Source organism: Sphaerodactylus townsendi, linkage group LG03 (assembly GCF_021028975.2).
Source record: "Sphaerodactylus townsendi isolate TG3544 linkage group LG03, MPM_Stown_v2.3, whole genome shotgun sequence".
In the NCBI taxonomy this organism is placed as follows: domain Eukaryota; kingdom Metazoa; phylum Chordata; class Lepidosauria; order Squamata; family Sphaerodactylidae; genus Sphaerodactylus; species Sphaerodactylus townsendi.
Genome location: NC_059427.1, coordinates 16,778,502 through 16,850,015, shown reverse-complemented (window position 1 = coordinate 16,850,015; position 71,514 = coordinate 16,778,502). Strand labels below are relative to the sequence as shown.

At 44.7% G+C, this 71,514-nt stretch overlaps 3 protein-coding genes and 1 pseudogene across 3 annotated transcripts in view; 2 read left to right on the top strand and 2 right to left on the bottom strand.

The window, feature by feature from the left end:
* The window catches only part of LOC125430192 (ohanin-like), a 14,963-nt gene extending 3,202 nt beyond the window's left edge, over positions 1-11,761 (bottom strand). The window contains exons 1-3 of the mRNA XM_048492020.1: positions 11,727-11,761; positions 4,868-4,960; positions 1,863-1,967 (exon numbers count right to left, since the gene is read on the bottom strand). Of these exons, the coding sequence (XP_048347977.1) occupies positions 1,863-1,967; positions 4,868-4,943 (181 nt within the window). The 5' untranslated portion in view covers positions 4,944-4,960; positions 11,727-11,761. The remainder of the gene's footprint in view (positions 1-1,862; positions 1,968-4,867; positions 4,961-11,726) is intronic.
* Positions 11,762-21,702: 9,941 nt separating this feature from the next.
* Positions 21,703-34,104, top strand: LOC125430170 (annotated as a pseudogene).
* Positions 34,105-36,709: 2,605 nt separating this feature from the next.
* LOC125430172 (zinc finger protein RFP-like) lies at positions 36,710-60,123 on the top strand. Its single transcript, XM_048491972.1, has 8 exons — positions 36,710-36,840; positions 37,710-38,145; positions 40,414-40,509; positions 41,540-41,770; positions 47,854-47,876; positions 49,167-49,285; positions 50,953-50,982; positions 58,608-60,123. Exons 2-8 carry the CDS (start codon positions 37,723-37,725, stop codon positions 59,120-59,122), a joined length of 1,437 nt encoding a protein of 478 aa, XP_048347929.1. The 5' UTR covers positions 36,710-36,840; positions 37,710-37,722; the 3' UTR covers positions 59,123-60,123.
* Positions 60,124-69,196: 9,073 nt separating this feature from the next.
* LOC125430171 (zinc finger protein RFP-like) overlaps positions 69,197-71,514 on the bottom strand; it is a 14,787-nt gene continuing 12,469 nt past the window's right edge. Inside the window, exon 7 of the mRNA XM_048491971.1 lies at positions 69,197-71,514. This exon is cut by the window's right edge and continues 535 nt beyond it. The gene's annotated coding sequence lies outside the window, so the exon portion shown is untranslated.

The following is a 71,514-nucleotide window of genomic DNA, read 5'->3' as shown; positions in this document are numbered from 1 at the left end:
GAAAGTATATTTACTCTATCTATCCAGAAATGTTCCTATCATGAATCAAGTATATCAGTTTGAACAGATAAAAGACTCTGAATAACTTTGTTCCTAGTGCACATGTAACCCCCATGCTCAGAATGGGTTGACCCAGAAAGGGGTGGAGACTCAAAGCAGCAGAAGGCTGCAGAGCTCATGTAGTTTGGAGGAGACAAGGCTACCAGACTTCGGACCTTGATTTGTATAAGCCCATAACACCTTAACACCTTGTTAAGGGTTTTGTGTTTGTAATGGGTGAGAGTTCTCCTGGAAACCTTCATCATGTTGAATCCCGTTCATCCAGCCCTTGGAGTCTTCAGGAGCCAACCCACTGGCAAAGAAGAATTGGACTTGGCAGTATCAGTAGACTGTAAATATAAGGACTTGAATGAAACCTGAACAGGACCTTGAAGTGCGATGTTAAATGTTGATGTTTGATGTTATATGTTAAGAAAGTAAACCATTTTGTTTTTAAAATTTGTTGTTGCAAACTCATTCCAAGTTCTGCCCCACAGAACCCACAGATAGAGGTTACACACAGAGAGACTAGATGGGCTTTGCTGTGCACAACAGCCTTTGAACGTTCTGCTAAATTTACCAGATTTCATATGAATGAAAATCTAACCATTTTAACCCACTTCATTTCAGAGGTACGCCGCTGAATGCATGAAGCTGCATTATATGGAGCACATCAAGGCGAGCGCTGCCTCCTCTGGCTGAAGGGGGGCTCTCCAGAAACCTCATTCTTTTGACTGGAAATGCCGGGGGTCGAACCTGAGACCCCGTACTTGTCAAGCAGATGCTCTGCGCCAAGCATATCACGGCAAGACCTCTTCTGCTGCAGTCCATTTCCCACTTTCCTTCATAATTAATCTATCCTTACCAGGGGCGAATCTAGGCAAGCTGGAGCCCGGGGACAAAATCTGAGTTTGGTGCCCCCCCCCACCCCCACCCCAGGTATGGACGACCACCCTCCCCCACAACGACCAAACAATGATTTTTTGCACCAGCTCACAAAACACCTCCCACCACCAGCAAAACATACATGGCTTTCTCCCCACCAACTCTCTTTCCTAATTGTGTCCTCACACCAACCCTATGAGGTAGGTTGTTAGCCTCAGAAAGAGCTCCAAGCCAGTGCAAGTGGGAATTAACTTTTAAGCATGTAAATCTCTCACAAGTCACCCCCCCATCTGAAGGTTTACCAAGCAAACATCAGCATCATCTCTCACAAATCACCTCCTACCCCCAGCAAAACAGGCATGGCTCTCTCCCCACCACTTTCCTAATTGTGTCCTCACACCAACCCTGTGAGGTAGGCTGCTAGCCTGAGAAACAGCTCCAAGCCAGTGCAAGGGGAATTAACTTTTAAGCATGTAAATCTCTCACAAGTCACCCCCCATCTGAAGGTTTACCAAGCAAACGTCAGCATCATCTTCAGTTCTGCTGCTGCTGCTGGGCTCCCTGCTCAGCTTGCCTTTTCCTGTGCCTGCCGGCGCCCGGCTGCCGGGGAGAAGGCTTCTGAGTAATGCCACACTTAATTTAAGGCGAATAAGGCATGCTGGGTTAGAGGGAGGGGAGGCGGAGCTCCCCAGTCCTGCTCCTGGGAGCCCAGTGGGACTTCTCCCCCGCCCCCTGGACACTCCAGGCCACCGTACAGAGTGGGCGGGGCTACGACAGGCACTGGGAGCAGTCGGCTGCTTCAGTGCCTGCTTTCTAGGGCTTGCTCAATCCCTCGCTGTGTAGGAGGATGTTTTGGTGCCCCCCACGTGACCTCAATCGATGCGCCCGGGGACAAGGGGTACCCCATGTCCCTAGGCAGGAACGCCAGTGATCCTTACTTCTGTACTTTTCATTCGGCGAAATAGCCTGGCACTCTGGATACTTTTTGGTGCCTTCACATTCAGCAAGAAAACATAGTGACAGCCACAGGATGAAGAAGAGTCCTGGCGAGAGACAGAGGAAAAGTCAGCGATGAAAAACCTCACCCGTCAGCTTGTCCCAGTTCTGTTTCTTTAATTCAGGGGTCTTCAAACTATGGCCTTCCAGATGTTTCATAGACTACAATTCCCATGAGCCCTACCACTTGGCCATGCTGGCAGGGCTGATGGGAATTGTAGTCCATGAACATCTGGAGGGCCATAGTTTGAAGACCCCTGCTTTAATTTACCTGCCTCCTCTCCAGTGAACTGCCTGAGGCAGTTTACAAAGTAAGCAAAGCTGCTCTTAAAACAACAAAATAAGAACAAAATATTATAAATAGTAAAAAAAAAGGGGCATAAATACAGCATAAAAATTCATTTACCTAATCAGTGGTGTAAAATGATACCCATAATGTACTCCCCAGGCTTGAAACTGACTGTACTAACCTCTGAAAAAAGATTTTAAAAACCCTCTGAGGTAAAAGTCTGAGGGAAAAAAGGCTTTGGCCTGGTGTCTAAAGGGCAATGAAGTGTGTGCCAGGAGAGCCTCAAGGGGAAAGGCCTTTCAAAGGCAAGGTGCCACCACTGAAAGAGCCCTGTCTTTGTGTCTGCAGGCAGCGGGATAGAGAGCAAAGCTTGGGGAAAGGATTTTTTTAAAACCAGCTGGCTGAATCCCTCGATTGGGAAACAAGGTGAGGAGAGACTGCAGCCCCTTTTACAAATTATGATGTTGCCACTGCTCCTCAAGGTGGCATACTATTAGGATTACCAACAACCTGTGGGGGGGGGAGGGAGACATTCTGTCCCACTACTAGTGGCTTAATGTGGGAATGGGGAGCTGCAGTTTTTCTTATTCACGCTCTTGTTCTTTCCCTTGCTTCTGATGTTGCATCCAGTTGCAGACCCAGCAGTGACATAGTGGTCTTGTGAGATCCTCTAGGAACACATTGCTGCTGCTAAGATGTCACTCCTGGGTACACAATTGTAAGTGACATCATGACACTGTGGGACACCAATTCCTGAACTGCAGATCTTTTGCTCAACATCCCTCAAAATCTGATACTATCTTAGAATATATTGGGTTTATGGACCTGACTGGTTGGTCATCTGAAATATGTCAGAGGGGAGTTTTTACGGACAATTGTGGACTGCCAAAAAGACAGATCAGCGTCTTCTAAATAAAATCTAGCCTGAATTATCTGTAGACGCTAAAATAACTAAAGTTGAGGGTATCATTCTTTGGTCACATTATGAGAAGAGTCACTAAGGAAGGTAATAACGCTAGGAAAGTGAAGGGGGACATAAGCTTAGCTTCATGAGTTCATTAAGGCTCTGGCTAAGTGGCTGAAGCCAATCTTCAGGGCAGACCGATTAATATGGTTACAGTAGCAGGCCAGCTGCAGATAGCCGCCTCCTGGCCGTACATATACATTTTGCTTTTAAGGTTGACAGACCTAAACAAAGGGGAATCTGATCTGAAAACCCTAAAAGCAGGAAGGGGCAGTGACCATAAATTTCCTAACTTTACTTGTCATCTTTTGTACTTGTAATTCACTAAAGGAGCAGCTTTAGCTCGCTGGAAGTACCTAACTAGTCTGTAGTAGTGGTGAACTTTCAACCTTGTTAGTGGTAAATTCTGTACTTTGTTAATTCTGTTAATGGGCTTGCGAAGTGATGTAATGTTGACACATCATAATAAAAGGGGCACAGCTCAACAGAGATTTAGCTGAAATACGCTCCAACACAACTGCTTGTGTATTGTTCGCTGCTGTTTTGCTTTCCACCGCAACAGGAAAGGTTGAAAGCAGCAGGGAAGGAGATGAATTGACAATCAGGGAAGCCATGGCCCTCAGTCTGCAAGACCTGAGCAAGGCTTTTAACAATAGGGTGTTTTGGAGAACATTAGTTCATGGGGTTGCCATATGTCGGAGGCGGCTTGATAGCACTTAAAACAATTCACACAACTGGGTTGGATTGTGGGCAGTGTCTCTCAAACACAGATCCAACTTATTAGCTAATGAACCGTACCAATTCCGCCTTGTAAAATGCAGACCTTGTAACATTTCCCTGGTGAAAACTGGGTAAGATTTGTGATGCCTCTGTTCTCCCAAGATATTGGTCGATTATGCACTGTGAATGGCTGTGCAATGCTTTGCTGTCTTTGTTGACTCCTCATTGGCAGAGCCCACACGGTTTTGGCAGCCAAGAGGGTTTTGTTCTTCAGAGCAGAACAAAGCTAGGAAACAAAGTCTCCGCACAGACAGTCTGCTTTGAAATGAGCGTCATCGGTATGTGAAAATGGCACATTGTGCACCACATGGTATCTGTTACTTTTGCAAGTGCATTGACAAGAATGAGTCCTAGAGACAAGATATATCCACTCCCTGTGAAGAAAATGAGTTTTCAGATGTCCTGGGGAAGGAGTTGAACTATTAAGAATGTCAACTCTATTTATTGTCGAAGGCTTTCATGGCCGGATTCAACTTGTTGTGGTGGGTTTTCCAGGCTGTGTGTGGCTGTGGTCTGGTGGATCTTGTTCCTAACGTTTCGCCTGCATCTGTGGCTGGCATCTTCAGAGGTGTATCACAGAGGGAAGTCTGTTACACACTAACAGACTTCCCTCTGTGATACACCTCTGAAGATGATACCCTCTGTGATACACCTCTGAAAATGCCAGCCACAGATGCAGGCGAAACGTTAGGAACAAGATCCACCAGACACAGCCACACAGCCCGGAAAACCCACCACAACCAATGTCAGCTCTGTTTCACAAAGGTGTCAGAAAGGACAAAACAGAAAAATGATTTATCAGATGCAAAGACCAGAAAATAGGGAGTATCCCTGGTATGTGAAAACATCCTAGAATGTACAGTACGCACATTTGGGAAGAAAGTCAAAATCAGCTGTGTCTTATTATTTATTACCTTTGAATGTCCGAAGACCACAGTTTTTAAGTGGAAAGTTCCAGAAGCTAAGATGTGAGTCCATAAAACAAGGCATGATGACCCTAGGAAATTCTTCCGGGGTGACAGAGAAGCAAAAATACGCAATTAATATCTTTTGTTATGTTGCTGATCCTTCCCCAACACCATATTAAATCATTATGGGCCAAATACAATTGTTGGCGGTTAGAACAATACAAATGGATGGAGATTAAAAGCAGAGTTGAAAAGTTTGATGAAAGATAATAATAAATAGAATTATGCTTATTTGGATGTGCTTTCAACGTTTAGCAGGCTGAATAGCCCAGACTAGCCTGAGATCATCAGAGATTGTCTGCTAAGTAGAGTTGGCTGTACACCGCCCTGAGTCCTTCAAGGGTAAGGCGTAAATATTTGGATGGGAGACCACCCAGGAAGACCAAAGGAAACCAGAACCACCTCTGCTCATCTCTTGCCTTGAAAACCCCAAGAACGTTAGCACTAAGTCAGTTGTGACTTGATGGCATAGTATTCTCAACATTTAAAATGATATTCCCTCCATGCAAACTAAACTTGCTAACAGCCTGGAAGGAAGGGGAAAACCTTGCTCCTGTTAATTACAGAATAAATCGGATGTTGTTTACTTACAACAGTGATGGTGAACCTTTTCGAGACTGAGTGCCCAAATTGCAACTCAAAACCCACTTATTTATCGCAAAGTGCCAACATGGCAATTTAATCTGAATACTGAGGTTTTAGTTTAGAAAAAACGGTTGGCTCCAAGGCATGCATTACTCGGGAGTAAGCTTGGTGGTAGTTGGTGGCTTTGCTTTGAAGCAACCGTGCAACTCTTCCAACGGATTAATCATGACTCTAGGAGGTTTTACTCAGAAGCAAGCCCCATTGCCAGCAGCCGAGCTTACTCCCAGGTAAAGGATCGTGTTTTAGTTCTTCGCATGAAAATCAGTGGGGCTTAACAGCGCTTAACTGGGTTACCTACACTGCTTCCCCAAAACTAGGTCTTAGGTTTAATACTAATAATCGACCCCAGTGGCCCAGGCCAGCCTAGATGTGTAGGGGGGGCACTCTGTTTGCGCGTGCCCACAGAGAGGGCTCTGAGTGCCACCTCTGGCACCCGTGCCGTAGGTTTGCCACCACTGATTTACAACCTATGAATAAAACTTCCAATTGCCCATTTCTCCACAATGAACATTTACTAAAGGGACAGCACAGGGTGTTGGTAACCATAATGCAAACTCTTCCCTCTGCTACTGCCTCCCTAAACTCCCATTCATGGACATGGTTTGATCTTTGTCATTAAATGTGTGTGTGTGTGTGGGGGGGGGGGGGCTGATCCAGATTGGAACTGTGATGCTGGAAAATGCTGTCTCTGCCATTTCACCAGTTAGAAAATCTACTTAGCACGCCATGCCCAGCTGCAGTGAAGAAAAAAGAAGTCACGACATTAAAGCAGTGTGTGGGTGGGGAATTTTGACTGAGGGAAGTTGGGTGGGGCACTGTAAGAAGAAGAAGAGTTGGATTTATATCCCCCCTTTCTCTCCTGTAAGGAGACTCAAAGGAGCTTACAAACTCTTTCCTTTCCCCCCTCACAACAAACAGCCTGTGAGGTAGGTGGGGCTGAGAGAGCTCAGAAGAACTGTGACTAGCCCAAGGTCACCCAACCGGCATGTGTTGGAGTGCACAGGCTAATCTAGTTCCCCAGATAAGCTTCCACAGCTCAGGTAGGCTAATCTAGTTCCTCAGATAAGCTTCCACAGCTCAGGTGGCAGAGCAGGGAATCAAACCCAGTTCTTCCAGATCAGAGTACACCTGCTCTTAACCACTATGCCACTGCTGCTCCTTACCCCCCCCCCCCGCACCATTGCTCTGATCTGCATCAGGATTCCTCATGATGCTTGTAAGGATCTGAACACCTAAATTGGATGTGAGGGCTGTGACATCTGTCACCCCATTGATCGCCATGGTTGATTTGGATGATTTGGTTGACTTGACAGGTGTCCCCTACTGCCCCCACAGCTCCATATACATCCCTTCCGAGGCTGTATGCTCAGTGGAAGAGGACAACCATCAAGTGGTGGGATCCAAAAATTTTAGTAACAGGTTCCCATAGTGGTGGGATTCAAACACTGGCGTAGTGCCAATGGGGCTGGGCGGGGCACAATGGGGGCATGGCCAGGCATTCCGGGGGCGGGGCATTAATAATTTCTCTATACTGTAAAAAACTCTTACTGTAAAAAAAAGTTCCTAATTTCCAGCTGGTATCTTTCTGTCCATAATTTAAATTCATTATAGCAAGTCATATCGTCTACTGCCAACAGAAACAACTACTTCTCCTCTAATTGACTGCCTGTAAAATACTTAATACTTTCAAATACTTAATTTTGCTTCTAGAAATCAAAAGAAGGATACCTTCCTTGAACAAGGAACTTTATTATATGTCTAAAACCTGTTTTTAAAACAGCCCAACAGGGAGAATTATCCCGTTTTCTACCTTCGCTAACCAGCCACATAGTGGAATTTCTAACAGAAAAGCAGACCCAATTAGTAACCCCCTCTTGGCACACACAAATAATTAGTAACCCACTCTCGGGAACTGGTGAGAACCTGCTGGATCCCACCTCTGTAACCATCCCAGGTAGGAGGAGTCTACCATTTTTTGGTCAAGGGCACATAAACATCTGAATTCCCAGTAGAAGATCTTTAGAGCCCTTTGTAGTTTGATCCTTTGCTTTTGCAAGCAATCCTAACCATGATTGTCTTACCTTATGTTCCTGTACGAGCACCACCTTAAGAGTTCTGGGATGCTGGCACTTCTCTAAAGGAAATGATGCCAAATCCACATCACCAAAAGCTCTTAAATACTCCTTGTGGCCAGGAAGTTAACCTACATTCTCCTTTTCCCCAGATTGCAAACTGAAATGGCACAGCCTGTTCTGCAGCATTCTCCCAGGGCTATTTTTTCCCTCTATCCTTTGTCTGGAGATTTCCCATTTGCTCGTTGACATTTTGAAGCCCTGGATGATGCTGTTTCCAAGAAGCAACATTAGAAGTGCCAGCTCCCGGTTGGGAAATACCTGGAAATATTGGGGGCGGTGCCTGTAGAGGGCAGAATTTGGAGTCTGGGGAGGGCAGAGACCTCTGCAGGGCATAATGCCACAGAGTTCACACTCCAAAGCAGCCATTTTTTCTAGAGACGATCTCTTTGGTCTCAAAATCCCTAAACACACACAGGTCCAGTGTCAAGGGGGACAGGTTTTTTTAAAAAAAATCTTTTATGGGAGGTTAGGAACACTCTGAAGCACAGGTGTACAACTCACGGCCCTCCAGATGTTATGGACTACAGTTCCCATCATCTGGCAGGGGATGATGGGAACTGCAGTCCATAACATCTGGAGGGCTCCTGAAGCCACCTGGCCAAACCCCCATGAAGGTGCTTATGAGATCAGTGCCTGGCTAGGAACCTCAGGCGTGCTCCTTGGAGCTCATACAGGAGAGATGGAGCATGGTTGAAATTAAAAGTAATAAAATGCATTAACATGCAGGAGAATATTTGAGCGGTTTCGGTGGCCTCCATTGAATTGATTAGGAACCATTCAGGGAAAGGGGCTGGAAGTAAAGCAGCCAGTACGGCCATGTCTGGGGAGAGGAGAAAGCAGAACAGGCATGAGAGGCCAGCGAGCCGAGCCCACCCTTTGAAGCAGACATTTTCTGCAGGATAACAGACCTATGTGGGCTAGAAAGGAACTTAATTTCTGGAGAGGTCCACCTGGAAACCCTACCAGGAAATCGTCATAGGTGGGGTCTGAGTGAAGGAAACTGTGGGGGGAAACTGTGCAGAGGCCCTGTTGCTGCCCACATGAGCACATCTGTGGTTGCAGGGGCAGTAAAACCTACATGGAGATGCTGCCTTGTGAAAGCAGCTCTAGATAACCCACCAAAGCGGCTCTATGTATTTATTTTCTAGGCCTTTGTGTCTGGAGGACGTGCTGGCCCTGCTCATGGAGGGACTATTGTTATATAAACAATTGTACAGATCTTCACACAAATAGCCACATTTAATTGTGTATTCATGCTAAGGGCAGACCTTTTAGTGTTTGCGTGCGAGACCACCTCCCAAATGACACGGCTGCAGAGCCAGCGACGTGTAAAAAGCCTCACAACAAGGCACCCTTAAAATACATGATATGCAACGTCCTCCTCACACTCAGTTTAACAATAAATAGGCCTTTAGGGCTTGCCATGTATCCCACCCCCCCTCTTCTGTACTTCTTTTACCTTGCAATGTGGGCTCCCTGCCCTCAAAATGTTTCTTAGCTTTTGGGGAAAGCAGGGAGGTGGATGTACTCTTCTTCTCTGTGTGTGTGTGATTGATTTTGTTACAGTTAACAGCTACCCACCCCAAAATCGAATACAAGTCATTACCACTCAATCACAACAGGCAGGCCAACCTTGGGATGAGGGGCAGATTTGTTAGGGACAGGGCAGGGCCCTGTTTCTCAGAGCTAAGGCTCTGTCCGGTTACTCACAAATAACCATCCATAAGCTTCTTCAGTGTTCAGAGTTTATTGTTTCAATTCTGCGCAGAAGAGGAAACTCTCCTCTGTTAGCAACAGGGAGGAGGTTCAAAGGGGCTGTTGCTTGTGTAACATAATTTATACCTTTTTACAAACATCCCTCCTTGTCTTTTGACTATTGGTTTGAGTCAAGAAGACGTACAGACCTGGTCATTTCATCCCACCTTTTACCACACCTTTCCATCCCATATTTGGTGCAACTTAAGTTAAAAACATCTTACGCAAAGGTTTCCATAACAACTAAGTTTCTATTTTACTGTTATCTGTATTTGTGAGCTTCTGCTAATTCCTATCTCCTTGGTGGGGCCCTGTTTCTTTCAACTCAAGGCCAGTGTCAGGCTGCTCTAAGTTTCGTTTCTCTCAACAAAAATAAGTTTCTGAAGTGCTTAGTGCCCAGTGAATTACACTTATATAACTTATATGATTAAATACAATGGCTTAAAACATTACAAACTATTTGTTCATATCAGATTCACCACAGGTGTTTGCAGAACCCTGCACCGATGCAGGGGTCCACCACCCTGCTGGCGCAAGGGGCAAATGCACTGGCAGGGGGGCAGATACACAAACAAGTGAGTGCTCTGCAGTGCCCAACCCTAGAAGCTGCTGCCATTTTCAGCCCCACTGGTGCAGAAAGATGCTCTAGCAGGGCTTGGGGTAATCCAAGTGCATTCTGGGAGTGAAACTGACTTCAGTCAGCTTCCACTGCCTTCCCAACCCCTGCACACTGACAGAGCCAGCCTCTGGTGTATGTCCATTATCCCCTAGGTGCAGAGGTGGGATCCAGCAGGTTCTCACTGGTTCCCGAGAGTAGGTTACTAATTATTTGTGTGTGCCGAGAGGGGGGTACTAATTGGTGATTTTGCTATGTGATTTTTGCCTTAGTTACGCCCCTCCTCTCAGCAGTAGAGGGCAGAACTTGAAGCAGTCTAGCAGGAGGTGCACCAGCGTGCGTGGCAGCCTGCGCCTGCGTGCATTCGTTTCCCACCCAAGGACCGACGCAGCAGCTGCATCCTTGCCACAGCCCCACCCAGGAATGCCCCGCCCCTGGAACGCCCAGCCACGCCCCCATCGTGCCCCGCCCAGCCCCATTGGAGCTACGCCACAGTTTGAATCCCACCACCATGGGAACCTGTTACTAAAATTTTTGGATCCCACCACTGCCTAGGTGTCATTTTTGGGCTTCCCGTGTGGCAGATAAGCTCTTCGGAGGTGGTGGGTTGGCATCCCTGCCCACTCGAGAGATCTGGGTTGGGCTGTTAGAGTGGACATATGCAAGCGAATGGGTAAATCATTTGGGGTTTACTGAATACGCTAACCTAAAAGCAAATTTACCATAACAATTTGGTCAAAAAGAACACTAGCAATGTTTAATTCTTTTTTTTCTATTCTTGGTATTAAAGAGCCTTACACAATTTTTCTGAGTTTACAAACCTGGGTACAAAATATGGCAACTAAACATGTCGTCTGATGGTTCCTATCAGAAAGTAGATATTTGAATCTGATTTCATTCGCCCTTCCAGGAAACCTTTCCAATAATGGTCCAGCTGTTTCTTTGTTCTCTGAGTGGAAGGGTCACTCAAAACTCATAACCAATAAATGGCTTGGAAGGAAGGAGAGCAAACGCAGCTCCGATTTAGTGTGCCACTGAAAATGCTGTCAATATTACTTTAGCCTTGCTAACTCTTCAGTCTGTTTTAGCCAGCTGCATAGGGAATTCACACTTGGAAAGATTTATGACAGGATTCACACCTTTTTGCCTCAACTCCTTCCATTTCCCTTAACATAGAGAATTTCCACTTGAAAGACTTGTGACAGATTTCACACCAACCACTAGTGCTGATTAGAGGGGCGTGACAAATGATTAAGGGGCACTGCTCTCTTTTACCCCACTGTGGCTACGGGCCTGGATGGGTGTGTGTGTGTGTTTTCTCCTCTCATGCTCCTTCACAACTGAAAATGGTATCCCAGGGCTACTTTTAGCTGCAGCAGGAAAGAGGACTTCTGAGAACCGCTGCAAACTCCCAAGCAATGACTCTCTCTGAGTCCCCCTCATGCTACTGCACAACTTAAGCCTCACAGAAAAACAAATCATTTGTGGTGGTTGCCTCTATGTGTCCATGACGGCTTTGAGAAGTTTTTGAGGATTCTAGGACAATCAAGAGCAACCACACACACAACTGGTTAGATTGACAAAATCAACCCAATGCACTCTAGTAACAGCAGATATTCCATGACACATGGAAAGCACATTAATGCTATCTCACCCACAGAGGTCTCAAATGAAAGGTCCAAGGCAGCCATCTATTCACTTTAGCAGTAGTTGGGTTGGGTCTTCTCAAGAAGCAGCAGACACTCACAGGGGTGCCTCGATTTGCTCCTGGTATGTTGGAGAGAGTGGATGCAAGCATCCACGGAGGACAACTGATTCTTCAGGAAGGTGTCCCTCCCACCTTACTTAGCTTTCATCAGTCAGAGGATCCAAGTCAATGAGCAGGTCAAAAGGTTGGTTGCACCATCTTCCTGCTACCGACTTCTACATGCGCTTCAACCTCTTTTGTTTAAGACTAACTTTCACAGGTGCATGTGAAGAAAGGGCTTAAGCAAGTTTTAGCAATTCCTATTGACTCCTGTTCCACATTTTTGCCTGGTGCTTTATTTTATGCAGTGGATGCTGTTTATTACTACTGCAGTGGATGCTGTTCCCCAAATATTCATGTAGCAAGAAAACGTTATTAGTGGTTTGCTAGTTTGGCCAGTTTCTTAACTTCTCTTGCTTTCAGGTACTTACAAAAGGGGATTGCAGCATCTGGCTGTGCTTCGTTAAATGACATGTTGGCAAATCTTAAACAGTTGCAATTTGCAAAGAGCTCACATTACTTGGCTGAGCACATGGCCTAGAAAATGGCCGCTGCCTTCCCAGTTCAGGCAAGTGCCTTGCTCTCCTGCAGAAAGACCAGAGCAAAAGAGCCCTCTGCCCCTTCGCTCCCAGCAATTTATCAGATCCCAGACCCCACCCTCCTTTTACCAGGTCAGCCTGGGTCAAGATATCGTTTCCCCCTAGGTCAGGTAGTATTTCCTGGTGTTGATCTGGGATTTCCAAGTCCCCCAAGTCTATGATACCTGTTGGGGAGGAGGGGAGGAAAGAAAAAGAAAAGGGAGGGTGGAGCTATTTCTCCACAAAAAGGGTTAAAGGTTTTAGCAGACTAATATTTGTTCATAGTTTATGGGTTAGGAGTGGATAGTTCCAACTGCAAGATGAAAACATGATAAAAAGGAAGCGAATAGACCGAAACAAGTGTCTGTGAGTTAAAACAAAAGTCACATGGTTGAATAGACATAAACCACAAACAGTAGAAATAAACCGCAAGCAAAGGGCAGAGGGGGGTCACGTAAAAGAGGCATGCGTAATTAGCTGATGCATATTAACTTTTACGCCCCAGAATGAATAAGGGACATTGCTAATGTTCATGGGAATGTATGTAAATGGGGAAGGGGGCTTGCTACATGTGGGGTAGGAGTCTTGATATGTAATAGACATTCTGGAAAGTTGTACCTGCTGATTTCATCGACAAATGGAAAGAAGAAGAGGGACCATTGTGTCACGGGAGATAAGGTAAATATAAACGGCTGAAATCTCTGTAGAACAACCACCAGTTCTGCTCCCTTTATTAATAAAGCTGCTTTGAATTCTGACCACTGGGTTCAATGATTTGTTTCTCCTGAACCTGACAGGGCAGATTACAGATAGTCTTTTGAGAGCCTGATAGAGCAGGTGACTGAGAGTATTTATAACAATGGGGAGGAAGTTATTTCCAATCAGGGGAAAGGTATAAAGTAAAAACGAATCCACATGGCCTGGATCCCTATCAAGCCACCCCAAGACTGCTTTTTAGAGCCAGAAGATACCCCTTCTATTCTAACTGTAACTCCTGTGTCCTGAGAAGTTTGGCTCCAATGACCCATTTGGGCTGTGCTGTGTGACATGGATAAAAAATGACGGCATTCTCCGCTTATAACAATGAGCAGAGCTTTGCTTCAGCTAAGATGGACTGGGGAAATAGGAGCTCACATTCCCATTCATCCATGGTGTGCACTAAGTGACCTAGAACTAGTCAGTCTTAATCTACCTATGTGATTATTGTGAGTAAATTGCGCGTGAACGGCCTCACAGTAAACTCTTTCACACTAAAGAGGAACTACGTCCTTCCGTCAATATTCCTAGAAAAGCTCCTTGTAAACTTATGAAGCAATTGCTTGGCTGAGCAATACGCAATTCATTTAGCACCACATTCTCCCACACCCTTCCTGTAGGGAGCTCAGGGTGGTATACATAGTTTTTGCCTCTTCAGTTTTGAACTCACAACAACCTGATCAAGTTGGTTATGCTAGAAAGAATGTTACCCACTGAGCTTCACGGCAGACTGGAGACTGGACCCCGGGGTCTTTCAGATCCTAGTCTGACATTGTAAACCTCTTTCAGTGTTGCTTACTAAATAGAGAGCCCTTGGTTCGATCCCTGATATCTCCAGACATCAAGATCAAGCAGGAGGTGATGTGAAAGATCTCAGCCAGAGATTCTAGAGAGAAATGCCAATGAGTGGACAATAGTGATCTGGATTAATTAGCGGTGTGACTCACTATGAGGCAGCATTCTGTATGTTTTTCACATGTATTCAACAGTTTATGCTGTCATTTCTGGGCATGTTTGAGGAAGAGGCTGGCTGCTGTTGATTAGACTGAATGATGTCAGCTTGACACTTGGTCTGTCTTCAATTTGGCGAGCCCGTCTGTTGGCCATGGATGATGGCGAAAATAGCGTAACACCAGACAGCAGTATGGGGGCTGCTAAAACAAGTTTTTTCTTCTTACTGTTCTTCCCTATGCGTACTTGGCTTAATGAATGATTTACAGACTCTTGCTGGGTAACAACTATCTGACCTTTCCTTGATGGTTCAGATATGGCATGGGGACGAGGGCTTTGCAACCACAAGGTGAGAATGAAAAGGAGGAGAAAACGTAAGAATAATCTTCAGTTCAAAAGAACAGAAAACAAAGATACTCAGGATGACACTGATTCTATTCTTCTTCACTCATAAAGGAACATATTATAACAGTTTATATAACTGTAGAAAAATATAAAGAGGTGACTATGTAGCATAACTAAACAGCATTACTTACAACATTTTATCCTTCCTTCCTTCCTTCCTTCCTTCCTTCCTTCCTTCCTTCCTTCCTTCCTTCCTTCCTTCCTTCCTTCCTTCCTTCCTTCCTTTTACAATGTATGTTTTATCTTTTGGTGACCAAAATAAGAAAACAAGGAATGGGAAACCTTCTGCCTTCTCTTATGATCCAGAAATGGGACTGCTTATCTTCGTTCTAGTTGGTTTCTTCATGCTCTCTGTATGTGAACTTAATGGTAGATAAAATGCAAGAACCCTAGCAGAACTTTGACAAAAATAAAGCTGTTTCCAGTGAAAATAATTTATTTTCCTTTCTCTATTAATACACTTAGATAAAAATGTCTCCTAATTTTTTTTTAAAAAATGAATTAAAATGTAAGAATGACTTTACTGGGTCAAACCAGAGAGTCTTCTAGGATCTCTGTCTCTAACAGCCTGATGCCTTTCAGATCTCAGACTGTGGTCCGAAGATATGAGAAGCGGCAAACATGCAATGCTAAATAGGTGTGTTTCTGACCTGTCTGGGAGACTTACATGTATTGTATCAACTTCTGTTGGGAAATGGCCTAGACGAGGGAAGTTATAAGAGATTGTTTGTGGTGGGTTTTCCAGGCTGTGTGGCCTGATCTAGTGGGATCTTTGTTCCCTGAAAATGTTTATACTGCATCTGTGGCTGTATGCTTCAGAATTTGTATCATAGACAGAAGTCTATTTACACTGTGTCCAGTGAGAAGAAAAAGTTTAGTGGGATGTATTGTCCATGTATCCCTGGGGTAGGAACCAATCAATGCAAGTGTTTAGGTGGAACTTGCTATACAAAGGTGTGGTTGAGTGCATTGTATGTGTGGAATTTGGGGTTATCAGTCCATTTTTTAAGTACTGGTAGCCAAGCTTTGTTAATTCTCAGAGTCTCTTCTTTCTTGTTCAAGTTGTTTTGATGTTTGTGAATTTCAATGGCCTCACTGTGCAGTCTGACATAGTAACCTTCCGAATTGTCCAGTATTTCAGTGTTGCAACTGCAGATTATAAGAGATAGGTCTCCTTCCCCTGGTGATTGGAGGGTGATTTGTCTTGGAATTGGCTGTAGTATGTTACATTAGCAGAGTGCTCAAGGCACATAATGCAGCAGAGTCTTTCTGGTTTTCTGTGTGCTGCTAACAAACAAGAAGAGGAGTTTGGATTTACACCCCGTTTTTCTTTCCTGCAAGGAGTTTCAAAACAGCTTACAAACTCCTTTACCTTCCTCTCCTTTTACCTTCCTCTCCTTGTGAGATAGGTGGGGGTGGGAGAGTTCTGAAGAACTGTGAGTAGCCCAAGGTCACCCAGCAGGCTTCATGTGGAGGAGTAGGGTCACAAATCCAATTCATCAGATAATAGTCCGCTGCTCCCGTGTAGAAGTGAGGAATCAAACCTGGTTCTCCAGATTAGAGTCTACCACTCTCAACCACTAAACTCTTTTATCTTTGCAAAACTAATCTTTTATTATAAGGCACTCCATTCTAGACAGATAGAGACACAATTCTAATCTAGTCTATAGGATTGATAGAGATGCAATACCACTGTTCTGTGAACAATGGGAGTTTCTATGAGGAAACGTCATGGGATGGGAAAGTAACTGGTGAGGAAGTGCAACTCCAGTGCCTGTGCTGCCACATTTCCTCTATGAGGATGGTGAAGAGTTCTAAAAGGGTATCTTTCAACTGTGTAAACAGTTTGAATGATGAAATTGTTTGGGGTTATTAACCTCAAGGTGGGACCTGGAGATCTCCTGGGATAACAACAGATCTCCAAAGACTTCGGAACCTGTTCTCCTGGAAGTAGTGGTGAGGCTTAGCAAGAGGACGGGGGTGTATATCGTGCACCGGGTGCATGCCACAGAGTGCGGAAAATTGCCCCTAGCCCCTCACCCTTTTGCATGCGCCCCCTCGCTGATTACCCCCCGAGGAACTACAGTTCCCAGGAGACCTTGGGGCTCACAAGGTCTCCTGGGAAGTATAGTACCTCAGGCAGTTTCGGAGCATAACTGTAAATAGGCCGCTTTTTCTGGCCTGAAAAAGTACTAGAAAAAGAAAAGGAACTAAGGTAAGTGTGGGAAGGGGGGCGGTGTAGGTGTGGGTGTGTGTCGGGGGGTGCAGAGGGTGGCCCATAGAGGGCGGAAAAAACATACTGCTTTTGAGGCATGCAAGTTGGCCCAGCTACGCCTCTGCCTGGAAGAAAAAACAGTGTTGAATGCAGGTTCTATAAGGCATCATACATCCTTACTAAGGCCCCTTCCGCACATGCAGAATAATGCACTTTCAATCCACTTTCACAATTGTTTGCAAGTGGATTTTGTTATTCCGCAAAAGCTGCCAAGTGAATTGAAAGAGGATGGGTAGCACCAGGCATTGCGGTAATGGGGGAGAAGCAATAGATGCATCTGAGAGGCCAGGAGACCTTCATTGGGCTGCAAGTTGTTCAACAAGGAAAACTATCATCTGTCCCTGTATTTTTTTTTTTTTGCAGTGCGGGGGTGGTGAGTAGTTGTATTTTTCCATTACTGTTCTGCCATTGGGCACAGACCCTTCAGTGGCAAAAGGGAGAACATATAGCCTAAGAACCTTGGCACAACAAGTTGGAACCTAGTTCAGAATTGCAGCAATAAATTCTTCAGTTGGGTGAGAACTTGGCCAGTTGGGTCCTTCCCTTTGAGAAGTTGATTCTGCCTATAACACCACAATATTTTCTTTCTCCCCTACAGCCAAAGTGACTTTTGATTCCAAAACAGCTTATCCGTGGCTCATTGTATCCGCAGACAGGACCTATGTGGAATTAGGAGATAGACCCAGAGGTGGGATCCAGCAGGTTCTCACACGTTCCCGAGAGTAGGTTACTAATTATTTGTGTGTGCCGAGAGGGGGTTACTAATTGGTGATTTTGCCACATGATTTTTGCGAGATTCATATCTCCTGTGGCAGTAGTGCACAGAACTTGGAAACTGATCTAGCAGGAGGTGCACCGGCCGTCGCGTGGCGGCTTGCGCCTAGTGCATTCGTTTCCCTTCAAGGACCGGTACTTTGGCAGCGTAGATGCTGCAGCCCCGCCAAGGGATGATACCCCAGGAATGCCAGCCCATGCCCCCATTGTGCCCAGCGCTTGGCCCCATTGAGTGCTACACCACGAAGTTTTGGAGATCCACCGCAGCGCAGGAACCTGTTACTAAAATTTTTGGATCCCACCACTGGATAGACGCCAAATTGTGCCAGACAACCCTGAACAGTTCAGTAGCATTTCTGCTTTGTTAGGCCTTCCAGGGTTTACTCTGGGAAGCACTACTGGGAGGTGGAATATGGAAACCATAGGAACTGGGCAGTAGGGGTGGCCCTTGTGAGTGTGAAGAGGAAGGTATATCCAGTGGTAGGATTCAAATAATTTAACAACTGGTTCCAAAAGGACTCAGTGGTGGGATTACAACCATTCTCTGAACGAGACAAAAAATTAGCTACCGGTTCTACCGAATAGGTGCGAATAGGCTGAATCCCACCACTGGGTATATCACATATTTATTGAGGGTGAGGGGATTTGGCATGAGAACCTCTGGTGGCTTCAGACATTGGCGAATCATTCCCATACACTTCTCCCACATGCCCTGGGATCATTGGGGTATTTCTGGATTACACAGCAGGTACAGTGACCTTTTACATAGAGGGTGTTCTGTTCCCCAAGCAAACTAAATTCAGGTGCCTTGCACTTGGCCAGAACCCACACACAAATAAGTAACAGTTCAAAAATGGTTTAATAATATTGAAAGCTTAGGACTCTGACTCCTCCCATGAAGACTATCTAATAAAAGAATACTTGCGATGCCGGTTTCAAGAATTTGCAGACATCAACTCTTTCCTTAACTGCTTCTAAGGAAGTCTGTGCTGCTTGCTTCTTCTTCTGAGTGTCCTCTAATTAGACTCTGTTTCCTTGCAATTCTGTTGGAACTGGATTGCTCAAAATATCATGGATCTTTTACACCCTAAACGTCTGAGATATTGCTGTCTCCAGCCTTCCCCAGACACCCAAATTAAAAACAAATTGTAAAAACAGGAACTGCTAACCAATAAGAATGCTGTAGTGCTTTGCCTCTAGAGGGCTTTTTAAAGGGACAAAGTCTAAGGTTCCCTCCCACGGAAAACTATACAAAAGGCAACTAAACCCATTCTGGCTAAGGGTACAACTGAGGCTTAAATAATGAGAATAGTGAGGGTGTCTCTGGGGGCATGACAGGGAAAAGTGATTCAGAACAGAGCCTCTTTCAAGAGGGAGAAAATGTTTCCTTTCTTCTATGTAGGAGGAGGTGTTAATCTCAAATTAAAGTCTTACAGTAAAATCTAAAAACCATTGCAGTTAAAAACTCCTAAAACTACCATTCATAGCAATACCATGAATCTTTAAACAGTCAAGAGATTACAAAAACAGAAGAGTTTCTTTTAAAAAATTATAAAGCAGTAATAAATGAAAGCTAGAGCAGTGTACACAAAATTCAGATCCTGCAACGAAGTCTGCTTTGAGACGTCCTATCAAGGTGGATTGTTTCGAACATGGCTTGAGCAATGAACAATTATCAGTCTGCCCTCTGACTTACGAATCCTGGCGACATGCTGATTTCCTTTCTCCCACCTCCCTGCGTCTTCTATATACTGATTATCTCCTTGACCAGCCAACCACGGGAGCCTAGACACAACAGCAATTAACAGACCAGAAACCAACCCTATATTGAAACCCCAGTTGGAGCAAAAGTTTGTACTTTATCTCTCTGTAAAAACATAGCTTTAAAACATGTTATTACTGTTGGGGTTCTTTATTCCCCACCCCCATCAGTTACTTGGAATGGATGCCCTTTGTAAATATGTTTGTGTGCTTATGTTTCCAGCTGTCACTTTGTGTCAGTGAGATGAGGGAAACTGCCATTCTTGATAAGGAACAGCTAAAGATATTCTTCCTGAAAACCAATTTGTCTCTATTTTACCTTTGAAAGATTGTTTTTATATCCCCTTTACAAATGAGGCTATTCCAGAGGGTGTGTATACAAACTCACATTGGCCCGAAAGAACAAAAAAAGCTGCAGCGCAGGATCAGCCTAAACTTTAAGCATCCCTGAGAAGTGTTCGCGCAGCCTCATCTCAAGTTGGGAGGTACAGGTTAAGAGTAGTGGACTCTAATCTGGAGAACTAGGTTTGATTCCCCATTCCTCCACATGAGCTTCACACTTTTATCTGGTGAACTGAATTTGTTTCCCCACTCCTCTACATGAAGCCTGCCGGGTGACCTTGGGCCAGTCCCAGTTCTCTCAGAAGTCTCTCAGCCCCACTGATCTCACAAGGTGCCTATTGGGGGGGAGAGGAAGGGAAGGAGTTTGTAAGCTGCTTTGAAACACCTCATGGTTGAGAAAAGTGGGATATAAATCCAAACTCCTCTTTTGCAATTAACCAAATCTTTAAAAAAAAGGTTTGGGGGAAAAAGATGCCGCAAGACTCGATGATGAGTTCTGGTCATGCCTGCATTGTGTGTCCCACGCAGCCCTGCTTCAGCTGGTGCTGGCTTCAGTTTACACCCAGATCTTTTGAGCAAGATTAAACTCCATAGGCATAACCAACATTCCAGCAAAAGACCCCGTAAACCGGGCAGTCTCAAAGAGAGCGAAAGGAAAAAGTATAGTCCGTGTATTAATTTAGGAGGCACGACCCTACAAATGAAAACAGCTGTTTATCTGTTTATAGGAGCAGCAGTGGTGTAGGAGGTTAAGAGCTCTTGCATCTAATCTGGAGGAACCGGGTTTAATTCCCCGCTCTGCCGCCTGAGCTGTGGAGGCTTATCTGGGGAATTCAGATTAGCCTGTACACTCCCACACACGCCAGCTGGGTGACCTTGGGTTAGTCACAGTTCTTCTGAGCTCTCTCAGCCCCACCTACCTCACAGGGTGTTTGTTATGAGGGGGGAAGGGCAAGGAGATTGTAAGCCCCTTTGAGTCTCCTACAGGAGAGAAAGGGGGGTAGAAATCCAAACTCTTCTTCTCTTCTTCATCTGAAATTATCATCCCAAAATGATCTGCGCCACCTCTATTGGATGCAAGGATGAGGTTTGTATCTGAGTGCCCACTTGGAGGATTGCTGCCGATTGGGAGTTTCCGTTCAGGAAAGCAGCCAATGAGGTGGTTGAGCGGCTGGAGGGGCGGAGCCAACTCTGCCCTCTGATCGCACAAGCTGTTTGGGAGTGTGCCGGGTTGCTCCGCATGATCAGCAAAGCAGGAGTAGATCCGCGTGGAGTGGAAGGAGGAACCCTAAGGTAAGATGCCAGGAAAGTTTTGCAATGTGGTGGAGGCTTGGAGTTGGTTACAAAGGGACGGCCAGAGGGAAGAAGAAAGCAATTTTAAAATGGGGGGCGGGGGAGAGCTTGGGAAAAAGCAGAGAATATATGGTGGTGCGTGAATTAGGAATTATTTTAGGAAGGGGGAGGGTAGTGAGAGATTTCCTCCCTTACCCAAAAAGTCTGGTGAAAAAAATAACTAAGGAAATTATTATTAGTTGACATGATCGTGAAAGAAGATTGTTGGCTTGTAAAGAAGGGGGGGGGGTTGCCCTCACTGTATGACAAACGAGGCAACAGATGTCATCCATCAGCCTGTCAAGTTACTAATAAAAGGCCAGTAAGAGAGGGTTAAACAAAGGAAGGTGAGAATAGGGCCGCTTCCTACTCTACTTTGTGGCCTTCAGCTGAATGAAGTTGTATCATGCAACCCTTCCCTCATATTCACTGAGAAGTCAGAAATGGGGGAGAGGCCAAGCATGACATGTTTCAATGTTTGGGCTAACTGTTGAACACAGAGAGGTTCTCTTGCTCCCATAAAAGTTACAATGAAATCATTCCCGCGTTTTGTACCTCCAACAGTGAAAACCTACTTCCTGGTTTTTCCCCCCTCGAGCCTTTTTATCTGGCCTTTGTGCTGCTGGGTGCTGTTTACAGAAGGGAAATGCTTGCTATTGTCAGCCTGAAAAGCGAAACTAACACTTTGTGTCTCTGCTTTGCCAGAAGACTCCGTTAAATGGCGGCTCCAAATCCAGAAAAAACTCTTCAAGATGAAGCCACGTGCTCCATCTGCCTGGATTATTTTCAGGATCCGGTGATGATCATCGATTGTGGGCACAACTTCTGCCGAAACTGCATCGCACAGTGCTGTGCAGAGTCCTCTTCTGCAGCACTTCCCTGCCCGCAATGCCGAAAACTCTTTCTCTGGAAAAATCTTCCTGTCCCAACAGGCATCTATGGAGCATCATGAAACTCATGGCTTAATAGTTCAGCAGGAGGCCGGGCAAATGAAAGATGTCGAGCAGAGATTTTGTGAGAAACACCTGGAGGCCCACCAGGCTCTTCTGCGAATATGACCAGACTCCCATGTGTGTGGTGTGTGACAAGTCCAGGGCACATAAGGCACATAGTGTGGTTCCTATAGAGGAGGCTGCTCAGGTTTACAAGGTAATGAAGTGGTTTATGAGAAGATGCCTCAGGCCGCCATTCGCACGGGGGGGGGGGGCGCAGCTGCAACGTAGCCGCGCCGCCCTCGCGCCGCCCGCCCGGCCTGAAGCCGGCGTTTCCCAGCGCTCTTTTTGGGGAACGCCGCCGTCCGTGTGGACGGTCCCAGCATCGTCAGGTCGGCGTCGGAAACGCCGACCCGGCCGTTTCCGCCTTCATGCGGAAACAGCCTCAGTTTCTGGATTCCAGAAGGAGGATCAATCAAAAGGGAAACATGATATATTTGGGGAAGAGGTGTTACATCTTTGAATCTTGTTCCAATAATCAGACTCTGGTATATTACTCAGCAGTCTTCATTATGGATACACAGATCCTGTGGAAATTCACTTGCGACAGGGGCATCTTGGAAGAACTGGAAGCCTGTCAGAATTCACTGGTTCCTGCTAATTCTAAACCAAAGGGTGGGAGTAGGACAAGACTTACCTGTCCCATACTCTTTTCTTATGTTATATTTTCATATAGTTTCTCAAACTTGTCAACTTTTAGGTAGGTTCAGAGAATACAAAATATTGGAATTCTTGGAATTCCTGAGGTATAATCTAGTCTGTAAAAAGTAGCCTGTTGCCTCATGCGCATGCACAATGATGGGATGGTGGTGGAATTAAAGCCTTCCCATATGACAGGAGTAGAACCTATAGCTTTAAGAAACAAATTCCCTTTGTAGCCATTGCTAGGCAATTGCAGCAGTATTGTCACCCACCCACCCACCCACCCAGTTTCTTAGAGCAGCCAGAAATCTGAGGGCAATTGGGAAAATAATGTTGTGAGGAGGAGGTGTTCACCCCCAGCTGTAACCCTGATCTATATTGGTTGCTCCAGGAGCCTCTTAGGGGACAACATTCTTCCCTTGCTATGCCATTGCCACAACGTCTCAAACTGTTTCAGGAGAATCCTGGAGTAACTCTTCTTCCATCCCCCTTCCAAATTCATACACCTTCCCTATTCTATTGTGCTATGCTATGGGATCAGATGCACAGGTGTTTCTTCTCCATTTCATGCTATGGTAGATGGGGCTGTAAATATGAATTCTTTGTTTACAGTAGCTGGCCAAATAGGTGAGAAAGAAAATTGTTGATTTCATTTCTTTAAGTGCATTTATATATATTTTAGGATAAACTGCATCAGTGTCTGCAGAGGCTGAAAGAAGAGAAAGAAAATATTTTGTCACTTAAATTGCAGATAAAGAAACCAATACAGGATCTGCTGGTAAGTGGAACAATAAAGTGTAAAGAGCACAGTAGGGAGTTAACAAGCCATAAGTATTTGTGGCGGATGTTTCATTTTTCTCCTAACACACTATTTCTCCTTTCCCTTATTCAGTTCCCTTCTTTCTTTCCTGCTGACTAACCAACCCCCCTTGATCTGCCCCCTGATTTAATCTCTCCTTCCTTCCCTCCCCCAAGTAGCCTCTATCTATGAAACTCTATACAAGTTGCATGGTGCCAGGCAAGCTGGGCTCTGTAGCATGGCGGGACACCTGAAAAGACTTGTAGTCAGCCTCTGATTTCCTCCTGAATCCCTCTCCCTATATTATTTCTTCTTTCCCTCCTCTTGACAGCTCCATATCATCAACTTTCCTTTGCTCCTTCCCACCTACTAACTGATCTACCTTTTACTTGTACCCTTCTCTTCAGCCTCCCTGTGAGGTAGGTTAGAATGCTGGTGTATGAGGTAGGTTAGGATGAGGTTTGAATGATGCAACCCATTGCAAGGCCAACACCCTATTTGGATATATAAACAAGATGATCCTCTGTCTTATGAATTTAGGCTCCGAATAGAGGCTTTCCATGGTAGTAACGCTGCAACTCTGAGCTATTACTGGTAACTGATTGTTAGATGCTTCTGCCTGTGACATGGAAGGAGACAGAACTGGTCCTGATATCTGGGAGTAGCTGGATTCTCCCCACCCCTGGAAATGTCACGTATGTTTCCATAATGCTGGAGCAGATCAACAAGGGTGGGGGCGGGGATTAATAAAATTAGAACAAAGAAAACTTAACCTCTCCCCCACCCTCCATTCCACTTCCCTGTGGCTTTTTGGAATGACTTTTGGTAATATGCCTGGCAGCAGTATCATAGGCACTGGCCAGTAGGTGCCCGTTTTGCTAGAGCAGTGGTCATCTGCATGGTTTCAGTTCAGAGGAAACAGTTACTCACAATATGTTTGATGAGAGATCAGCAGAATTTCTGCAAGTCCCCTGAGAACGCCACCTGAGTCTCCGTGTTTTCACCGTGTTCTTTATTCTGTCCTCATCTGTCCATAACAGAAGGACACAGCAGCTGAGAGGCAGAAACTCCTTTCAGTGTTTCAAGAGCTGCAAGAGTTTCTTGAGACACACAAGCATCATTTGTTGTCCCAGCTGGACGAAGTGGAGGGAAAAGTGGAGGCCAAAGAGGAGAGAAATGTGATGAAGCTTTCTGAGGAGATATCCCGTCTGGAGGCCCTAATCCAGGAGCTTGAGCAGAAGTGCCAGGAGCTACCAAGTGGGCTCCTCCAGGTAAGATGATGATGATGTAGTTTTTGCATGCATTCTGTTATGGTGTAATAAACATATGCTGGTTTCCCCCTTGTTCTATCTTTGCTCTGTACAACTTCTCTCAAAGTAGTGCATTGTTGTGGGAAATAATGCTTGTAGAAACAGCAGTTTATTATAGGAAAAAGATAATAATTTTCCAACTATTCTGTTTACTTAGTGCATTTTAATCCTGTCCTTCCTCCAGGAGGCTCTGGGCAGTTCTCCCTATTATGGTTCTCCCTTCCTCTATTTTATCCTGACAACAGCGAAGTAGCTGAGAGAGAATGACTGGCCCAGGGTTGCCCCGTAAGTTTCCTAGCAAGCAAGTATTTCAAACCAGGCTTCTCCAGCCCTAGTTCAACACTAATCACTGTACCACACTGACTGTCTGTTGTGGTTGCACCAGATGCATGAAATCTGAACTGCATCTACACATCACTGAAGAGCAGCAGTGGCGTAGGAGGTTAAGAGCTCGTGTATCTAATCTGGAGGAACCGGGTTTGATTCCCCGCTCTGCTGCCTGAGCTGTGGAGGCTTATCTGGGGAATTCAGATTAGCCTGTACACTCCCACACACGCCAGCTGGGTGACCTTGGGCTAGTCACAGCTTCTCGGAGCTCTCTCAGCCCCAGCCACCTCACAGGGTGTTTGTTGTGAGGGGGGAAGGGCAAGGAGATTGTAAGCCCCTTTGAGTCTCCTGCAGGAGAGAAGGGGGGATATAAATCCAAACTCCTCCTCCTCCTTCTCCTCCTTCTTCTTCTATTATTGCATTGAAGTAATCATTTGCAATATATAAGGCCTTTGACAAGGTGCCCCATGATATTCTTGTGAGTAAGCTGGAAAGATGTGGACTAGACAATGCAACTGTCAGATGGATTTGTAATTTTTTTGACTGGCCGAACACAAAGAGTGCTCATCAATGGCTCATCTTCATCCTGGAGAGAAATGAGTAGTGGAGTGCCACAGGGTTCTGTCCTGGGCCCAGTGCTGTTCAATATTTTCCTGAATGACTTGGATAATGAAATAAAGGACACGTTAATCAAATTTGCAGATGATACCAAATTAGGAGGGGTCGCTAATATCCTGGAGGACAGGGGCAGGATTCAAAATGATCTGGACACATTAGAAAGCTGGGCCAGTTGGGAAATAGTTGGGAAATTACTAAAAAATGAATTTCAACAGGGATAAATGTAAGATTCTACATGCGTGTGTAGAAATGCACAGATATAGGATGGGTGACACCTGGCTTGACAGCACTACATGAGAAAGGGAGCTGGGAGTCTTAGTAGACCACAAATTGAACATGAGTCAGCAGTGCGATGTGGCAGCGAAGAAAGCCAATGCAATTCTGGGATTCATCAATGAGAGTATGGTTTCTAGATTGAGGGAAGTAATTGTATTACTCTACTCTGCATTGGTCAGCTCACCAATTACTCTACTCTGCATTGGTCAGCTCACCTAGAGTACTATGTTTAGTTCGGGCACCACAGTTTAGGAAGGATATTGACAAGCTGGAATGTGTCCAGAGGAGGGCAACCAAAATGGTAAAAAGGTCTGGAATCCATGCCCTATGAAGAGAGGCTTAGGGAGCTGGGGATGTTTAGTCTGGAGAAGCGAAGGTTAAGGGGGGGGGCATGATAACTATGTAGGACATGGAGTAATGGATTCAAGGTGCAGGAAAAGAGATTCTACCTAAACATTAGGAAGAACTTTGTGTGTTCTGCATGGCCCTTGGACTTGATGGCCCTTGTGGTCTCTTATGATTCTATGCTGCTATGGTGGCATGGACACCAGCACAACCTTCTGCTGCTTCCAAATAACTTAAGCCCTTCCAGCCCCTTTTGGATTGCACAGTTGAAGTATTTTGGAGTCCTGTTTGCGGGGGGAGTGGGTTATATGGGAAAACAAAAATACGGGAGGATGAGCTTTTATGGGAGGGGGCAATCCCAGTTCCATATATAATGGGGGAGTGCCATAGCATAATGTCTGAGGAGCTGTGACTCAATGGTGAAGCATTTGCTTTGCATTCAGGAGGTCCCAGATTCAATCCTGACATCTGCAGTTAAAAGACTCAGGCCCCTTCCGCACATGCAAAATAATGCGTTTTCAAACCACTTTCACAACTGTTTGCAAGTGGATTTTGCTATTCCGCACAGCTTCAAAGAGCACTGAAAGCAGTTTGAAAGTGCATTATTCTGCATGTGCGGAATGAGCCTCAGATAGTGATCAATGTGGAAGGTTTTAATCTGAAACCCTAGACAGCTACTGCCAGTCAGAGTGGATAGAACAAATGGTCTGACTCAGTATAAGGCAGCTACATGTATTAGACTGAAGCACCTACATTTACTCCTTCTTTTTTTTTCTTTTCTGCCAGGATATTAGAAGTACCATGAACAGGTATGAGGCTATTCTTCCCACCACACTGTGGTCATTTTGAGACTTGGCAGTAAATTTGCATTTGTGCTGTGACTTTTTTGAGTTGCCACAAGTTAGTGTTATTTCTTAAGGGTAAGACCTGTACAGTTGTTAGAGTGCAGTGCTTCATTATATCAAGCATAGCTTCTCAGAAACATTTTCCCATTCAACCAGTTTGTATGTTTGCATCAAAAGAGGGTGTGGGCGAAGTTTAATCAGACTGGATTAGCCCCATAACTTTCCGAGACAATCTTGTAAGCAAGATTCCATCATTATTAGTAATTTTTTTTCATGTCCGGGTCTGTGCTCTGCATTTAGGTGGATTCCACACAGCCTATTTATGAGTTTCAATTGTTATAAATGAATTGGTTTTCCATTTGGCGAGTTCATTGATAGCGATCGCAACTCGTTATAAAGGTGCTGTGTGTCTTACATGTCACCATATTACAACTTTTCAAAAAGGAGAACTACTTGGAGGGAAGGAGGGAAGTCTTCACTGATGATATGCATGCAACATTGGTATCATATGCAGACCAAGTTTTCTCCATATTTGAGTGTTTTGGCTGTGCTGCAGATACTTCCTATGTGTGTGATTGATAGTGGGTACCATCCAGTTCAATTCATCCTTCAGGGACAGCTTATGATTGATCCCCTGAAATCAGTTTTTTTATAGCTACAGGAATCTGGGCTTTCCCTACCGTGTGTCCACACCCTTTCCCGACAATGATGCATTCCTTGAAGGCCCACTTTCGCTTCTACATTTGTTCAATGAGAGTAGCTTTAAGTGTTAGTCTGTAGCAGCAGGGAAAAAAGGCCAGTAGTACAGGCTAGCCATTTTTTCCCCTAGAGTATAAGCTTTGAATCATGAAAAACAAATGTTGGCCTTTGAGGTGCTCAGTTTTTTTTAAGGGACTCAAATGTGTGAACAAAATGTTTTCAACCATTTTTAAAACTCTAGATGTATGAAGGACCAATTCCAGCCTCCTATTATGCCTGATTGCTCAAAGCTCAGGAGGATACTCCAAACATTCTCTGAGAAAAGGGCGTCATTGCAGCAGGAAGTGAAGGAATTCAAAGGTAACAAATGCATTTCTGAACTTATCTGCTCAGCTGAAAAAAGATGGCTTCTGATTTTTGTTAGGCCAGGGGAGTGACCTTATACCTTAGATAAAGACCACTCTATTAGCCTTGCCAGCATGGCCAATTGACCATGCTGGCAGGGGCTGGTGGGAATTGTAGTCCATAACATCTGGAGTGCCAAAGGTTTGCCACCACTGGGCTATACTGAGATGGCAGTGCATGCCTCAGTCATAGTTAACCTTTGTGACACAGTCTTCCACTAGTAGCATAATATCTAGTATTAGATAGTGTGGAGGAGTTCTGTTTGTCCTTTAAAAATATTTGGGAAGACGTGTGCTGCAAACCTTTTAAACTGATAAATATGCTGGCAAAAAGCATTTGGAGTGTGAGGCTAGGACAGTGATGGGCAACCTTTTGAGCTTGGTGTGTCAAAATTCTCCAAAAAACCAAGCATAACTCGGGTGGTGTGTCACTTTATGAAAAAAAACATAATTTCACGATATTTATAGTTTAAATAACAAAATGCATAATTGTAACATATAACTGCATTTAATAAACCCAAAACTAATTATTTAACTTACCTGCTTAGTGACTTCTTTGTTCATCTGTCAGTCGGTTTCTTTTGTTGGTCTTGATATTATTTAACAGTTCCAAAAGATTTCCTCTGGCTGCTGATGTGCCGGGTGAGAGATTCTCGACAAAGCCCGACACACCTTGCAGCCAAGGAGCATGATCGGTCTCCCTTCTCGCCGGAGAGCCTCTGGCCTGTTCAGCTTCTCGCACTATGTTTAGATGGTTTTTCATTAAAAACATTTTATCCAAGCATCTGATTTAAAGTAGACATTATTACATTTTTTTAAAAGCCTATCCAACGGTTACTAATCTGATAACTCTAAGATATTGTGTAAGTATGCATAACATCTACAATTATATACTATATGTATTATATGTGATCTTCTGGGTTCACGGGGACTCCCTCCGGCAGGGCGTTGGCCTGCACCGGGGCTCCCCTGTCGGGGGGAAAGCCCTGTTGCCACAGGGAACCCCTGGGGACACCAGCAGCAGTCCAAGTGCCAGCAGCAGTCCGGGCTGGGCCGAGCCCAGACAGCATGCGGCCCCATACTTCTCTGTATGCGGCCGCATGCAGCCACGTGTCAGCAAAAATGGCTACGCGTGTCAGTGCTGACACGCGTATAATAGATTCGCCATCACTGGGCTAGGACTTAGTTTCATTCTGATCTCTGTTCCATGATGAGATATCTTTGAGCTAAAATGTAGCTTACTTACAAACTATGTTTAGATGGTTTTTCATTAAAAAACATTTTATCCAAGCATCTGATTTAAATTAGACATTATTACATTTTTTAAAAAGCCTATCCACCGGTTACTAATCTGATAACTCTAAGATATTGTGTAAGTATGCATAACATCTACAGTTATATACTATATGTATTATATGTGATCTGCTTTTATTCGCCCTGAGTTTTATCTCATTTTGTTTATTTACCCTGTTTTATGACTATTACACTAATTTTAATTTTGCCTGGGTTTCTTTATTCCATCATTGCTATAATCTAATGTTTACCTGTGCTTGTTTTTGTTTGTTTTATGACTTAAAGTTGGTTGTCTACTTTATGTTGTTGCTTGATTTTTTAAAATTGCTATACATCTATTGTCAAAATAAATACAAATACACACATACAATGTATACTGTATTAACAATTAATAGATTTTTCACCCATTTCTCTCCTTTTACACCATTAGAGAAACTGTCTGAACTAAAGTGGATACAAGGTATGTTTCTGCAGTATTTGAATGTCAATATTGCACAGTTAAAGCAGCATACTGCATTTGCTCAGTGAGTTTTTATCCCCTGGGCTCTAAGATCCAAACAAAACAAAAATACTAATATGGCATGGGTTACATAAGCATGAAACAAAACAGCACCAATCGGTTAGTGGAAACATGGGAAATCTGTGGTGTGGAAGCATCCCATGTTGTAATCTGGTTCTTCCTGGATGGAAACCCCCCCCTAGCTACATAATATCCTTGAGCTAATCATATCCCTTAGCCCAGTGGTCTGCAACCTGCGGCTCTCTAGATGTTCACGGACTACAATTCCCATCAATTGGCCATGCTGGCACGGGCTGATGGGAATTGTAGTCCATGAACATCTGGAGAGCCGCAGGTTGCAGACCTCCACTTAGCCTAACCTATATAATGGATTGGTGAAGATAATCCAGGGGACATCTAATATATGTTGCTCTGAACTCCTTGAAGAAAAAGTATTATAATGATAATAATGATGATGAGTCACATGATGAGCCTGGCGCTGCAGAATGTATGGCTGTGCTCCCTTACCCTATACCAGGGGTCCCCACACTACGGCCCGGGGGCCAAATGTGGCCCCCTGAAGGCATTTATCCGGCCCGCCAGGCATGGCAGCGATGGCTCCATTCATGTGCAGTGGGGGCTCGAGGGAGAGGAGGAACTGGCCCCAACGGCCGTTGATTGCAGTTACATGATGGCACCCCCAAATCTCCATGCATTTTCTGACCCAGAGTTGGAAACCTTACATGTGGCAACGCCTGCTCCGCCCTTCCCTCTCGGCTACTCCATGTGTTGCTCTCAGGCTTTCTGTTCTGCCTCACTCCCATTGGCATCAGCCAGGCTGGCGAATCGCTCGCTGGCTGCTAGGGAGGAAAGAACCCAGGAAGATACCTGATCCTGGGTTAGATGGAATGCTTCATTGGGAAAGTTCTGCTTTTTTTTCCACAGGGGAAGGTATTCCACAGCCTCCCCAACAATATTTGGAGCCCACCCTGTACTTGACATACTTTGGTCACTGTTCTAAAAATAGACCATGACAGAAAGGCTGAAAGGTGAAATCAAACATTTTACAATCATTTGTGCATAGGAATTTGTTCATAGTTTTTTTTAGTCCGGCCCTCCAACAGTCTGAGGGACAGTGAACTGGCCCCCTGTTTAAAAAGTTTGGGGACCCCTGCCCTATACTAACAAAAAAGGGGCTACAGTAATTAATCTGAACAAATACAACAAGCTGAAAGCAGGCTACAGCATAACAAATGGGATCAATTCAAATGTGAAATCCTTCAAGAATTTTAACATCTTATAGAATATTCATGTTCCATATTAGAGCAAGGACTATAACGCAAAAGACTTTTCAGTCATCCATGTTATTGAGCAATAGGGCTTAACATCAAATATTGATGAGTTTGATGGATGTATAAAGTATGGTTTGCTCTGTATAGTGCATTAAAATTATTGGAGGATTTTACATTTAAGTTGCTCCCATTCATTACACTATAGCCTGGTTACAGCTTCAGTGTATTTGTTTGTATTCAGTTGCTTAGCAAAACCAGAGGCTGACTAATTCTGTTGTTATGCTTGATGTGTTTTTTTTAAAAGATCCCCATTATGCCTGGGGGTGGGAAGTTGGAGCCACTCGGAATGTCACATAGCCATGTGGTGTAGTACTTGGCATTTCTACACAGCAGTGTTGTGGATTCACAATGATCCAGATCAGGGGCATAGCTCCAAGGGGGCGGGGGTACGAAGCGCACTGAGCACACACCCCTGTGGGGGTGTGGCAAGGGCATTCTGGGGGCGTTCCGGGGCAGAGGATGCACCTGTGCACCGGGCGCTTTCCCCCCTTGCTACGCCTCTGATCCAGATACTCCATGCCAAAGTGGGACCTGGAACCTACACTAACAGCCTGTTCTCCAGCTTCATTTTATTATCCAAGTAATTGTGGCTCATTATGGATAGATGGACTTGAGGACAGACTGCATACAAATATCACCTAGGCAGAGAATAGGTCAAAGGTTACCCACAAAAATATTTTGTCAAAATGTTTTATGGGAAAGTCTTGCACTAACTGCTGTTCCCCTCCATTCCGTTTCGGTTTTTGTCTTAATTTCTCTTGTGTGGTCCATGCATGCACAGACATTAGACCATACTTAGATGGTATAAACTTGGTTATTTCATCAGAGTGGTGGTTGAGAGCAGCAACGGTTGTTCCCATCAAAGCTGGCCTCCTTTTCTCCCCTACCCCCCCACCCCCTGTTGGGTTTATATTGTTACTTATGGCCCCTAAGTTGTAAACTGGTTTTTAAATGTAGATGTATATCTTGTTGTATTGTGATTTTGTATTGAATCGTGTGAGCCATCCTGAGTCTGTCTTGATGGGAAAGGTTGGCCTTAAAATTTAGTAAATAATATAGCAACTCCCTAGTTTCTGGTAATCTTTTTTTGAAAACCTTGGAATTATCCCAGACTTGCACGTACATGTGCCCTGGTCCTGGGTACCAACTTTGAAGTTTTTTTCAACTATATTAAATGTGACTGTCTGGAAAAGCTCGGGTCTTAGCTGTGTACCTCATTGTTGCATTTGGTTCTTTGCAGAGTACGTGGTGCTGGACCGAGGGACCGCTCATCCTCGATTTTTTGTGTCTGATGATCGGAGAAGGGTGTCATGGGGACCATGCAGGCAGGAGGTGGCCTACAACCCCAAGAGGTTTGACCCTGCCCGCTGTGTGCTTGGTTCTCGTGGATTCTCCTCAGGAAAACATCACTGGACAGTGGATGTGGAGGATGGAATGTTCTGGGCTGTAGGTGTGGCCCGAGAGTCTGTGCAAAGAAAAGGGCAGTTCAGTTTTGTACCAGAAGAGGGGATTTGGGCTGTGGGCTTCAGCTATGGTCAGTACAAAGCTCTGACTTCACCTCCTGTCCTTCTAGATCTATGCCCCTTTAGAAAGATCCAGGTTTGTCTGGACTACGAAAGGCAGAGTATCGTTTTTTCCGATGTTGAACAGCAGTATGAGTTCTATTGCTTCCAACCAGCAGATTTTGAGGGAGAAACACTCTTTCCATTCTTTCGGGTTGGGGACATGAGAACGACCCTTTTTCTATGTTAAATGCACCCTCTCCTGCAAATGTCTTTGTTTAAAGCTAACTGCCTATCCCTCCAAAATGAATAACAACAAAATATATACCTAGTGCATTTTCCATATGAAGTTTGACTTTTGCTAATATAGTTACCATGTTTGATTTGTTTTTCCAGTTTCTTTCCTTTCCAGGTTTCTGTGCATTCCAAATAAAATTAGAGACAAAGAAATTACTTACTACAGGTAAAACGTGTGAAAAATAGGTGGGAATTTTTCTTCACTGATATATCATCTGTGGAGGCCTTAAGCTAGCTGAATCTCTACCTATTTCTCTAGACAAAAACTTAGTTTGTCTTTCAAGCCTAGCCAGTAGGCCGCTGTTTCTCAAATGTATGCATTACTTAAAACTAGGCAGTCCAGTTTTTAGCAGCTCTTGGCTTAGTTTACTCAAACCTGTATACAGGTGTCAGAATATTCAATGTACACACCTTGTGTTGGTTTTGAATAATTCCACATCTTATTAGCAAAAACATGTAATGAATTAGGGCCCTGCTTCCAGGTATTTCATTGTGCAAAACTGCAGTTACAAGGGACATACATGCACTACCCTCATCTGGTGAGAGACGGGTATTTTGCATGTGGCTATTGTATGTATAAACGCACAAAGTATTGTACGGCACAGCAAGGAGTCATGTGAAGAGCAATCACGTTATCTTACACTGGAGAGAAGAAAGACATTTGAAAGATGTATACAAGAGTGGCATCTCTCCATTTTAGAACAGCAAATGCATGAGAGATCCCCATTGCTTTTGCTTATTGGAGATCTATTTTATGTTATCTGTATTCTACAAAATATTTTTAAACTGTATTCATTTTTCTGCAAAGTGAAAATTGATGCGGATTACAATATATGTTTTTGTTTTAAAATGTTTTTTAAATGTAACTTCTGGCTGAAAAACTAACTAATGAAAAGCAAACATTGAAACCAGCTTGACTTTCTGAATGCCTCGCTATATTTGTATGTGGCTTCCAAAGTTAATAAATGCCGGGGTGCTGTGTGGTTTCCGGGCTGTATGGCTGTGTTCTAGCAGCATTCTTGCCTGACGTTTCGCCTGCATCTGTGGCTGGCATCTTCAGAGGATCCTCTGAAGATGCCAGCCACAGATGCAAGCGAAACGTCAGGAGAGAATGCTGCTAGAACACGGCCATACAGCCCGGAAACCACACAGCACCCCAGTGATTCCGGCCATGAAAGCCTTTGACAATACATTAATAAATGCCGTTTATCTTCTAATCATTTATTTATTTGTTAGTTTATTTTATGGGTTTTGTATGTTGCCCTTCCCCAAAAGGCTCAGGGCGGCTCACAACATTTCCATAGTACATGATAAAATCCATTTTTAAAAAATATGAACTACATAAACATTTAAAAACAATTTAAATACATTTTAAAACATTAAAATAAGTTAAAACGTTTCAAAATATTAAAACCCAACTTTATGTCAGTGAGAAAGGAGTATTGCAGGAGGAGGGATGAGGAAACTGATGGAAAACCATAGCCACCTCAGCCATATGCCTGGTGAAACAGCTCTGTCTTACAGGCCCGTTGGAATTGCATTAGGGCCCTCAGGGCTCACTGAACAGGGTGTTCCACCAGGTTGGGGCCAAGGCTGACAAAGCCCTGGCTCTGGTTGAGGCTAGCTGGACCTCTTTTAGGCCAGGGATCACCAGTAGACAGGGACATAATGAGGCAAACTGGAGCCCTGGGCAAAACCTGAGTTGGATGCCCCCCCATGGGCGGCCACCCCACCAGGTCATTGGTGCCTGCACCAGGTCATTGGTGCCTGCAGGTGGTGCATTTTTAGACATATCGGCACCATATTTTCAGTGTATCATCAGGAGACTGTCCTTATGCTACCCCCCAAGTTTGGTGCAGTTTGCTTTAGGGGGGACAAAGTTATGGACCCTCAAAGGGTAGCCCCCATCTCCTTAGCTCCCATTGGAAAGAATGGGGGATGGGGACACCCCCTTTGAGGGTCCATAACTTTGGCCCCCCCTGAACCAAACTGCACCAAACCTAGGAGGTATCATCAGGGCAGTCTCTTGATGAGACCCTGAAATTTTTGAGACTGTGCCTTCAGAAATGTGCCCCCCTCTCGCCTGTAAGATACTAATTGTTTCACCTGTCATATTGTTTCACCTGTCATATATGATAAAACGTCAGGTGAGTTACCTGTGCAACCTGAGTTTCCAATGTTGGGGAGGCATCAAGGAGCACCCCAAACTCCTGACTGCATTTTCTACCTGAGCCTCCCCAGCTCAACCACAGGAGCTCCATCTTTGCTGAACTTCAGCCAGCTCCCTTTTAACCATTCCACACCAGACTCTAAACAGCTGGCCGGTGAAGCGGAGGTTCTCTCACGGATTGCTAGCCCCTGTCTCTGTCCTTGGAGAAATAAGTGCGGTCACTGCAAGATTGACCCAGTGTCACCAAGGTAGTTGATTAAGATGTCATGGTCAACCAAGTCGAACGCTGCTGTCAGATCGAGGAGTAACAACAGTGCCAACCCTCTTTGGTCCAGGTGTCTACGAAGGTCATCTGTGAGGGTGGTCAGAGCTGTTTCCAGGACAGAAACCAGACTGGAATGGTTCCAAGGCTGACGTTTCCTCAGAAAAACCTGGAGCTGCTCTGCAGCTGCTCTCTCAACTACCTTACCAAGAAAGATGGGACATTGGATGGTAATTGGATGAATCTAGTGGATCCAATGATGACTTTTTAAAGCGTGGCCTTGCCAATGCCTCCTTCAGTTCCTCAGGGAAGGTTACTGTACTTGGAAACAGATTAATAATGTTTCCCAAAGGGGCTTTTCACCAACCAGGATGGCCATGGGTCTAAGGCCATGGTGGCAAACCTTTGGCACTCCAGATGTTATGGACTACAATTCCCATCAGCCCCTTCCAGTATGGCCAATTGGCCATGCTGGCAGGGGCTGATGGGAATTGTAGTCCATAACATCTGGAGTGCCAAAGGTTCGCCACCACTGGTCTAAGGCATATGGTGGACTTCACAGCCCTCAGGATTCTGTCCACTTTGTCTGGGGGGGGGGAGAGGAAGGGAAGGAGTTTGTAAGCTGCTTTGAAACACCTCATGGTTGAGAAAAGTGGGATATAAATCCAAACTCCTCTTCTGCAATTAACCAAAAAAATTTTTTTAAAGGTTTGTGGGAAAAAGATGCCGCAAGACTCGATGATGAGTTCTGGTCATGCCTGCATTGTGTGTCCCACGCAGACCTGCTTCAGCTGGTGCTGGCTTCAGTTTACACGCAGATCTTTTAAGCAAGATTAAACTCCATAGGCATAACCAACATCCCAGCAAAAGACCCCGTAAACCGGGCAGTCTCAAAGAGAGCAAGAGGAAAAAGTATAGTCCGTGTATTAATTTAGGAGGCACGACCCTAGAAATGAAAACAGCTGTTTATCTGAAATTATCATCCCCAAATGATCTGCGCCACCTCTATTGGATGCAAGGATGAGGTTTGTCTCTGAGTGGCCACTTGGAGGATTGCTGCCTATGGGAGTGTCCGTTCAGGAAAGCAGCCAATGAGGTGGTTGAGCGGCTGGAGGGGCGGAGCCAACTCTGCCCTCTGATCGCACAAGCTGTTTAGGTTGCTCCGCATGATCAGCAAAGCAGGAGTAGATCCGCGTGGGGGTGGAGGAACCTAAGGTAAGTGGGGAGAAAGTTTTGCAATGTGGTGGAGGCTTGGAGTTGGTTACAAAAGGACGGCCAGAGGGAAGAGGAAAGCAGTTTTAAAATGGGGGGGGGGAGAGCTTGGGAAAAAGCAGATAATATATGGTGGTGCGTGGGGTTAGGAATTATTTTAGGAAGGGGGAGGGTAGTGAGAGATTTCCTCCCCTATCCAAAAAGTCTGGTGAAAAAAATAACTAAGGAAATTATTATTAGTTGACATGAGCGTGATAGAAGATTGTTGGCTTGTAAAGAATTTGGGGGGTTTGCCCTCATTGTATGACCGACAAAGGTGTCGTTCATCAGCCTGTCCAGTTACTAATAAAGGCAATAAGAGGGTTAAACAAAAGGAAGGTGAGGATGGGGCCGCTCCCTACTCTGCTGTGGCCTTCAGCTGAATGAAGTTGTATATTACAGCCTTCCTATGTGCACAGAGAAGTCAGAAATGGGGGAGAGGCCAAGCATGACATGTTTCAATGTTTGGGCTAATTGCTGAACACAGAGATGTTCTTTTGCTCCCATAAAAGTTACAAAGAATCCTCTGAAGATGCCAGCCACAGATGCAGGCGAAACGTCAGGAGAGAATGCTGCTAGAACACGGCCATACAGCCCGGAAACCACACAGCACCCAAGTGATTCCGGCCGTGAAAGCCTTCGACAATACATTACAAAGAATCATTCCTGCATTTTGTACCACCAACAGTGAAAATGTACTTCCTGGTCCCCCACCCCGCCTTTTTATTTGGCCTTTTGGCCCGGAAGCTGCTTTGTGCTGTTTACAGAAGGGAAATGCCTGCTATTGTCAGCATGAAAAGCGAAACTAACACTTTGTGTCTCTGCTTTGCCAGAAGACTACGTTAAATGGCGGCTCCAAATCCAGAAAAAACTCTTCAAGATGAAGCCACTTGCTCCATCTGCCTGGATTATTTTCAGGATCCGGTGATGATCATCGATTGTGGGCACAACTTCTGCCGAAAATGCATCGTACAATGCTGTGCAGAGTCGTCTTCTGCAGCACTTCCCTGCCCGCAATGCCGAAAACATTTTCTCTGGAAAAATCTTCATCCCAACAGGCATCTGTGGAGCATCGTAGAACTCGCCAAACAGTTCAGCAGGAGGCGGGCAAATGAAGATGGGAAGCAGAAGTTGTGCGAGAAACACCTGGAGCCCCTGAAACTCTTCTGCGAATATGACCAGACTCCCATGTGTGTGGTGTGTGACAAGTCCAGGGCACACAAGGCACACAGTGTGGTTCCTATAGAGGAGGCCGCTGAGGTTTACAAGGTAATGAAGCGATGTCTCAGTTTTTGGATTCCAGAAGGAGGATCAATCAAAAGGGAAACGTGATATATTTGGGGCAGAGATGTTACATCTTTGAATCTTGTTCCAATAGTCAAACTCTGGTATATTATTCAGCAATCTTTATCATGGATACACAGATCCTATAAATGGGTCCCTGTTCTGTGGAAATTCTCTTGTGACAGGGCACCTTGGACGAACTGGAAGCCTGCCTTAATTCACTGGCTCCTGCTAATGCTAAATGAAGGGGAAGGAGTAGGACAAGACTTACCAGTCCCATACTCTTTTTTCATGTTATATTTTCATAAATATAGTTTCTCAAATTTGTCAACTTTTAGGTAGGTTCAGATAATACAAAATACTGGAGTTCTATTCTTGGCATTCCTGAGGTATAATCTAGTCTGTAAAAAGTAGCATGTTGCCTCATGTACATGCACAATGTGGTGGTAGTGGAAGTAAAGCCTTCCCAAATGACAGAGGTAAAGCCTATAGCTTTAAGAAACAAATTCCCTTTGTAGCCATTGCTAGACAATTGCAGCAGTATTGTCACCCTTCAAACTATGGTTTCTGTCAGTACCTTCCTAGGACAAAAATATTAATTCTGTCCCCCCCCCACCCTTTCTTAGAGCAGCCAGAAATCTGAGGGCACTTTGGGAAAATAATGTTGTGGGGTGGAGGTGTTCACCGCCACCTGTAACCATGGTCTATATTCAGAGGTGGGATCCAGCAGGTTCTCACAGGTTCCCGAGAGTAGGTTACTAATTATTTGTGTGTGCCGAGAGGAGGTTACTAATTGGTGATTTTGCCACGTGATTTTTGCCTTAGTTACGCCCTCCTCTCAGCAGTAGCGTGCAGAACTTGAAGCAGTCTAGCAGGAGGTGCACCGGCATGCATTCCGCTTCTGTGCTCAAGGATCGATGCAGCACTCCAGCAACCTTGCTACAGCCCCAATTCAGAAGCGCCCTTCCTCCGGAATACCCAGCTCCTCACTCATCAAGTGCCCCACCCAGCCCCATTGGCGCTACGCCACAGTTTGAATCCCACCACCATGGGAACCTGTTACTAAAATTTTTGGATCCCACCACTATCTATATTGGTTGCTCCAGAAGCCTCTTAGGGGACAACATTCTTCCTTTGCTATGCCATTGCCACAATGTCTTAAACCGGGGGTCTGCAACATGAGGCTCTGGAGCCGCATGCGGCTCTTTCGTCCTTGTACTGCGACTCCGCATGGCTTGGGTCCTCTCAGCCTCCTTCGGAGAGTCGCCTTAAGGGTTAATGGGAAAGAGCCCCCGTTCTGAGGCACAGCCCGAGACGGCTATCCTACATCACTTCCAGCTTCCCTGTCTCAGCTGCCTGGTTGGCTGATTATGGGGTGGGGGCGGAGCACTGCTGGTGGATCCTCTTGAACAGGTGAGCGGTGAAGGGTGGGAAATGGGAGGGAGTTGCAGGAGCGCAGATTTTCAATGCAATCCTAACCTCAGTCCGCCCCCCTTGAATGGGGGGTCAGGGGTCGAGTCTGCTTTGGGTGGCCTCATTTCCCCCTCCCCCGGGTCCTTGGAGGGCGGGGCCACATGGGGGACCCCAGCAGCACCACCTTGGGTTGCAGCCCCCCCAGCAGCCCCACTGAGTTCAAGGGGCTTTCCTAGTGGATGGCAGTCTAGCTGAGTTCAGGTGAGAAAGACGATGTTAGGTTTTAAAGGAGTTCTTACCTGCAGCCCTGTAAGGTTGCACTTGTTGGGGCTGTTTGATGCAGAGGTGGGTGGGAATTGTTTGCTTCTGCATTGCCAAGGAGGTCATTTGAATCATGTACAAAACAACAGGCTTTTTACTCCCCCCCCTTTTTGCTTTGATGGGTAAAAATGGGCCCCAAAGAAGGGAACTTCTCCCTGCATGAGAATATATACAGTGTTATCTTCATTTTAGGTATCAAAAAGTATTTGCGGCTCCAAGAGTTTTCTTCTCTGTGGAAAACGGGTCCAAATGGCTCTTTGGGTGTTAAAGATTGCTGACCCCTGTCTTAAACTGTTTCAGGAGAATCCTGGAGTAACTCTTCTTCCATCTCCCTTCCAAATTCATATACCTTCCCTATTCTATTGTGCTATGGGATCAGATGCACAGGTGTTTCTTCTCCATTTCATGCTGTGGTAGATGGGACTATAAATATGAATTCTTTGTTTACAGTAGCTGGCCAAATAGGTGAGAAAGAAAATTGTTGGTTTCATTTCTTTAAGTGCCTTTATGTCTTTTTAGGATAAACTGCACCAGCATCTGCAAATGCTGAAAGAAGAGAAAGAAAATATGTTGTTACTTGCATTGCAGATAGAGAAGCCAATACAGGAGCTGCTGGTAAGTGGAAAAATAAAGTGTGAAGAGCGCAGTAGGGAGTTAACAAGCCAGGGACCAATAAGTATTTGTGGTGGATGTTTCATTTTCTCCTAACACACTACTTCTCCTTTCCCTTATCCAGTTCCCTTCTTTCTTTCCTGCTGACTAACCAACCCTTTGATCTGCCCCCTGCCTTTGTCTCCTTCCTTCCCTCCCCCAAGCAGCCTCTCTCTGTGAAACTCTATACAAGTTGCATGGTGCCAGGCAAGCTGGGCTCTGTAGCACGGTGGGTTCACTTGAAAAGACTTGAAGACAGCCTGTGATTTCCTCCTGTATCTCAATCCCCATATTATTTCCTCTTTCCCTCCTCTTGACAGCCCCATATCATCAACTTTCCTTCCTTCCTTTGGTCCTTCCTACCTGCCCTGTGAGGTAGGTTAGGATGAGGGTCCGAATGACACAACCCATTTCAAGCCCAGCACCCTGTTTAGATAAATAGACAAGATGACTTTCTGTCCCATGAATTTAGGGTCTGAGTGGAGGTTTCCTATGGTAGTAACACTGCAACTCTAGGCTATTACTAATACTGATTGTTAGATTCTCCTGCCTGTGACATGAAAGGAGACAGAACTGACTCTGATACTGAGGAGTAGCTGGATTCTCTCCACCCCTGGAAGTGTCAGATATGTTTGGATAATGCTGTAGCAGATCAACACAGATGGGGCAGGGATTAATAAAATTAGAACAAAGAAAACTTAACCTCTCTTCTCCCGCACCCTCCATTCCACTTCCCTGTGGCTTTTTGGAATGGCTTTTGGTAATACACCTGGCAGCAGGGTCACAAGCACTGGCCAGTAGGTGCCTGTTTTGTTAGAGCAGTAGTCATCTGCATGGTTTCAGTTCAGAGGAAACAGTTAGTCACAATAGGTTCAGTGAGACATTGGCATAATTTTTGTAAATTCCCTGAGAATGCCACCTGTGAATGCCATTCCCAGACAATGTCTCCGTGTTTTCACTGTGTCTTTACTCTGTTCTCATCTTTCCCTAACAGAAAGACACAGCAGCTGAGAGGCAGAAACTCCTGTCAGTGTTTCAACAACTGCAAGAGTTTCTTGAGAAACACAAGCAGCATTTGTTGTCCCAGCTGGATGAAGTGGAGGAACAAGTTGAGGCCAAACAGGATAAAGATGTGATGAAGCTTTCTGAGGAGATATCCCGTCTGGAGGCCCTAATCCAGGATCTTGAGCAGAAGTTCCAGGAGCTACCAAGTGGGCTCCTCCAGGTAAGATGATAATGTAGTTTTTGCATGCATTTTGTTTTGGTGTAACAAACATGTGCTGGTTTCCCCCTTGTTCTATCCATGCTCTGTACCTCTTCTCCCAAGTAGTGCATTGTTGTGGGAAATAATGCTTGTAGATAGAGCAGTTTGTTATTCTTGGAAAAAAGTAATAATTTTCCAACTATTCTGTTTACTTAGTGCAGTTTAATCCTGTCCTTCCTCCAGGAGGCTCTGGGCAGTGTACCATGGTTCCCTGTTCCTCTGTTTTATCCTGGCAACAGTGAAGTAGCTGAGAGAGAATGACTGGCCCAGGGTCGCCCCATAAGTTTCCTAGTAAGCAGGTATTTCAAAACAGGCTTCGCCAGCCCTAGTTGAACACTAATCACTGTACCACGCTGACTGTCTCTTGAGGTTGCACCTGATGTATGGAATATGAACTGCATCCACACATCACTGAATATTATTGCACTGAAGTCATAATTTGCAATTGAATTTCCCTAGACTACTTAGCCTGTGAATGGTTTGCTACTGCAAATTAGTGCAATATCCCAAAATGATAGATGCAGCCCTGGTTGTGCTAGCTATACCAGTAGAAATTAAACAATGATTTCATAACTTAAGTGGAACCTCTCTCATCTCGCTTGAGCAAATCCTCAGCCTATACAAACTGACATACCTTTGATAATCTGCCATTGTAAATTGTAGCATAATAGCTAATTGTTGAGGGTGGTGTGCAGAAGATGCTATTTGCTTCTTTAAAAAAAATTAAGGTACAAGAATGCTAGGGTGTTCCTACATGTAAATGCCAGGCCCAGTGTGGATTATTGGTTTGTGGTGAGCTAGAACAGGGGAGGCATATATAGTTAGGAATTAAACCCCATTACACAATCAAAGCTGGTTTGTAATTGCAAGGACTTTGTAGGATGGTTGTGAGGATAACATGGTGAAGGAGAAAACAATATTTTACAGCTTCCCGTGGGATTTCCACTTGGTAGCTCCTGGCACTTCTGCTCAAGCTAAAAATTACCTCCAGTGGGATTTCAGGCAGCATGGGAAATGAGGGAAAACCAACACAACCCCCCTCCGTCTGTCTGAAAAATTCCACAGGGAAGACTAACTGATGCCACAGTTTGTGGTTGTATAACTTGGCTGCTGATATAGAGGGCATTACTGGGAGCCAACTAAGGTCAGCTCATGCCCTGGAACAACCCCACTTTGTGGTTCCTGTGCCATGGTACCCTGTAGCTGAGGTAAGTCTCTACACTGGAATCTATGCCACTCTTTGACTTTCTCAGAAGCAACAGCATAGACTGTACTCTTTGAGACCAGGGGAAAAGGTGAGCTCCATTTTTTGTGCGGGTTATCCTTAAAGCTTAATCCTTATCTGCTGTTCTCTGGGGTGGGGCAGCGCATGGCAAGGGAGCACGCAGTGGGGAGATGAACCGGTTACTGGATTTTTAGAATCCCACCACTGTTCCTAACCAACAATGATAACCTGGTTAATGGGGTGGAAGTGGTAGGGTCCTTAGGTGGGAGTAACCATGTTCTCCTGGAGTTCATTATACAATAGAAAGGGGATGCCAAGTCTAGTCAGACACATGTTCTAGACCAGGGGTAGGGAACCTGTGGCTCGAGAGCCGCATACGGCTCTTCTGCCCTTGCACTGCGGCTCCACAAGCCAGCCCCATCCTTGCCCGCCCTGCAGGTAGCAGGGTGAGCGCACCAATTGCCCGCAGCCGGCTGGGCCGCGCCGCGGGCTTTCCCTCTCGCCCGCCTCGTTCGAGCGGGGCGGGCGCTTTCCTGGCAGCCGGCAAGGCTGAGCCGCTGGCTTCATCCTTGCCCGCCCTGCAGGCAGCAGGGCGGGTGCACCAATTGCCCGACTTCCCCTCTTGCCCGTCCCGTTGGAGCGGGGCGGGCGCTTTCCCGGCGGCCGACAAGGCCAAGCCACCAGCTTCATCCTTGCCTGCCCTACAGGCAGCAGGGTGGGCGCATCAATTGCTCCGGGATTTCTCATTGCGCCTGCTGGGATGGGGCGGTAGGCCGTAGCCACTGGCCCCATCCTTGCTCCGCCTCTGCAGGCAGCAGGGCTGATCTATCCATGCCCTTCTTGCATCGAGCTGGTAAAAAACCCAATATATACAGTATTATCTTTATTTTAAATGTCAAAAATTATTTGCGGCTCCAAGTGTTTTCTTTTCCCGTAGAAAACGGGTCCAAATGGCTCTTTGAGTGTTAAAGGTTCCCTACCCCTGTTCTAGACTTTAAGAAAGCTGATTTCAGTAAACTTAAGAAACTACTGGGTGTGATCCCATGGTTAAGAATACTAAAAGAGAAGGGAGTACAAGATGGATGGGAGTTTCTTGAAAATGAGCTCTTGAAGGCACAATTCCAAACAGTTCCAATAAGGAGAAAAAATGGAAGGTGTCTAAAGAAACCAGGATGGATGTTTAAAGAACTCTCGTGAGCTAATATATAAAAGGAACATGCAAAAGAAATGGAAAAAGGGGAAATTACCAATGAGGAATTTAAACAAATAGCCAAGACATGTAGGAAGAAAGTCGAAAAGCTAAAGCTCACAATGAGCTCAGACTTGCAAGAGATGTTAAAAACAATAAAAGGGGCTTTTTTTGGTTATGTCGGTAGCAAAAGGAAGAAAAAGGATATGATAGAGTCACTGCATGGAGAAGATGGTGAAATTTGAATAGGGGACAGAGAAAAGGCTGAACTACAAATTTCTTTGCCTCATTTTTTTCCGAAAAGAAAAACAGTGTTCAACTGGGGTGGGGGTGGGGGTGGGGAATGGATCAGAAGATACAATAGGAGATATTCAGCACAGAATAAAGAGCTAGTACAGGAATACCTGAATACTCTAAATGAATTCAAATTTCCAGGGCCTGATGAACTATATCCCAGGGTATTAAAAGTGCTGGCAGAAGTAATCTCAGAACCGCTTGCTATAATCTTTGAGAACTCCTGGAGAACAGCAGAAGTTTCAGTGGACTGGAGGAGAGCTAATGTTGTCCCCATCTTCAAAAAGAGGAAAAAAGATGACTCAAACAACTACTGCCCAGTCAGTCTGACAATACCAGGAACGATTCTAGAGCAGATAAAAGAGACAGTCTGTAAGCACTTGGATGGGAATAATGTGATCACTGAAAATCAACATGAGTTTAAGTCATGCCAGACTAATCTTATCTCTTTTTTCGGTAGAGTGACAAACTTGGTAGATGAAGGGAATGCTGTGGATGTAGCATACCTTGATTTTAGTAAGGCCTTTGACAAGGTGCCCCATGATATTCTTGTGAGTAAGCTGGATAGATGTGGACTAGACTATGCAACTGTTAGATGGATTTGTAATTGGTTGACTGATTGAACTCAAAGGGTGCTCATTAATGGCTCATTTTCATCATTAATGGCTCATTTTCATTTTCATCCTGGAGAGAAGTAAGTAGTGGAGTACCACAGGGTTCTGTCCTGAGCCCAGTTCTATTCAATATTTTTATCAATGATTTGGATAATGAAATAGAGGGCATGTTAATCAAATTTGCAGATGATACCAAATTGGAGGACAGGGGCAGAATTCAAAATGACCTGGACAGATTAGAGAGCTGGCCCAAATCTAACAAAATGAATTTCAACAGAGATAAATGTAAGATTCGACACTTAGGCAGAAAAACTGAAAAGCACAGATATAGGATGAGTGACACCTGTCTTGACAACACTACATATGAAAGGGATCTGGGAGTCTTAGTAGACCACAAACTGAACATGAGTCAGCAGTGCGATATAGCAGCCAAGAAAGCCAATGCAATTCTGGAATGCATCAATAAGAGTATAGTGTCAAGTTAGAGGGAAGTAATTGTACCACTTTACTCTGCATTGCTTTGACGTCACCGAGAGTACTGTGTTTAGTTCTGGGCACCACAATTTAAAAAGGATTTAAATGGAGGACTTAAAAAGAGGCCAGAGGACATCAGGAAGAGCTACCTGACCGAGGGGGAAAAGATATTTTGACCCAGCCTGACCAGGTCAGAAGAGGGTGGGGTATGGGAACTGATAAACTCTGGGAAGGGAGGGATGAAGTATCTTCTCTTTCTGCTGGATCACTGAAGGAAACAGACCTCTTGCTGTCCAGAGAGCAGCCATTTTTGAACCATGTGCTCATCCAGGGAGCTCACTCAGCCTGCCAGGTAATGAGAACCTTGAGATGTGCAACCTTCTAAGCTTTCATGGCCTACTCTACTTTCAACAACTGCAAGAGTATGTTTAAGGGGAGGGACAGAGGATTTGTGTTTATATCTCCTTTGTTTTGGAAACCCTTGCTCAATCTGGTGCAGTGCTAAAATATACTGGTAACCATTTTAATAAATACTTTTAAACCTTAGATGTGGAGAACAGTTTTCTGTACCACGAATGCCCCACCATCTTGGATGCACTATCTAAATTGGAGGGGGGAGGGAGGCTGGCAGCTGGTGATCAACTTTTCCTCTTGGGACCTACAATCTGCCCTGTGGAACCCAGGAGAGGGAAACGAAGGGAACCCTGGCTTTACCCAGTGGGCAGTTCCTCAAATGGTCAGGTAGTGGCAGTAGTTTACCCAGAGAGAAAGCTAACTCTTCCCAGGAAAAGTTGGCAACCCTTGGGAGAGGCTTGGGAGCAGAACAGGGCTTGCCAGGCAAAGCAAGCCTGTTCTGCCACAGATGCCATGTTGAAGAGGGAGCAAGCTTGTTTTCTACTGCCTTAAGGATACAGAGCAATGGATTCAGGATGCAGGAAAAGAGATTCCACCTAAATGTTAAGAAGAACTTTTGTGTGCTCCTGCATGGCAGGGGGTTGGACTTGATGACCCTTGTGATCTCTTCCAACTCTATAATTCTGCGATGCTATGGTGGCATGGGCACCAACCAGCATGTCCTTCTGCTGCTTCCTAATGGGCTTAAGCCACTGCACCCCTTTTTTGATTGCACAATTAAAACACTTTGTGGCCCTGTGTGTGTGTGTGTGTGGGGGGGGCGGTTATACGGGAAAACAAAAATACGGAAAGATGAACTTTTATCAGAATGGGGAAGGGGCAATCCCAATACCATATATAATGGGGGAGTACAGAGGTGTACCAGGGGTAAATGGTGCCCGGAGACAAATTGTCTCCGGGTGGGCCCCCTGGGGGTGGGGCTCTGCCCCCTTGCTGCCCTTGCACCTGGGGCCGGCCCTCCATGGGCTCTGCCCCCTCGCAGCTGGCAATCCCTTATGCCCTTCCCTCCAGGGAGGCCAGAAGCGACTGCGGTCCCCAGACTCGGAGAGCTGCTTTTATAAGGACTGAGGCTGGGGGGGGGGCTCAGGGAGGGGGGCCATGCCCCACCACTGAGGCATGGCCTCCCCAAGCCCCACTCCCGGCCTCAGTGCTTATAAAAGCAGCTCTCTGAGGCTAGTGACTTCAGTCTCTTCTGGCCTGCCCAGAGGGGAGGCTAGAATGGAGTGCTGGCTGCCAACTGGGAGCCCAGGTGGCAGGAGGGGGGCGGAGCCGGCCACCCTCGACCCTACCCATGTCCATGTTGATGACGACATGGGCAGGCTCGAGGGCTCTCAGAGATGATGGCATCAGTAAGTCCTGTTGCCTCGCCACCTTTGAGCGCCCTTGACCCTGCCCATGTGTCATCGACATGGGCAGGGTCGAGAGTGCCCACCTCCGCCCCCCACTGCCGTCTTCCTGGTCACATGGGGGGGCGATTTTGTGCCCCTTATGTGACCAGAAGAGTGGCACCCAGGGACAAGGGGTACCCCTTGTTTCTAGGCAAATACGCCACTGGGGGAGTGCCATAGCATAATGTCTGAGGAGCTGTGACTCAATGGTGGAGCATTTGCTTTGCATTCAGGAGGTCCCAGATTGAATCTTGACATCTGCAGTTAAAATACTCAGATAATGAGTGACGTGAAAGATCTTAATCTGAAACCTTAAACAGCTGCTGCCAGTCAGAGTGGACAACTCTGCCCTTGCTAGAATAAATGGTCTGCCTCTGTGTAAGGCAGCTACATGTATTAGACTGAAGAGCCTACGTTTACTCCTTCTCTTCTTTCTTTTCTGCCAGGACATTGGAAGTACCATGAACAGGTATGAGGCTATTCTTCCTACCACCCTTTGACCATTTTAGGACTTGGCAATAAATTTGCATTTGTGTGTGACTTTTTTGAGTGGCCACAAGTTATTTCCTAAGGGTAAGACCTGTACAGTCGTTAGAATGCAGTGCTTCATTATATCAAGCAGAGGTTCTCAGAAATGTTTCCCATTCAACCAGTTTTTATGTTTGCATCAAAAGAGGGTGTTGGCGAAGTTTAATCAGACTGGATTAGCCCCATAACTTTTCCAGAGACAATCCTGTAAGCAAGATTCCATCATTATTAATATTTTTTCATGTCCAGGTCTGTACTCTGCATTTAGGTGGATTCCACACAGCATATTTATAATGAGTTGCAATTGTTATAAATGAATATGTTTTGCATTTAACAAGTTCATTTATATTGATTGCAACTCGTTATAAATATGCTGTGTGGAATGAGCCTTAGTCTTACATGTTGCCATATTGCAACTTTCCAAAAAGGAGAACTACGTGGAGTGAAGGAGGGAAGTCTTCACTGATGATATGGACTTAGAACAGTTCTGCAGGGCCTGCAAGACGGAGTTGTTCTGCCGGGCTTTTGGGGAGGTCAGCTGTTGAGGGTGCCATCCCCTGCATTCCATATGCTATTCTTGTAGCACACACTTACTGTGTCTGACTGCCCTGGTGAGTTTTACTGCTGATGTTGTCATCTGATTTTTAGAGTTCAGGTTGGAGGAGTTGTTACCTGATGTTTTAACTGGAATTTTATTGCAATTATGTTTTTACTGACTTGTACACCACCTAGAGTCCTTTGGGGATGGGGTGGTATATTAAATTTGAATAATAAATAAATATGCATACAACATTGGTATCATATGCAGACCAAGTTTTCTCCATATTTGAGTGTTTTGGTTGTGCTGCGGATACTTCCTATTTCTATGATTGACAGTGGGTACCATCCAATTCAATTAATCCCTCAGGGATAGCTTATGATTGATCCTCTGGAATCAGGGTTTTTTTGTATAGCTAGAGGGATCCGGGCTTTCCCTACTGTGTGTCGACACCCTTTCCCCACAGTGTTGCATTGCTTGAAGTCCTAGTTTCACTTCTACATTTGTTCAACAAAAGTAGCTTCAAGTTTTAGTCTATAGTAGCAGAACAAAAGTCCAGTAGTTCGCCATTCTTTCCTTCAGGGTATAAGCTTTGAGTCATGAAAAACAAATGTTGGCCATTGAGGTGCTCCGTTTTTTTTAAGGAATTCAAATGTGTGGACAAAATGTTTCCTACCATTTTTAAAACTCTAGATGTATGAAGGACAAATTCCAGCCTCCTATTATACCTGATTGCTCAAAACTCAGGAGGATACTCCAAATATTCTCTGAGGAAAGTGCATCATTGCAGCAGGAAGTGAATAAATTCAAAGGTAACAAATGCATTTCTGAACTTATCTGCTCAGCTTCAAAGATGGCTTCTGATTTTTTTAAGGCTATGCTGAGATGGCAACGCATGCTTCAGTCGTATATAACCTTTGTGACACAGTCTTCCACTAAAATATGGTAGCATAATATCTAGTATTAGATAGTGTGGAGATCTGTTTGTCCCTTAAAATATTTTGGGAGATGTGTGCTGCAAAGCTTTTAAACTGATAAATATGCTGGCAAACAGCATTTGGAGTGTGAGACTAGCACTTAGTATTCATTCTAATCTCTGTTCCATGATGAGATATCTTTGAGCTAAAATGTAGCTTACTTACAAACTATGTTTAGAAAATTTTTCACCAAAAAAACATTTTATCCAAGCATCGGATTTAAATTAAACATTACTGTATATACTTGTGTATAAGTCGACCCGCATATAAGTCGAGGCACCTAATTTTACCACAAAAAAAGTGAGAAAACTTATTGACTCGTGTATAAGTCGAGGGTGGGAAATGCAGCAGCTACTGGTAAATTTCAAAAATAAAAATAGATACCAATTACATTAATTGAGGCATCAGGTTAAATATTTTTGAATATTTGTTTCAAAGAAAAACAGTGAACTAGCTCTGTAAAGTGAAAAAGAGGGTCAACAGGAACAATATGGTCTCAACAATAACTGTTTATGTTAGCAGTACCAACATTTCAGAGTATCTTTAGGAGACGCTCCTGATGATACCACCCAGGTTTGGTGAAGTTTGGTTCAGGGGGTCCAAAATTATGGACCCTCAAAAGAGTAGCCCCATCTACTATTAGCTTCCATTGGAAACAATGGGGGATGGGGCACCCCCTTTGGGGGTCCATAACTTTGGACCCCCTGAACCAAACATCACCAAACCTGGCTGGTATCAGCAAGAGATTATCCTGATGATACCACCCAAGTTTAGTGAAGTTTGGTTTAAGGGGTCCAAAATTATGGACCCTCAAAATGTAGCCCCATCTACTATTAGCTCCCATTGGAAACAATGGGGGATGGGGCACCCCCTTTGGGGGTCCATAACTTTGGATCCCCTGAACCAAACTTTACCAAACTTGGCTGGTATAATCAGAAGTGTCACCTGATGATATCCTAAATTGTGGTGCTGCTAGCCTAAAAACTGCGCCTCCCGCCAGCCGACAAAGTAAAAACCCTAAAATGTTTTTTTTAATCCTCACTCGCGTATAAGTCGAGGGGAACTTTTTCAGCACCAAAAATGTGTTGAAAAAGTCGACTTATATGCTAGTATATACGGTATTTCATTTTTTAAAAAACCTATCTAACTGTTACCAATGTGATAACTCTAAGATATTGTGAAAGTATGCATAACATCTACAATTATATACTATATGAATTATATGTGACCTGCTTTTATTTGCCCTGAATTTTATCTCATTTTATTTATTTATCCTGTTTTATGGCTATTACACTAATTTTAATTTTGCCTGTTTCTTTACTCCATCATTGCTATAAGATATTGTTTACCTGTGCTTGTTTTTGTTTGTTTTTATGACTTAAGGTTTGTTTACTTTACTACTTGATTTCTTAAATTGCCATACATCTGTTGTAAAAATAAATACAAATACACATGTACAACATATAATGTACTAACAATTTTTTCTCCTTTTTCTCCATTAGAGAAACTGTCCGAATCAAAGTCGATACAAGGTATGTTTCTGCAGTATTTGAATGTTAATATCACAGTTAAAGCAGCATACTGTCCTTTAAAGTAGTGTTTGAAACGAAGAAGAGTTGGTTTTTATACTCCAATTTTCTCAGTCTTTAAGGAGTCTCAAAGCGGCTCACAACGGACTTCCCCTCCCCTCCCCACAACAGACACCTTGTGAGATAGGTGGGGCTGAGAGAGTTCTGAGAGAGCTGTAACTGGCCCAGGGTTAACCTGGGAACCAAATCTGGTTCTCCACATTAGAATCCATGACTCTTAACCACTACAACACACTGGCCATCATACAAATATGGTGTTAATTTTCTCTGTAATATTTTTTTTCTCCCCCTCTCCAGCCTTCTAACTGAAGTTTTGGTTTGTTTGCTATTTTCATGGTCTGCTGCAACCCTAGGACTACCTTATGGGTATTTGAGGCTGCTAAATGGCATTATATGTTATGCCCTAGGCTTGTTTATTATTGGCCATTGTTGTTGGGTTTTGTTATTCTATTGTATGGTTTTTTACTCCAAGCTGCTCCCAACAGTTACTGTAGCCACTGTATGTACAAGTTCTAAATAAATAAGCAGGAGTACACAGGGCACAGCAGCTACATTTGAATATGTAATATGTTTTTATTAATCACAACATCATACTTAACATTTCAATCTTTCCTGTATTCATTATGGGTACATATGAGTTCTGTGGTTCTTTTTGCTCTCCTGTACATGCGGGGAATCTGAGGAAACTGTACTGTGGAAGTCTACAACCAGTGGGGTGTGGCTGTTAGGGTGTCAGGTTAGGGCTGAGGAGAGCTGGACTGATACAGAGCCAAACATAGGGAGAAGCTAAGTAAATTATAGTTTTGGGGCTCACCATACAAGGGGTCTTTAAATAAGAAATTGTTGTGCCTTTGTTTTTGAATATATGCAAAAATAAAGATTTCATGTTTATATTATCATTGTTCTTCCCGTAAGAATTTAAATACAAGTGATATTCTTATTGTGGCAGCCTCTTAAAGTGACACGGCCAAAGGCCCCATCATGGCTTCTTACAGACCAGGGTGATTTTCCATAGTAATCTGAGTGCTGATGCACACACAGTTTTGTGTGAAATTGCCTTTATGATGCAGATTCCAGACAGTCTAGGGCAGGGGTGTCAAACTCGTGGTCCTCCAGATGTTCATGAACTACAATTCCCATCAGTCCCTCCCAACATGGGCATTGGCTATACTGGCAAGGGCTGATGGGAATTGTAGTTCATGAACATCTGGAGGACTGCGAGTTTGACACCTGTGGTCTAGGGATAATCTATTTTCTCTTAATTTGTAGCAGTGGTTTTCCTGTCATACCAGATGTTAATTGAAGCCCCCCTCACTATGTTCTCACATGATTCTCAGGATCCTCCCTGTTTTGTTTTTGATTTTTTTTCTTAAGGAACATGGATGATGCAGTACTACATAGAAGTCATGCAGTACCTTTTAAAAAAAAATTTTAATCCATGTATTTGCAAACACCTATGACAAGCCCCTTCCCTAAAGGCAGGCTAAAATGTGGGTGTTTTTCTTAAAAGGACATGAGTTAGGAATAATGCAGTACTTTCAAGAAACTTTTTTTTTAAAAAAACTCCTTGAATATTTGCACAACCTCATAGTATTCTCTTGGCTCTGTCTAAGAGGAAGGTTATTCTTTTCTTTAACACTAATTGTTGCCAGGGCTGTCCCTTGTAGTCATTGACGAATGAAAGCAATAACTAACTATACCTTTTTCCACAAAAAGAAGACAGTGTGGCCGTGCGTTTTTCTGCGGAAGCTGAATGTGCCTGCCTCCACATGTCAGAGAGGTCCGGTTTCTCTTTAAGGCCAGAGAATTGTATTTAAATGCCAGCTTTGACAAAACCATTATCATTTGGAATGTTAAACATAGCACTATGATAAAAGAGCATTTATAATGCTCCAGGTGGTTATCAGCGCCATTATTGTGTTCTTACAGTTGCGGCTTCCATTTTGTTTCCAGTTCCTGCCGTGAAAAGCAAAATGGCGGGCGCAACTGTAAGAAAATGAAAGTGGTGCTCATAGCTGTCCATATAAGGAACATATAACATAACAGAGATCTATATAGAAAAAATTCTGCAATGAGAAATTAAAAGCTAAATAAAGTGTTTCAGAGGTTACATTAAGAACGCCTTGCAATTACAATACAGAGGAGCTTGGCAGTCAACTCTAAGACTTCTCTTGGGCCAATGTCCAGAAGGAAGCGGGTTTTCTGTTGGTCTGTGAGAATGTTGCTGACAATCAGCAAAAGTACCAGGAACTTACCCCTAGCTGCATTATATAAAGGACAGTGGTGTAGGATATGAGGAGCTGACTCTTCACAATTCATGTTACAAATGCAAAACCTTTCATAGTGTTTCATATTCACCTCCCTACCAGATCTCAGGGAAGATGGCATGATGTTACATGTCACCTAGGAGATTGCATGTCAGAGTTTGGGTTCAGGAAGTAAATATAAAAAATGGCTATATTTGTTTTCCACAAAGAAATGCCAAGATACAAAGGAGAGCAGAATCTACTAGCCTGATCTATCAGACTCTGATACTCTACATCAGCGAGCACGTCCCAGGGGTACCGCAAGATAAGTACCAGTCTCCTATCCCCACCCTTCCGTCGGGGCCACAGCCGCTGGCCCTGAGGGCACCTGAATGCCGGTGGCAGTGCCACCTGTGTCGCCCGGGAGTACACGCTGCCCTGGCTGCCCCCCCCCCCCACATCCTGCCAGTCCCCCTCTGGAATGGTGAGGGTTCTGGGCTCGCCTCTGCTCCTGGACACTGGCAAGCCCCTTCCCCCACCCCCAAGGAACACCCTGGCGGGGCCAGGCCGAGGGGCACTCAGCGGGCCCATGGCAGGCTCTTGACCCTGTCAGGCTGCCTGAGACTGCTGCCACCCTCCTCTGCTGGCTGAAAAAGCAGCCAGGCCAGGAGCCTGCTGCAGGCCCACCCATCGGCCTGACCCTGCCAGGCCCGGCTCTGCCAGGCTGCCTAGGACCGCCGCTGCCCTCCTCCACCGGCTGAGATAATTAGGGGGCGGGGCGCCCTGAGCAGGTGTTGCCCTGGGCACCATTTTCTCCTGGTACACCTGTACCCCAAACTCCAGTCAGGCCATCCATAGGCAGAGCAAAGCCTCTCTGCCTCCCCATTCCACCCCAGTCATCTAAATTCTACCCTCCCCCACCCATACCCACATCTTTCAACCCTTCCCCACCCCAAAAACTCACCTTCAACCCGTTTCCCACTCCTACCCAAATCTTTCAACCCTCCCTCACCCTAATACTCGCCTGCCAACCTCCCCTCCCCTCATCTCAACCCTTACCTGTTTTTACTCCCCCACCAGAACCCTCATTTTTCTGCCCTCCCCCACCTCAAGCCTTCCTGTTCCACCGTCTCCCAATATGCTGCCCCAAGCCTTCTCTTTCAACCTTCCTGCCATCCCCAGTCACTCTTCCCCACCCTCCTCCTATCCTCACCTTCCCACAGAGGTGTAGCTAGAGAAAATGGAGCCTGGGGCAAAATCTGAGTTTTCTGCCTGCCCGCGCCCCCTCCCTCCCACAACTAAAGAATGATTTTTTTTGCACCAGGTCATCTCTAAAGTCACCATCACATTATAGGACATGCCCCAACTCACAAATCAGAACACACCCAGAGGTTCCTAGTTTAAACAACATTGAAAGTGGTGCTATTTCGGGGGGGGGGGGGATCCACCCCAAAACCTCCGTTCTTTAGTTTAAACAACATTGAAAATGATGCTGTTTCCAGGTGTGGTGGGGGATCCACCCTGAAACAGCATCACTATTAATGTTGTTTAGACTAGAGAGCCCAAATTCTACTTTTAAATCCACCTTAAAGGGAGAATCTGGGCTTCCTAGTTTAAACAACATTGAAAATGATGCTGTTACATGGTGGATTCCCCCCACTTCCCAACAGCATCACTTTCAATGTTGTTTAGACTAAGGAGCCCAGGTTCTCCTTTTAAATCCACCTTAAAGGGAGAATCTACCCCGAAACAGCATTACTTTCAATGTTGTTTAGACTAAAGAGCCCAGATTCTCCTTTTAAATCCATGTTAAAGGGAGAATCTGGGCTCCCTAGTTTAAACAACATTGAAAATGATGCTTTTTTAGGGTAGATTCACCCCCACCCCCCAAACAGCATCACTTTCAATGTTGTTTAAACTAGGGAGCCCAGATTCTCCCTTTAAATCCATACCAAAGCAGGTGGATTTAAAGAGAGAATCTGGGGGAAAATTGGGGGTGCCTGTCAGGGGAGCATTGTTTAATCTAGCAGTATCAAATTTCAGGGTATCTTCAGGATAGCCTCCTGATGATACCACCCAAGTTTAGTGAAGTTTAGTTCAGGGGGTCCAAAGGGTAGCCTCATCTACTATTAGTTCCCATTGGAAACAATGGGGGATGGGGCACCCGCTTTGGGGGTCCATAACTTTGGACCCTCTGAATGAAACTTCACCAAAACTGGATGGTATCATCAGAAGTGTCTCCTAAGGATAGCCTGAAAACATGGGAAATTCGTGATGTGGAAGCATCCTTTGTTATAATCTGGTCCTACCTGCCTAGAAACCTCCCTCAGCTACATAATATCCTTGGACTAATCACATTCAGCTTAACCTATATAATGGATTGGTTGTCCCAGAGGACAACTAATGTACGTTGCTCTGAACTCCTTGGAGAAAAATTACAATAATAATATTGAAAAGTCACATGATGAGCCTGAAGCTGCAGAATTTATGGCTGTGCTCACTTGCCCTAGGCCTATACTAACAAAAAAGGGGAAGAGGAAGGAAAAGGGGCTACAGTAATTAATCCAAAATAATACAAGAAGTTGAAACCAGGCATAATGAATGGGATCTATTTAAATGCAAAATCCTTCAAGAATTTTAACAACTTATAGAATATTCATGTTCAGTATTAGAGCAATTACTATAATGCAAAGGACTTTTCAGTTTTCAGTATTATTGTACAATAGGACTTAAGATCAAATTTTGATGAGTATTGATGTATGCATAAAGTATAGCTTGCTCTATATAGCTGTACCCGGCCACGCATTGCCGTGCAGTTTGGTGAAATGAGAAAGGAAGGGAAGAGGAACTGCATCTTTCCAATATGTTTAATTTTGCAATGCTTGCGGATACACAGTACTTTGTTTTTCCTCTCCAATGTAGGGCGCGATGTAGAGATTGTCCGCTTCTTGATGTAATTCTGGAGCAATAATAACATATAATTGTCCATGTGATAAGCGGTCTGTGTGTAGATCTATGCCACACCACTGCAAAGATTGGCCCTGAGCTTTGTTGATAGTGATGGCAAATGCCAAGCGAATTGGGAATTGTAATCTCTTAAACTGAAATGGAATATCTGTTGGAATTATAGGAATATGAGGAATGAGGACATCTTCACCTTTGAAAGGGCCTGTCAAGATAGTCGCTTCAGTGACATTGGCCATTAACTGTTTCACGGCAAGGCGCATCCCGTTACAGAATTTTGGCTGGTTGATACTTCGCAACATGATAATTGGGGCGCCGATTTTCAATTGTAGCACATGTGATTGCATCCCTGGCAGATCAAGTGAGTTCAGGAATTCAGTTGGATACTTAACTGCTTCATCTGGTTCCACAACAGTGTCGACGGACTTGTATGTGACAGCGTTGGTTTGAATGTTAGACTGAATAAGACAGTTCAGTTCGTGGATGTCTTTGTTTTTTGGCGCAAGAATGGCTCATTCTGTGGGGTGGAGTAGATTATTCATTCTGAGGTAATATTCTGAGGTAATATTTCATTCAGGGAGAGGCCAGGAGGTGAGGGCAGAGGCTTCATGTGTAAGCATGATTGTTTTCTAGATAATTTTCTAGATAATAGGTTGAGAGTGGTTTTGTATTTCATTTCTGCCTGACCATTACCTCTAGACTAGAGAAACGCTGGGCGCCTGGGGCGCCTCAGCTTCTGTCGTGCATGTTGTCGGCCATGGGTGGGGGTTGCAGTGTAGAAGTGAGCGAGTCAGTGAGAACCAGGTCCTGCCGGCAGCCCCAGCGTCCACCAGATGGCGCTGTTTTGGGAAAGGACGGTTTACCTGGCACAGGTGAGATATGTGAGGTATGTGAGAAGGAGAAAACACGCTCGGATGAGAGAGCAACATTGTCTGAAAATTTCACAGCATTTGGTCCAGTAGTTTCGGAAAGCAATGATTAGAAACTTTGCTTTTTATTTATATAGATTAAAATTATTGTAGGATTTTACATTTAAGTTGCTCCTATTCATTACATTATAGCCTGGTTACAGCTTCAATGTATTTGTATTCAGTTGCTTACCAAGACCAGAGGCTGACTGATTCTGTTGTTGTGTTTGATGTTTTTTTAATGACCCCCATTATGCCTGGGGAGAAAAGGTTAGAGCCACTATGAATGGCGCACATCCATGTGGTGAGGCACTCTGCATTTCTACACAGCAATGTTGTGGATTCACTGTGATCCAGATAACCCATGCCAAAGTGGGACCTGTAACCCACACTAACAACCTGTTCTCCAGCTTCATTTTATTATCCCAGAAATTGTGGCTCATTCAGGATAGATTGATTTGGGAACAGACTGCATACAAATATCAGCTAAGCCAAAGGTTACCTACAAATATCTTTTGTGAGAAAGTTTTGTGGGAAAGTCTTGTACTAACTGCTGCTCCCCTCCATACCATATCAGTTTTTGTCAGTGGTGTACCATCCACAGGGATTGGGGGGGGGGGTTTCTAATGACCCCAGCCCCCCCCCCCCCGCGCTGACTCAGCTCGAAAGAGCTGGGTTGGTGCAAGGGAGGCGCCTAAAGACAGAGCCAGCCTGCTGCCGTGGCACGCATCCAAGCCGCCTCCTTCCCTCCCCAGGCCGTCGGGGACAGGGGTGGCTTGGATGGCTACTGCAGCAGCAGACCGGCTCCTGGCCTGCCCGCTGCGGTGCCCTGCACTCGCATTCCTGCCCCTCTGCCTTGGGGGGGGGCAGCTTGGATGGGGGCCGCGGCAGCAGGCTGGCCCAGGAGTGGTGCCCGGAGCAGGTGTTGTCCCTGGGCGTCAATTCCCCCTATAACAGCTCTGGTTTTTGTCTTTAGTTTCTCTCCCGTTGTCTGTGCATGCACAGACATTAGAGCATACTTAGATGGTATAAACTGAGTTATTTCATCAGGATGGTGGATGAGGACAACAATAGTTGTATCCATCACAGTTGGCCTCCCTTTCTCCCCCATCCCGCGTTGGATTTATATTGTTACTTATGACCTCTAAGTTGTAAACTGGTTTTTAAACTGTAGATGTATATCTTGTTGTGATTTTGTATTGAATAGTGTGAACCATCCTGAGTCTGTCTTGATGGGAAAGGGTGGCCTTAAAATCTAATAAATAATATAGTAACTCCCTAGTTTCTGGTAACCTTTTCTGAAAACCTGGGAATTATCCCAGGGTTGCACGTACATATGCCCTAGTCCTGGGTACCAATTTTGAAGTTTTTTCAACTATATTAATTATGACTGTCTGGAAAAGCTTAAGTCTTGACTCTGTGCCTCATTGTTGCATTTGCTTCTTTGCAGAGTATGTGGTGCTGGACCGAGGGACCGCTCATCCTCGATTTCTTGTGACTGATGATCGGAGAAGTGTAACATTGGGATCTTGCCCGCAGAAGGTGATGAACTACCCCAAGAGGTTTGACCCTGCCCCCTGTGTGCTTGGTTCTCGTGGATTCTCATCAGGAAAACATCACTGGACAGTGGATGTGGGGGATGGAACTTTCTGGGCTGTGGGTGTGGCCCAAGAGTCCGTGCAAAGAAAAGGACAGTTCAGTTTTATACCAGAGGAGGGGATTTGGGCTGTGAGCTTCAGCAATGGTCAGCACAAAGCTCTGACTTCACCTCCTGATCTTATAGATCTAAACAGCCCCCTTAAAAAGATCCAGGTTTGTCTGGACTACGAAAGGCAAACTGTTGCTTTTTACAACGTTGAACTGCAACGTAAGTTCTGTTGCTTCCAATCAGCAAACTTTGAGGGAAAAACACTCTTTCCATTCTTCCAGGTTGGGGACATGAAAACAACCCTTTTTCTATGTTAAATGCAAATATCTCTTTCAAATATCTTTGTTTAAAGCTAACTGCCAATCCCTCCAAAAGTAATAACAACAAAATATATACCTAGTCGATTTTCCATATGAAGTTTGACTTTTGCTAATATAGTTACCATGTTTGATTTGTTTTTCCAGTTTCTTTCCTTTCCAGGTTTCTGTGCATTCCACATAAAATTGGAGATAAAGAAATTGCTTCTTGTAGATAAAATGTGTGAAAAATAGATGGGAATTTTTTTCACTGATATATCATCTGTGGAGGCCTAAGCTAGCTGAAATCCCTCTACCTATTTCTCTAGACCAAAACTTAGTTTTGTCTCTTCAAGCTCAGCCAGTAGGTCATTGTTTATCAAATGTATGCATCATTTGAAACAACTAGGCAGTCCAGCTTTTAACAGGAGTCCTGAGTGTACATTCTAAACCTGTATACAGGTGTCAGAATCATTCAATGCACAACACCTTTGGTTTTGAATAATTCCACATATTATTAGCATAACATGGAATAAATTAGGTCCCTGTTTCCAAGTATTTCACTGTGCAAAACTGTAGTTACAGTGGACATACATGTGGTACCCTCATCTGGTGAGAGACAGGTATTTTGCATGTGGCTATTGTATGTATAAACACACAATGTATTGTAGGGCACAGCAAGGAGTCATTATCTTACACTGGAGAGAAAAACAATATTTGAAAGATTTACGCAAGAGTGGCATCTGTCCATTTTAAAATAGCAAATGCGTGAGAGATCCCCACTGCTTTTGCTATTGGAGATCTATTTTATGTTTCTGTATTCTAAAAATATTTTAAAACTATTAATTGATGCAGTAAATATTGATGCAGATTTCAATATATGTTTTTATTTTAAAACATGTTTTTAATGTAATGTCTGGCTGAAAAATTAACAAATGAAAAGCAAACAATGAAACCAGCTTGACTTTCTGAATGCTTCACTATATTTGTATGTGATTTCCAGAATAGTGTAATAAATGTTGGTGGAGCTCAGGTTAAGGATATTACCCTAGCAGCATGCAGCCTGGATCGTTTTCGCTTCTGCATCTGTGGCTGGCATCTCTCAGAGGGATCCCCCTGAAGATGCCAGCCACAGTTGCAAGCTTTCTAAACTGCCAGGAGAGAGAATGTTGGCAGAAGATGGTTATACATGTCTTGGAAACTGCCAACAGCACCCCAGTGATTCCGCCAGTCAGGAAGCTCTCTTCGACAATACACAGCGAATAAAATGCCGCTTATCTGCCTTTCAGTCACCATTGATATTTATTTGTTAGTCTGTTTGATGGGTTTCGTATGTTGCCCTTCCCCAAGGGGCTCAGGGCGCTCACAGCATCTCCATAGCACATGATAAAAGCCATTTTTAAATATGAACTACATAAACATTTAAAAACAATTTAAATACATTTTAAAACATTAAAATCATTTAAAACATTTCAAAATATTAAAATTATTAAAACCTAACTTTATGTCATTGAGAAAGTAGTATTGCAGGAGGAGGGATGGGGAAACCATATGGTCAACCATAGCCACCTCAGCCATATGCCTCGTGGAACAGCTCTTTCTTACAGGCCCTTTGGAATTGCATTACGGCCCTTGGGGCTCTGGTCTCACTTGATAGGGTGTTCCACCAGGTTAGGGCCAAGGCTGACAAAACCCTGGCTCAGGTTGAGGCTAGCTGGACCTCTTTTAGGCCATGGATCACCAGTAGGGGCACAGGGGTATAATGAGGCATTTGGCAGTCTCTTGGCAAAACTCCTGAGAAGTTGGATGCCCCCCCCCCATTGGGCCACATATCGGAGCCAAGTATGTTTTTGCCCCAGGTCACTGTGCCTGCAGGTGGGGCTTTGAAAGAAAGTACAGTTTTTTTTTGCACCATAGGTCAACTATTGAACCTGGATCTGGTATTTCCCACGTCTGAGAGCCAGTGCAGCCATCGTTGACTGTCCATGTTGGAACTCAGTGCAGCCAGTACTCCGCCATTTAGTGGGACGAAGACCCTCAAAGGACTCCAGCTAAGGGGTAGCCCCATGCTGGCCTTAGTCTCATTGAAAGAATGGGGATGGGTAGCCCCAAGCCTTTGAGGGAACCAGCAAATTTGGCCTGTTAACTGCACCAAACCTAGGAGGTGATCATTGCAGGGCAGTCTCTTTGATGGCAAGGTCCTGAAATTTTGAGACTGTGCCTTCAGAAATGTGCCGCCCCCCTCTCTGTCAAGATACTCAATTGTTTCTGTCTGTCATATTGTTTCACCTGTCATATATGATAAAACGTTAGGTGAGTTACCTGTGCAACCTGAGTTTCCATTGTTGGGGAGGCATCAAGGAGCACCCCAAACTCCTGACTACAGGTACAGGGTTCAACTGCACTCTGTCAAGGGTTGGTAATTGGCATTGTCCACCTGAGCCTCCCCAGCCCAACCACAGAACCTCCATCTTTGCTGAACTTCAGCCAGCTCCCTTTTAACCATTCCACCACAGACTCTAAACAGCTGGCCAGTGAAGCTGGGGCAGCTTCGGGATGACCGTCCATCAACAGATAGAGCTGGGTGTCATCCAAATATTGGTGACAACCCCAACCAAAACTCTAGATCAACCTGGCAAGAGGGTGCATATATATGTTAAACAGTATCAGAGAGAGAATCACCGCTTGCAAGACACCACTCACCAAAGAATGGTGAACGGAGGTTCTCTCACGGATTGCTACCCTCTGTCTCTGTCCTTGGAGAAATAAGGGCTGTCACTTCAAGGCTGACCCATGTAACCCAGTGTCACCAAGGTAGTTGATTAAGATGTCATGGTCAACGAAGTCGAACACTGCTGTCAAATCGAGGAGTAACAACAGTGCCAACCCTCTTTGGTCCAGGTGTCTACGAAGGTCATCTGTGAGGGTGGTCAGAGCTGTTTCCAGGACAGAAACCAGACTGGAATGGTTCCAAGGCTGAAGTTTCCTCAGAAAGATGGGACATTGGATGGTAATTGGATGAATCTAGTGGATCCAATGATGGCTTTTTAAAGTGTGGCCTTGCCAATGCCTCCTTCAGTCCCTCAGGGAAGGTCCCTGTACTTAGAAACAGATTAATAATGTTTCCCAAAGGGGCTTTTCACCAACCAGGATGGGTCTAAGAGGCATATGGTGGACTTCACAGCCCTCAGGATTCTGTCCACTTTGTCTCGTGTGTTGATTTTGGGGTATGTCCTTCACTGACATATTACTTTGTGTAAATTGGCTAATATTTATGTTGTATCCTTTTGATAAGCATTCTAGCTCAGTGAACCTTCAAATTCTTGACTTGTCACTTTCTTTCCTTTAGTCATTTGTCAGACCTTTTAAGCAGAGTTATACTTCTCTGTAGTATAAATCAGTAGTCAATGAAGTTAGACCTGTGTGGCATATGGTTTGTGTATTTTCTTTCCTTATTTTTCTCCTCATATGATTACTTCACGATTGTTTACCTTTTTTTGCAAGACGTCATGCTGGGAATTAATAATAGGACCAATGTTGATTTAAGTCCTTTCTTCCTTCAGTATCAGGGTTGGAGGAGGATATTCTTACACTTGGGAATGGTTTTGAAAAATTTTCCTTATAGTTTGAACTGTTCAGCTAGTTTTTCTCGAGACAGTCCTGGAAATAGTCAGCTGTGCGGGCGTTCGTGTGTGTCTTACAAGCCGGTGGACTTTCCAAGCCACCAGGATTCTAGCTTTGTTTGTTTACTCCTCTGGGGGCTCCATTGCAACTATGGAAGGAAAGGAGTTTCTCTATGCACGTGACTGAAGCATATGTATTAAAAATCCATTTAAAAATTTTTGCCTCTTACTTCCATATAGGACCTTCAAGGCTTACGATTAGTTATCAAAGCAGTAAAGATAATAGAATAAAAAGTGTAATATATCATTAATGAATGACCATGTATTCCCTGCATGTCCTTCAAGGTCCTCCACCTCACAATTGTTCCTGACGGCTAGCACCGGACAACAGCTGGAACAAGTAGAGTTTTCCCGGGTGGGAGGGGAAGAGATAGGAAGGTAAGGTGAAGATGAAGAAGAGTTTGGATTTATATCCCCCCTTTCTCTCCTGTAGGAGACTCAAAGGGGCTTACAATCTCCTTGCCCTTTCCCCCTCACAACAAACACCCTGTGAGGTGGGTGGGGGTGAGAGAGCTCCGAGAAGCTGTGACTAGCCCAAGGACACCCAGCTGGCGTGTGTGGGAGTGCACAGGCTAATCTGAATTCACCAGAGAAGCCTCCACAGCTCAAGTGGCAGAGCTGGGAATCAAACCCGGTTCCTCCAGATCAGAGTGTGCACCTGCTCTTAGCCACTACGCCACTGCTGCTCACTGAGGGCAGATGAAGGTAGGTTGAGTGGGAAGAAGAGAAGGTAGCAGGAAAAGGGGGTAGCTTATGGAGAGGTGGAGGAAGGGAATATGAGAAGCCCCACGGAACTCGTGGGTTCTCCATTTGTACTAAGTTCAGTCTCCAGCTTTCCTAATGTTCACTATAAGTTATTTCTACTTGGTTTCTGTGCTCTGCCGCCTGAGCTGTGGAGGCTTATCTGGGGGGATTCAGATTAGCCTGTCCACTCCCACACACGCCAGCTGGGTGACCTTGGGCCAGTCACAGCTTCTTGGAGCTCTCTCAGCCCCACCTACCTCACAGGGTGTTTGTTGTGAGGGGGAAAGGGCAAGGAGATTGTAAGCCCCTTTGAGTCTCCTGCAGGAGAGAAAGGGAGGATATAAATCCAAAACTCTTCTTCTTCAAATTAATGCTGGAGAAAAATATGCCTTACGCAGGGCTTTTATATTTTCAAAGGCAGGACAGTTGGTGTTTGTTCCAGCAACCCAAGATCTTTTTTGCAAGTGGTGGTGCCTCCAGTCATTGCCAACTTACAGTGACCCCGTAGTTCTTTCCAGGCAAGAGATGTTCAGAGGTTATTTGCCATTGCCTGTCTCTGCATAGCAACCCTGGACTTCCTTAGTGGTCTCCCGTTCATATATGAGATCTGGTGAGCTCTGGCTAGCTTGGGCCTTTTCTTTTGCAAGTACCATGGCTTGATTGAACTCTGCATGCCACTTCCTGTGCTCTGTCAGAAGGTTGTCTTCCAGCTGCTTTGGAGGATACTTCGAGTGAGGTTAGTTTGTGGGCCCCATTGATGTGCTTCCTGTGTGCCTAAGCTCCCCCAAACAAAACACGGGCACATGTGATCTACCTGGCGATGCACTGATATGGGATTGGCCATGTTTGTCTTGAACGTTTTTAACCTTAGAGCCTGTTTCAACATTTAGTTTATTACAAAATCCTGGCTATTGGTCTATCAAGGTTAGTAGTCTATCCTGGCTATTGGTCTAGGACAGCGGTGGCAAACCTATGGCACGGGTGCCAGAGGTGGCACTCAGAGCCCTTTCTGTGGGCACACGTGCACAAAGTTCATCATGTGGGGGGCAGAAAATCACCCCCTCACACACACACACATCTAGGCTGGCCTGGGCATGATCCTTTACCTGGGAGCAAGCTCGGTTGCTGGCAATGGAGCTTGCTTCTGAGTAAACCCTCCTAGGATCGTGATTCACCCATTCGAAGCGTTGCCCGGTTGCTTCACCAAGCTTACTCCTGAGTAACGCGCGCCTCAGAGCCAACCAGTTTTTCTAAACTTAAACCTCTATATTCAGGTTAAATTGCCATGTTGGCACTTTGCGATAAATAAGTGGGTTTTGGGTTGCAATTTGGGCACTCGGTCTCGAAAAGGTTCGCCATCACTGATCAAGGAGTCTCCAGTGTCTTAAGCAGAAAAGAATCTTTCTCAGCTCATTACTGAAAGTACATAGGTAATTTGCTTATGCAAATTACATGGGCACCAAACCACAATCTCCCTTTAAAGGGGAGACACCACAGTTTCTTGTGGAGACACCAGTTTCCCCACTCCTGGGGAAACCTACTGGTGATCATACCATCTCTTCCCAAGAAGTGTACTTGGCAAGTGCCCCATAATGGCAGATCTTCATATTCTGGCTGTTAACTAAAATGCAGTTTCAGTAAATGGCAAACTTGATCAAACAAGAATCTGGGTGAATCTTTAGTGCCTAGAGCAGGGGTCTGCAACCTGCGGCTCTCCAGATGTTCATGAACTACAATTCCCATGCTGGCAGGGGCTGATGGGATTTGTAGTCCATGAATATCTGGAGAGCCTCAGGTTGCAGACCCCTGGCCTAGAGTGATGTAAGTTTCTTTGGGAGCCAAACAAAGTCTGAGTGATGCAACATAAGACACACGTTGGTATGTTGTTGTAAACTCTTCAAACCCTTCCCAGTTGTTGAGGTGGTTCCTGTTGCGGGTTCTTCTGCCATGAGAATGGAGCACTTTCAGATGGCCTTGAGGTTGCCTAGTGATAAACTCGAGAGCAGGCTGAACTAAGCAGAGTTATCGAATGGTCTCTACTTCTTGTGACTAAGTTGGAATTTGACATAATTTTCCACTGCACTTCCTGTATCTCATGGCTCCTAGACCCTGCTTTTTAACGCCTCCAGTGGCTTGTTTATTTTAAACATTTTTATGCCACCTTACCTCTCAACTGGAGTTTCCAAGGCAGCAAACATCTTGATAATCCGATGTAAACACCAAAGAGCCACTTGTCCAGGCTTAAAAAAATATTAAAACTTTCAAAAGGAGGCGTTTCCATAGCCTCTTAACCGTTGGGATTTTGCTCAATAAAGGGACCATTTAAAATGTTAACAAACTTGCTATCTATCTAGCCACAGTGTGTATATTCTGAAATCATAGGTAGATTTGTGCAAATATGGAAAATTTTTCAGTGTGATCTTGGATGCTTCCCACCTTGTGAAGAACACAGTAACCTTGACGTATTTATTTATGTTTTCATTTCTGGATGACGCAGAGCTGCTATTATGTGTTGCCTAGGAATTTTCTGTTGAGAGCTGAGGTTACACAGATCTAGTGATGAGGTAAGATTCCTGGGTCTAAATGGTATGCAAAGTAAGATCAAAAAAGAGAAGAGAAAGCGTGGCCTCTTATGGAGGCATAATGGTTAAGAGCAGCATGGTGCAGTGGTTAAAAGCAGAGGTGGGATCCAGCAGGTTCTCATAGGTTCCCGAGAGTAGGTTACTAATTATTTGTGTGTGCCGAGAGGGGGTTACTAATTGGTGATTTTGCCACGTGATTTTTGCCTTAGTTACGCCCCTCCTCTCCGCAGTAGCGCGCAGAACTTGAAGCAGTCTAGCAGGAGGTGCACAGGCGTGAGTGGCAGCCTGCGCCTGCGTGCATTCGTTTCCCGCCCAAGGACCAGCGCAGCGGCTGGGTCCTTGCCACAGCCCCGCCCAGGAATGCCCTGCCCCCAGAATGCCCGGCCACGCCCCCGTCATGCCCCACCCAGCCCCATTGGTGCTACGCCACAGTTTGAATCCCGCCACCATGGGAACCTGTAAAATTTTTGGATCCTACCACTGGTTAAAAGCAGCAGAAACGGCTTTGATTCCCTATTCCTCCACATGAGCAGCAGACTCTATAATCTAGTGAACCAGGTTTGTTTCCCTGTTCCTCCACATGAAGCCTGTTGGATGACCTTGGACTAGTCACAGCTCTCTCAGAACTCTCTCAGTCCCACCCACCTTACAAAGTGCCTGTTATGAAGGGGGAAGGGGAGGTGATTATAAGCTGTTTTGAAACTCGTAATGGTAGAGAAAAACAGGGAATACAAATCAGCTCTCCTAAAAGCATTACGAGAGAATGTCAGCCACTGCGCTTTGTAAACACAGGAACTCATATTTTTGTAAATACTATAAAACGTCCTTCTTGAACTCAGTCTTCTAAGTGTTGGAATGTTCAATCACAAACAATTCCCCTTTTTCTAGTAGAGTTTAAGCAAGCCTTGATAAATGAGTGCTTTCAATAGACTCTGCTTACTGATTCTTAAGGAAAAAACACTGTGCTTGGATGTACATTTAGGCCTACGAAAACTGATGGGTGGCCACTGACGTCAATGGTCCCTGAACATGTGCAAAAGCTGTTTTCCCATCATGTACAGTCAAGTGTCTTAAACTTGCAAGCACGGGTAAATGATAAGCAAACCAAACGAAAAAAAATAAGCAGATGGCTTCTGCCACCTTTTTCAGTGTTGTACAAATTTATGCCTCGAAAAGATAGCAACTGCTCTGCTGCATTGTAACAGCTGGCCAGAGAAGCAATGCTGCCAATGTTGGTTTTACTTCAGGTTCTGACTATATCCAGAAATTATTTTCTCCAAGGAAAATAAGTCTGTCAAAGCAAAGTATTGTATGAGCCTCTCTTATACTGAGACACCATCGTTCTAGGTCCATCTACCTCAATATTGTCTCTTCTCCTGCCCAGTGGTTTTCCAAGAGCTTAGACAAAGAAAACTCTTTCCCATCATTTGGTATCTAATTCTTTAACTGGAGGGGTCTAAAGCCTACATACCTGAGGGACTGCGTCTCCCCGTATTGCCCCACTAGGTCCCCCCACTCCTTGGAGGAGAACCTATTAGTGGTCTCTGGCCCAAGGACATCTGTCTGGTCTCTACAAGGGCCAGGGCTTTTACAGCCTGGCCCCTATCTGGTGGAACGGCCCCGCGTTGCTGTGGCTGAGTCTGGTGAAGTGGAAAAGAAAGAAAAGGGGAAGCGAACGGTTAGAACATGTGGCATTGCACAATGCTTGCAAGGGAGGGGAGGGGCAAGGGGCCCCTCACTCCCCTCCCGTTCCCTTGATTGGCACCCCGTCCCATCCCTAATGTTCCCCTTCCTCTGCTAGGGTGGGTGTACCATGTCCAGGTGGCTGGACCTGTCCCTTTCACTTCCTTCCCTAGCAGGCGAATTACCTAGCTGAAAACACGCTGGGAGGCATGAGCTACGTTGTGTTCAAATTTCAGAGCATTTGGTCCAGCAAACCCCCGGACCCTCCCTCACCTTCCTCTTCCTCCACTAGGGTGGGTGGGCCAAGTCCAGATGGCGAGGCCATCCCTTTCACTCCAGATGGCAGCGGTTTTCAAAGAAGGCATGGTTTCCCTTGTATCAGAGGGTGTTGCTTTGACGGCCAGCAGATGGCGCTGTTGCGGAACAGAACTGTGGTTCCAACTGTCACTGGTGTGGCATGTACACAAAAATTGACACAGTTGTGACATGTACACAACAGGAGGTGTGGAAACAGTATGGAAACCTGGCCGCACGCGAATGCGACGTTGTGTGAAAATTTCAAAGCAATCGGTCCAGTAGTTTGGGAGATTACCTGTCAGCAGAAAACGCACTGATAGATTTTTATATAGATAGATAGATGATTGTCAGGGAGTGAAATATAGAGTCATAAGAGATGCTGGTGCCTTGTGGAGGTCGTAAAGAACAGTTTTCAAAATGAGCAATTAGAGCAAGGGCTGAGTTGGTTCTCTGAGAACTGCTGCCAACACCACTGCTATCCAACCAGTGAGAGCTAGCTTCGTGGGACTTGTTATCTCACCGACATTGGGAGCACGAAAGTCCAAGGTGTTGGAGGCTGCAACACCTATTTACAGATGGTGGTGACACCAAGAGCCTGAGTTGGACACAGTCGCAACAAAAAGATCTGAACCTGTCATTGTAATGCTGATTTTATGTACTGGTTTTTAATTGAATGTAAGCCACCCCAAGCCTGGTTGTGGCCAGGGATGGGCACGGTACAAGTTTAGTAAAATAAAATTTAAAAATGAAACCTTCTGTATGCAATACATGTATTTTGCCACTGAGCTATGGCCATTCATGCTGTGGTCCCTGAGCACGTGCAAAGGGCCTTTCCCCCCTCAAATACCTCCAAACTGTCATGTGCAAGACAGACAAAATGACTGTCCTCACTAGTACCCCCAAACCAGTGGCTAATAACACCACTGCTGCTTAATTTTCATTATCTACCCCGTCACAAAGTGTAACTTCAGATTTGCTCACATGGCAGCTGCTTGCAAGAAGTTGCAAATGGATAATTTGACAGACTAAGTAAAAAAACCTACAAAGCCCTTGCTTTTCTAAACTGTTACTTGCATATTTCTGGAACAAAGTCAACTGGATAAGAATTCAAACATTGAAGGCACTTTTATATGATGGAAAGAGTTCAATGACATTAAATCATAGATATATCTAATGCTTACATGGAGTATAAGGAGAAAAATACAACAGGTTACAATGCCAACAAGCAATACAATGTTTTTATGAGAAGGTTTTGCTACAGCAGGCTCCAATAAAAGCAGCTGTTTGAGTAAACATGTCTAATATATTTCAATTTTCCCCTATGGTCCCCAGGCAAATCCCAGTATCCCAAAATGCTACCAATTAATATTAAGCAAGATTATCTTAGAATTGAATATATTAGGGTGCCAATACCCATATTAGAATGAACACCGGCCATGGAATGATTCTTTACAAGTGGAAACTTGTCAGACCTGAGGCTGTTAGAATTCAATTAATGCTAAAGAAGTATAATGAAACAATATATACATTCAAGAGTTAGAAATGAGACATCACAATGAAACAGCAGTTCCTTATTTGAACAAAAGATCAAAACATATTTCGATATGCTTCATCAAGAACAACAATAACCTGTTCTATTGTTCAGCTTCTGATTTCTTACCCATAGAGAGCCAGGTCTGAGAAACGATATCTAAATCCCTCTCCTGATAACTCATTATAAACAAACCTCACAAGTTTAGCATAAACCAAAACTATTTTGTGTTACTATCTCACAGTTTTCTCAGGGCCCTCAGATACCTTTCAGGGGTGGCCAACCTATGGCACTTCAGATGTTCATGGACTATAATTCCCATCAGCTCCTGCCAGCATAGCCATGCTGGCAGGGGCTTATGAGAATTGTAGTCCATGAACATCTGAAGCGCCATAGGTTGGCCTCCCCTGCTTAGGTTTATAAGAGAACACTTACCACAAGGAGTCTTTTCACGACTTATTGATTTAGAACAGTCACTAAATCAAGAATTCCACAATAATGTCACATATTTTTGGTCTATAGCAAGGGTCTGCAACCTGTGATGGGATTTGTAGTCCATGAACATCTGGAGAGCCACAGGTTGCAGACCCCTAGTCTATAGCGATTAGAACATTTCATTATGCTACCATCTAACCATCTGTCTCTGTAGTCCTCTTCCAAAATAATGGCTTCTACAACTTCCTCGATATAATTAACAATGACTCATGGGATATGAAACCTCTATAGCTCCAAAAAAGGTAAGAGGGAAACTGTCATGGAATGGTAAACTTTTCAAAAACTCTTTTACATCACTGTAATGCCCATCATTATTTGCATTAGTCAATACTCATAGCAAGCTCTCTTGATGGACTTCACATCACCAGCTAGGAATGTGTTTTTTATCAAGTAATTCAGGCCTTGTATCCAAAAAGGTGAAAAATAACTAATAATAGTGGTAACTAATCCATGCTGATTGGCTACTGATAAGTTAAGAACTATCAGGAGTTCTGCACTATGTTGAAGACCAACATTTTATTCTAGCATAAACATTTGTGGACTGGCATTGTTAGAAAAAAACCAACCCAGAGTTGTCCCAAGCATTTCTATCGTCCAAAGTATAGCCATCTTTGTTCTTTCTATTAGGCCTTTCTCTGTTTCTCTAAGAATCCAAAAAAATCCATTCTCTTTCAAGAAACATGCTGTCAGAGACACAAGCTGCAGGCAGAAGGGAGCGAGACCTTATCTGAGAGCTAAGGCCAGTAGCTAGAAAGAAGAATAAAGCCCTATTATAGCATATACACAATAGAATGTCGTTTCTGAGACCACTAGATAGAGTGATGTACAAGAATCCCATGGGGTATATCCCATGGGGTATATGCCGCAAGAAAAGTACAAGAAGGGTGGCCACCATTGCTGAGGGTATGTTCTTCTCTGAGTGTCCACTATGTTCAGATAGTCCCTGTTTAATCCATAGCAACTTGTAAGATTGGGTAAATATCTGTGTTGGTCACCCTGAGTGAAACCCAGGGCTTTGTGCTGTGGCTGTCTGTTTCTGGGAATTTGCCTTGATTGCTGGTTAACCTGCCTGTTCAATAAACTCAGACTTGGACAAGAGCACATTCCTGTGTATGTGCGGGGAGTCTGGAGAGGAGTCACAAGTGAATAAGATCTCAGATTCCACATGCAGGGAATCAATCACTGTTTTCATGACAGGGTGAGTGGAAAGCCCTCAGGAAGAGATATATAGGTATTTCCCATTTCTGACAGCATCAGATCCTCCCATGCAGGATTTCAACTTCTAAATCTAAGTGATCCTAAATGTCACATTTTTTTCCTTCAAAACTAAGCTGCCTTAAAAAAAGCACCCCTAAATCAACTTTCCGTGTTCAGCTCAATCTCTTCTCAATGATGGCA

Coding starts and splice junctions, on each gene's coding strand:
- LOC125430172 (XM_048491972.1), top strand. CDS start 37,723: ATGGCGGCTCCAAATCCAGAAAAAACTCTTCAAGATGAAGCCACTTGC. Junction 38,146..40,413: donor AGGCCGCTGAGGTTTACAAG/GTAATGAAGCGA, acceptor ATGTCTTTTTAG/GATAAACTGCACCAGCATCT. Junction 49,286..50,952: donor GGAAGTGAATAAATTCAAAG/GTAACAAATGCA, acceptor TTTCTCCATTAG/AGAAACTGTCCGAATCAAAG.